Source organism: Dasypus novemcinctus, chromosome 7 (assembly GCF_030445035.2).
Source record: "Dasypus novemcinctus isolate mDasNov1 chromosome 7, mDasNov1.1.hap2, whole genome shotgun sequence".
In the NCBI taxonomy this organism is placed as follows: Eukaryota; Metazoa; Chordata; class Mammalia; order Cingulata; family Dasypodidae; genus Dasypus; species Dasypus novemcinctus.
This window is the reverse complement of record NC_080679.1, coordinates 72006967-72076208: the sequence shown is the minus strand read 5'-3', so window position 1 is coordinate 72076208 and position 69242 is coordinate 72006967. Positions and strand designations below refer to the sequence as shown.

The following is a 69242-nucleotide window of genomic DNA, read 5'->3' as shown; positions in this document are numbered from 1 at the left end:
CTCACAGACTAGGCCGAGCCTGCTGTTTCTTTTGGAAAAAAAAATCAGTGACCAAGTTGCGCCCCGCGCCCGCTTGGTGGATAACCCAGTGTCGCCCGCAGCAGATGGGCACCGCCTGCAGCCGGCACGATCCGAACGGCGGCCCGGAGGGCTCCGTGGGGGCCTCGCGGGTGTCCGCCCCCCGCGCTCCTCCGCGGGCCACAGCCGGCTCCAGTCGGCTCCGCGCCGGGGCCGGGACCTGGGAGCCGCGCGTCCTGCCCGAGGAAATGCCACCCAGCCCAGTGAGCGTCCTCCTTCCCGCTCTGGAACATTGCTGCCCGCCTCGCTGTTTACTCCCGCAGCAATGCTAATGCTTGCTCCACATTCTTCACCCCCCTCCCGTCCTCCCCCAGCGCCTGGTGCTGACGTCTATCAGGGGTGAAATGATGGAAACTATATTCATGGGCATGGTTTCCATTAAATATCAATTAACCTGGGAGCCCCAGCCAGGCGTGCAATGCGTCAAGGGTAAATGTACATCTCATTTCCCCAAGGCCCGCTCGGCTGGACAAGTAGGGCGTTGATTGGCATTGATAACGCCAGCTCTGGGGCCATGCTCGCGGCCTTTAATCGAACCACTTAGAAAGGCCCAAGCTCAAACGCACGGTACGACTACACCGCTCGCCCAAGTTCCCTAGGCTGCGCCCGCGTCCAGGGGTGCAAAACCACGGCTGACCTCTTTGCGGGGGTGCTCCAGGGGCTCTGGGAAGGAAATATTTACTCTGCAGCCTCCTGGGAGTGGCTGCCCAGCCTGCCCAAGTCTAAGGTTTTGCCGCGCCCCCTTCCAGCCAGCCGCGGCCCGCATTCCCACCATCCCGGGCGCACGGCGAGCCCTTGGCAGTGCGGATTTATGGGCCCCCTTTAAGGCCGGCGGAGGCATCTCGCGGTAGCGTGAGGCGTCTGCTGATCGTAGTAACCTCGCCCCCGCGCGGATCCCTCCGCGCGGTTATCTCGTCCCCATCCCTCTGCCTCTCGGCGCATTGGCGTGGTGCGAAAATGCCTCGCCGGGGCGCGCCGGGGCGGCAGCCTCGGCGGCGGGAACGGTGGGAGGGGACCGGGAAGGGGGGCGAGGTGAGAGGTGGCGGCGGGCAGAGGGTGTTTTTTTTCTTTTCCCTCCAGAGCGGGGGTTTGTAAACCGAAGCCAAATATTGTCCCCGTGGGCCGGGCGCACTTTTTTTTTTTAAAAAAAAAACTTGTCCCGGTGCGCTCAGGGCCGCCTGGTGCCTCAGAGGAAACTGGAGGCAGCAGGGCAGGTCATCTGGGGCGTCGGCGATTATACCGCGGCCCAACCGGCTCGCGCCGGGAGAGGCCAGGCGGGTGGCGGCGGCGTGCGGGGGCTGGGCGAGGGCCCGCGACCCGCGAGGGAGGCGGCGCAAGGCCGACGCGGCGGGCGCTGGAGCCGGCCATGAGCGCCCTGTAGTCGGGCGCCCGCGGCTGCCGGGCCTCAGAGGCGGCGCGCGCGCGCGGGCGACAGCAGCGACGTAGCCCGGCGGCCCCAGCGGCGGAGCAGCCGCCCCAGAGGCCCTCGCGGCAGTGCGGCCGAGGCGCTCCCCGCCTGTTCCGCGCCGCCCACCCGCCCTCGGGCCCCAGCCGTCGCCGCCGCGGCCGCCGCCCGGATGAGCTCGTACTTCGTGAACCCGCTGTACTCCAAGTACAAGGCGGCGGCCGCAGCGGCCGCGGCGGCGGCGAGCGAGGCCATTAATCCCACTTACTACGACTGTCACTTCGCGCCCGAGGTCGGCGGCCGCCACGCCGCCGCCGCCGCCCTGCAGCTCTATGGCAACCGCGCCGCCGGCTTCCCGCACGCGCCCCCGCAGGCGCACGCGCACCCGCCGCCCGCGGGCCCCGGGTGCGGCGGCGGGGGCGGCCCGGGCCCCGGCTCCGGCCAGGACTACTTCCACCCCGGCGGGGGCAGCCCGGCGGCTGCCTACCAGGCCGCCCCCCCCCCTCCTCCGCAGCCTCCGCCTCCGCCGCCGCCTCCCCCCTGCGGCGGGATTGCCTGTCACGGGGAGCCCGCGAAGTTTTACGGATACGATAACTTACAGAGACAGCCGATTTTTACGACCCAGCGAGAGGCCGAGCTGGTACAATATCCTGACTGTAAATCGTCCAGTGGTAATATTGGCGAGGACCCAGACCATTTAAATCAGAGCTCGTCTCCTTCTCAAATGTTTCCCTGGATGAGACCACAAGGTTGGGATGCAATTTTTTTTTTTAAGCCGGGAGAGGGGAAGAAATCTGCTTTCATCTCACGTTCTACCTCTAAAACTCCCTTTCCTCTCCCTCTCCCCCTCCTTTTCCTTGGTTAGCCACAGTGGCTCTTATTCATAAAGTATTAGGCTTTTTTTTTTTTAAAGTAGAAACCATGTAATGATGATGGGGACAGAATAATTGTGGACCTTCCCTCTGCCCCTCTTGCCTGCACACCGTGCATATATAGAGAGCGAGCGAGAGCGAGAGATCTCACAGAGCACATCTAGGGAGCTATATGTTTCGCCCCTCAGACCCATTTCAGAACTCTCCAGCAATCTGAAGAGGCAGCATTATATCTTTAAAAGTTCATTTCCCCCTTTTTGTTTGTTTTAATCAGCAGCTCCTGGTAGACGAAGAGGAAGACAAACCTACAGTCGTTTCCAAACCCTAGAGCTGGAAAAGGAGTTCCTTTTTAACCCTTATTTGACCAGGAAGAGGAGAATCGAGGTTTCCCACGCTCTAGCCCTCACGGAGAGGCAGGTAAAAATCTGGTTCCAGAACAGGAGAATGAAATGGAAAAAGGAGAACAACAAGGACAAATTCCCGGTTTCCCGGCATGAGGTGAAGGACGGGGAAACCAAAAAGGAAGCCCAAGAACTGGAGGACGACAGAGCCCAAGGCCCAACAAATTAACTTCTACCTTTAAAATTTTACCACAGACTATTAAAACTAACGGTTCAACATATACTAGTGGACACCACTTACTTCTTTGTTGGAAAAGACCTTCCCTGTGTTTCAAGCTACCTTCATGTCATTCACTGCTCTAGAGGTGTCTGTGCTTTGAGAGGGATTTGGGTGTTTTAAAAAAAAGTTTCTAGTACCGCATAGAAGCAGCCCTTGAGCTGTCCTATGTAAGAGTAATTTGATACTGACCTTGTAGCTATATTTTTATAATGGTAGTTTTTAACGCCTGAGCTGGTGATTTGCCTCAACAACGTAAACTTCCTAATAATTAGCACTAAATAGTTGAATATAAAATGCTTTATTAATCAAACAAGTGCACTTGAACATTTTAAATCTTTTCCTTGTGGGATTAAATTAAAAGAAATTATTAATTTTTTTTAAAAAATTATGCCTTCAGAAAATTTACTTTATATAATTTGATTAAAATGTATTATTTATGTTTTTTCTTTTTTCTTAATGGTTTGGGTGCGTTTTGTTTACTCCTAAGGGTTTCTTTGAGTATTTTGAAATGTAATATTGGGGGGCGGGGAGTCTCGGCCAAATATTCAAAAAACACATGTTAGCTTAAGACTGTAACATGTAGTTCTGGCTCTTCAGCTTCCTTAAACTTGGGAAAACTGTGTTGCTCCAGTGACAGAAGTTTCAGGAAATGGTAAAGTTGACATTTAATCATTTTTCTAGAAACCATAAAAATTATGGCAATTAAATAATCTAGAGGGAATGAATACTTGAAAAGCCAATTACATCTCACTCAACTTTTTACTGCTGCAAGTCGCCTTGTGGATGCGTCTCTTACTTTCGTTTTGAACTGCGCTTGTAATCGCCTGAAATCACTAGGTCTTTACACGGCAGCTCCGCTGTGATTCCCTTTTCTGAGTAGATGCCATATTTATTTGTATTCACTGTTCTCTGTTCCTATGCCCATTTTGAGCCAACTTGCTGTGCGCATCTCAGATGTTGGTTGGTACGTCCTCTGCTGTTCTCCAGGAAAGCGATAGCCTCCCCTATTTGAATCAAGCGCTGAGAGCAAACGCAGAAAAATCCGAGTGTAAACAACCGCTCCAGAACATATCTTGCTCCTTAATAAAGAAATGAATCCCTTTCTAGAGCTAGTATCTTTGAGCGCCGCAAATACCCCCTTTTCTCGATTTAGGAACAATTGGGTTCACACGAAAGCAGCCTCACCGAAAGCTTTTTACTAAGAATGGGGTGGGGGTTACATGCATCCTGCACTTCGGGGTGGAGGGGAATGTTGCGGGGCTATTCTTGCTGCTGCTTGCTCCAAATAATCCTGCTAAGATACGGTGAAAGCTTTGAACTTTGCAAAGGACTAGAGTTGTAGGCCCAGTGGGGCACGACCCAGAGCCCAGCTTACACCAAAGCTTACACTGCTGAGCCCGCGCCGATGTTGGGGTTTGGGGTCTGTTATTAAAATGATATTCATTTTCCACTAGAGGCTGCTCCTGCAGCTGCCATTTTAAGGGGCAAGGAGGGGGAGGCGGTGAAAAGAAATTCAAGTTAGCTAACAATTTTTCCACGCAAAAGAGAAACACCTTTATTTTGTGAACACTGAAGAGCTCACTGATTTTTCTGAGATGTGTTTATTTTTAAGGAGCCCGTCTTTATTTCCAGAGTGGCTTTTATTGCACAGGTAAGAAAATGGAATCCTATAGCTTTGAGCCTGAGTTGCTCCCAGCCCCGCCTTGACTGGGCTGTGTGCTGCAGCTTTACCTATCTGGGAAATGTTGGCACTGGTCGGTCCAGAGTCAAAGCACCATCTCCCTTTCCATTCGGGGAAAAGGCCGTGGCTGTGGTGTTCGCTGACCTGAGTCAGGAAAGACAATTTTAAGTCACTGGTGGCCCCAGGCTTAAGAACATTTGCGCTTGACGAGACAGCTGCGAAATCGCATGCTTGATTTGGGAACGTTTTACGCTGAGACTTTGCTGTCGGCTGGTACTGAGCATGGGTGCCATAACGCCCGGAGCCTGACTGGGGAACAGCTTCTGAGGCAAAATGTCCACAGCCAGTGCTAGCTAAACTCTAGCTGCCGGACGATTTAGGAGACTCCTTTATTATTAGCAAAACTACTGCTGTCTTCCACCTAAGGGATGCTCCTGAAATGTCACTTTTACAGCTGCTGGTTTTGGCAAGACTATCAGGTGGAGAACTCGGTGTAGAGGCTGGTGTGGAAATCCAGGAAGGAAGAGGAGGTGAAAATGTCCTAATTTCCTTAGTATTCCATGCTTTTTTGGAGGTGTGAGCCGACAACCAAGGGTAAATTGTAGTTTATAAAGAGAAAATAATTCTGTTGTAATAATTGATGTATTTGGGGCTAGGAATTTCTTTATATACATAGTTTACACTTGTCCAGAGAGTGTCAGTGATAAATAAATGTTGGTATATATGTGTTTTCTTTTGTAGCTGGAGATCTGTCTCCAAATAAAACATGGAGGAATTACACATCACACATACACACTCACCATCTTCATTCTGACAGTGGCTAGACACCCCCCCACACATGGTGTTTCATGCAACAGATCATCAGTGACGGGCCCACAACACACCCTTCTAATTGGCTCAAATCTGTAAACATCCGAGCATTGCGGCAACAAGCAAGCAAATTTTTTGCTGCAGAAATTTGCATAAACCTTCGGAGAACACTTTGCAAACTCAGGCAGTGCTAGAGAAGTCTGCAAAACATTTAGAGAAAAACAGAACCCTCCAAAGTTAACATTGAATGAAAAAACCAATCCTTGGGAGTGATTTAGACTCTCTGTTTGCAAGGATCAGCACAAAGGAGCGCATAGGTCTCGATGGTCCCTACAGAAAAATCAGTTCAGTGCTGCCATTTTGTGAGATCCCACAAAGCCCGGCACATCGCTTACTTCAGCACAGAGAAAATGCACAAATATGGCTGCCTTTTCAGTGGAAAGGTCTCTACTCAGTCCTCCTTCCCAAAGCAGAAAAGGAGGGTCATAAAGCTCCACTTTTATCTATGTGTGTGGGGAGGGGGGGAGGAAAATTGGGGGAAATGACAGTTGAGATTATTCCTCAGAAATTTTTAGAATTGGACCATCTCTTTTCTCAATTCCAGTGCAGTTTTCTACTTGGGAGGATCCAATATCTTGCCCCATTTCTTGTGTATTTAAATATTAGGATTTTTTTTCCTTCTTCAATGCAGAAGGTGTTGCTATTTCACCTCCCAGTTTGTATCCTCTGCTTCCAGGAGTTTGCTGAATCCTTGGACATCAAGGAGTGGGCAGGGAAAGAGGGTGAATATTTTTATGGAATTTGGCTGCTGCTGCAATTCTCTCCAGCAAAATTAGGGCCGACTGGCTTTTTCGAGAAAGGACATGACTTTTGCTGACAGATGGCAACAGAAGTCCTTTAATCAAAAACATCCAAGGTCATTAGAACTTTGTTAAGGGATACAAATGATCTGCTCCAGAGGGTTCTGGGCAGCTTGCTGCATAAGTCCACATCCACTTAGGTACTGGGGTTGAGAATATTAATAACAGGGAACATGTAGATATCCATTGAAAATACTTATAAACAAATTATTAGAAGCCCAAAGACAGTGTCCTTGAAAGGATTTGGGGAGGGGCCAGTTACCTCTTTCTGGTGGATTCTGAAGCCTGGATGGTCATGCCTATGCATTAATGACGAAGAGAATGCAGAAGGCCAGCCAAGGACATTCACTTCCAGAGGGGGTTCACTCAGAGCAGCTCCTATCAGAAATGCAACGGGAATGTGGTTCCTGCCTTTGAGGGGGGAAAAAAAGAATTTTTTCCCCTAAGCTGATTTGGGGTAGCCAGGCTTTTCCTAAACAAATGGATATCCTCTTCTCTTCCATATTGCACTGACCACTGACCAGGCTTTTCAATGGACAAACCTTTTTGGGGGCAAGGGAGAAAACCAAATTAAATTCCATAAAAGCGAGAATTGTCCTTAGTGGGGACTTAAAATGAAGGCATTTAGAGAGGATCCAGAACGTCTGCTTCTCCTCTAGCTCGGGACTCTCGGGGAAGGTGTTTCTGTGGAGATAAAAGCCAGGTAGTGGGTCCTCAGACTGGTAATCTGGAGAGATTGACAGGTACCAAAAAATCCTTTCTGGACTTTGAGCTAGTTGGTGACTCTCCCACCACAGAAACCTCAGGAAATGGCAGGACCCCAATATATGTTGGGGAGAAGTAGGAGGAACGAGCTTTCTTGGCCTGCAGAGCCCGGTTTCCTGACAAGATCACTGGGGCTGGCTTGTCCACAGCTGAGAGGGGCAAAACCCGAAAGCTCTCATTCTCGACTGCCCTTCCGGAACGGGCCTTTTTGTGAGGGGAGGGGAGAGGAAGCCGAGTGACTAGCGTGAAGGGAGAGTTGGGGGGTGGGGTCGGTGGGCTCCCGAGATCGCCCCCCTGAGTGCCTCCGCAGTATGCACTGCGCTCGTTTTGCCTCTGACACAGAGCCCAACCGCGCAGAGGTTTTCAGCCAAACCAAAAGAAAAAAAAATGTTTTTCTCGAAAAGGCGAGCGAGAAGAACGAGGAGGCAAGAAAAAGGGAAGAAGAGAGAGGCAGAATGGAAGAAAGAGGAAAGGAGAAAGGAATGGAAAGAGGGAGAGCAAGAGGCAGAGGGAGAGGAGAGGGGGAGAGAGAAAAGGAAAGAAAGAAAGAAACATGGCGCTTGCGAGCTGTATGTGCAAAATCCGCAAGGAATTGCAGTAAATTCCTTTTTGTTTGAAGAAAATTTACAACTTGGTAATAGACCTTTTTATGACCTATTTGCGGTCGTCATTGGCTGCGGCTGGTCATGTGCAGGCGCCGTTCGCCTTCACGGCCTTTTTCCTGATTTCCCAGGCGAATTTCCCCCCGCATTCTGCCTTCCCAGAGCCTCACCCCCTCTTTTTCTAACCTTTGTCTCTGCAGAGGTGGGCTCCAGTCGCCGGCTGCGGGATTGCGGGGTCCACGGCGGCCTTGGCTCCCGCCCGGCGCCCGGCTTGGCCCCGCCGCCGCCCGCTTGGGCCGCGCGGCTGCCGCCTCCGAAGCTGGTGGGTACCCCGGGAGAGCCCGGAAGGAGCCCGGGGCGCTGAGACCCCGCCGGCGCCGACCCCGCCGGCCCGCAGCAGCCGGCCTGCGTCCGGGGCCCGCAGCCGCGCGGTTGCGAAGCGGCTCCCTCCCCGACATGAGCCCGGCCCAGCTGCCGAGACCAAGCGCAGCCCACCAGCGCCTAGTGGATTACAGCAGCCGCCGCGGCCGCCCGCCGCCTCCGGCTCGGCAGCCTCCGGGTAAGAGCCGGTCCCCACCCCATCGGGGCACCCACCCCCCTGGGCTCACCAGGCCCTACACTTCCCGGGAATTGGGGGTCCGCTGCCTGCACCCGTGCCTCCCGATCTCTCCATCCCTGAGCGGTCGCCGCCGGGGCCCGGGGTGCATCCGGTTGGGCTCAGAGGTCAAAGCGGGAAGCCTCATTTTCTCCCGAGACTCCCAGAGGTGGGCAGCGGCCGAGCCCCGCCGCCTGGATTGAGAGCCACCCTGGGGACAGTGCGTGGACCAGTTCCTGCACGACTCAGCTTTGCGGGGGGTCGCAAAGGCATCCATCCTTATAGTATACGGCAGTGATTTTGCGGTTTGTCGGTGGTCAGAGGTACCTGGGAGGTTAACAGGTGTTTTCTGAGGGTTAGGGCTTGGTAGTAGTGGTGGGGGGGGATGGGGGTGGGGTGGGGGTCTGTGTGCCAAGGATGTGCTTGGTTTTGAGTTTAGGTTTTGGTGAGAAATGCTGGCTGTTTTCTAGGATTTAGGGTATGTCAGGGCCTTACACATGTGATGAGCATTTAAGTATTTTAAAACTGCTTCTCTAATAATTCTTGGGAGAATTTTTGTACGAACTCAGGAAAGTTTGCTCCCGCATTTTGTCAGGTAAATTTAGATGATTTTATGACCCATGTTTTGGGAAGAGGTAACATTAGAAAATCTGGTGCAGGTCTTGTGGAAAACGCAATAGACATTTCAAAAATGTGAAGTATCTCTAAGTTCAAACATCGCGTGTGTTTTTTATTTGCCAGAGTAGGAAAAGAGTAGCTAATCTGCATTCTAAAATGTGTTGTCGGTTTTCATTTTTGCCTACAAATAAATATATAGCAGTTTTTGTTCCTCTACTTAAAAATTACCGAACCAAAACATTATCCGTAAGTCAAGGAAACCCTTTGCAGAAAAAAAAATGTTTTTTCCCCACCGATTTTTAACTGAACTGGGGGTGTAATTCGCAAATCGTATTGCCTATTCCCTCGCGAACACGTCGTGAAATAGTAAAGCTTTTGGACAGTTTGCCGCATTGCGCATGGAGCTGACCTGCACATGGCGGGTATCGTCCCCAAAGCACCCAGCAGCAAATCCTAACGTCTCAGGCCTTATTGTTCTACGAAATATCCCAGTGTAATAGTGTTGGCCGTAAAAGTGTTTCTAAACAATAAACGAGTCTTTGTGGAAAGAGAGTTTTGGTAATTAACGATGGAAGCACGCTGTTTCAACATGGAGGGTCACAATTGTGGCCAGTTGACGTCTGCAGAATTGTCACGGATCACTAACTCTCATCATTCACAAATAAGAAACTCTGAGTGATATTTTTTATTTGGAGTGTATTTTGTAGCTATTTCTCAGCCAAGGTACAGTGGCGTTGAGATCATTCTTTGACATCGATTAAAACAAACAAACAAAAAACCCCATGCTCTAGTGGAAACCAGACCCCAGGTCGGGGGCTCCTAGGCCCTCCCCGGGCAGTTTCGGAGTGGGAGGAGCCTCCAGGTTGGCTGGGGGGTGGGTGGGGTGGGGGAGGACTTAGGGAAGGAGAATGGTGGCCCTGATGACCAAGCTCTAGGGTTCAGTGTTTGAGTCGCTTTCTCCCGTGTTCAGTGGCCCAGCGCGCTGGAATGGCTGAGAACCTAGGCATACTGCGGATCGGGTTTAGCAGCGGAGGATGATGTCATAGGCAGATACGGAGGACCGAGGGGTTCTTTGTAAACCAATGGTAGCATTAAGAGTTTATTGGAAGGAAATGGTCGATTGCATCTAAGAGAATAAATAATCCGCAAATCACATTTGAACACAGGCCTCTCAGTCCATGAAACTAGTTAATGCATTTGCTACTGCCGGAAATGCCCCCATTGTTTCTGAAAACTCAACAACAAAAAGAAACGAAAAAGAGAACACTTGGAGCCCAAGACCTGGGAGCACACACGCCCGGGAGTGTAACTCCCAGCCCTTGGCCCGCACCTCTGTTCGTTTATAGATCACGGAGCCCATGGCGTGTCCGGGCCTCGGTGTCCGCCAGTCAGGCTGTGGGCTGGGTGTGCACTCCCCTGGAGGACCAGGAAAAAAGAGATAAGCCGCTAATATAAATGTAACCAGGCACCAGGCTGAAAACCAACCGTATTTTCCCAACAGATGATCCTCCCAATAAATACATTTCGGCAGGGTTCTGTTTTCCGAGCCCGAGAAGCAGGGGGAATCGGAACAAAGACAGTATTTCACCCTGGGCTGGCAGGCAGCTGTTAGAAGTATTTACGGCCTTGCCGCAGTGCGGAGGCCTGGCGGCCAGGCAGGGCACGAGGGGGCACCGGAAGCCGCGGAGAAGCCACCAAGAACTCGGAATTCCGATTTAAGTCTAATTTAGGGTCACTTCGCCAGAACTGGTATTAATAGATACACTCTTTCCAGGAACTGGTTTATGTGGAATGAGGGAGAAACTGTGCTCTTTGAACGTAGGGGGTTCTCCTTGCCTTGATTAGCGACTCAGAGGAAGTGGTGCACTCGATGTGAAATTGCTGATCCCACAATAATAATGCTGAGAGGGTTTTCACTGGCAACATGGCGATTTTGACCTTCGGCAACCGGGCTTGCAAATCAGAAAGGACGATTGAGGCTTTTAATAGAGTTGTTCCTGAAAAGAAAAGAACGTTTTTTGTCTATCTGAGATAGTGCGTCCTAGCGCCGCAAGAGCCAGGCGCAGGGGCAGTGCGCGGTGCCACCCTCCGCACGGAGCGCTGCGGCTGAGCTCAGAGCCCCGCAGCGCCTGCCACGCACGCCCGCCCAGCGGCCGGCGCATGTGCAGTGGCATAGCCCAGTCCTGGGATTCAACCCGGGAAGCGCGTGGGGGGAGGGGACGGGTGGGCTCGGAGCAGGAAGATATCACCCGATCTCTCCACTTCCTCCTTCTCGGGGATTGGCAACTCATCTTTCCTTTATTCCAGACTTCCATCTAAATATAGCCAACCATCTCTGCCCTTGACGTCGTTATTTTCAAGCATCTGGACTTACCCAGATGATTTACATTTTAATTTGTACATTTGGAACAGGCAGCAATACGACCTAGTGGCCAAAAGAAACCGCCTCTTCTTTCCAGGTGCTTTATATATATATATTGCCCCCCGAGGAAATGTACAGATTTCTTCAGCTTTGGGAAAAAAACTTTCCGCCTGGCGCCTGTGCAAACCGCCACATTTCAGGTCAGTCCTGCAGCCTGACCATTCCCGGATCTTGTTACGCCAGCGCAGCATGTTCAAGGGACGGGCGGCCCAGCGGAGAGCAGGCAAATAAATAAGTAAACCGACAAACAGGGATTTTCCAGCCGGGCTCGCCTCTTTGCTGAGGGATGCGCACTTCTGGGTTGGGAGCCTGTTGTGGGAGGAGGGGCGGAAGGCAGCATCAGGGCCCATTAGACATTCCAGGATCTACTTCCAGCATTTGGTGCGGGAGAACCCCGCCCGCCGGAGAAAGCCCGGGACCTCAGGTTTCCCGGGCTACTCGGTCCCCCTGCTCTGCTTGCTGGCGTCTCGTCCAGGAGGAGGCGCTGTAGGACAAGCGTCGCGAGCGCGCGCGAGATACCCGGGGCGCGAACCGACGGGGGGGAGCGGAGGGCACGTGACCGGGTCCCTCACCCTCCCAGCCCTACACGCTGCGAGCAAAGTGCGTGCCAAGGCTGGCGGGGATCGGCGGGGCTGCGCCCGCCCCCAGGGGTCTGCCTCCTGGAGCTGGCGACCCGGGCATCCCCAAGGCCCTGGAGCCTGAAGGCTGATTCTGGGCGGGCGAGCTGCCTCGCTTCCTCCACCCTCCCCGAGGGGGCGCGATTTGCGCGCGCTGCGCTCCTGAGAGCAGGAAACTAGGGTCCTGGTGGTGAGGGAATACGGACACCCTATACGCGGGGGCCCAGCCAGCCCTCTCCTGCTGGGCTGCTGTTCCTGCCGCTTTTCCTGCCTTCGTCCACTAGAACCCAGGATGCGCAGCCTTGGGAAGCACGGCGTACAGGGCATTCGCGCCCGGCTCGCCACCTCGTCTTTGCTTTCCTAGAAGGGCCCGGGTCCCAGCGCTCCCTCTGGGCTCCCTCCAAGTTCTGAGCGCCTGGGTGAACCTCTTTGCCCCGCGGCTTGAGAACTCCCAGATGCACATAACCATCCTTCTCCACACCACTTACACACCCTTCTCTTCCCACCTCACCCCATTTCAAGCCTTGGGTGGGCTCTACGGTGTACTTCTTGTACCAGTAGTGACACCAACTTCAATGACTGGCTCTGACCCAATCCCAAAGATGCAGACTTTTGCGCCACCTCTTCTCCCTACTCCAAGGCAATGATTCATAACCACTGCATCAAAATCTCTTGTTTATAGTGCAGGTTTTAGGTCCCACCCCAGACATCTGAATCAAAATGTCCAGGTATGGTACTTAGGAGCAATTAGGCACATGCTTCTGCTTGAGAAGCACTGGTCAAAGGTCTCTCCTGCTTCTATGGTTCCTTGGTCTCCAGAAGCCAAGTCTCTTCCCTGCCTCTACAACTCAGGTATTCCCTCCCTGGTTGGGTTTTTTAACATCACTGTCCTATAGGCTGAAAATTTGCTCCCACTTTAGGAAGGGAACATAGGTTCACTTGCTTTTGGTGTGGAGATTTTGAAGAGGAGAACAGTTTTCTGGGTTCAAATTCTGCCTCCACCACTTACTTGCTGTGCCACCTTAGGCAAGTAAGGTGAACTCTCTGAGCCTTCATTTGAAAAGTAGGGATGATAATAATACTTAGCTCAAGGGTTGCTATGAGGATTTTTACTTACCTAGCATTATGTGCCAGGCACTGTTCTTACTGCTTTAAATATGTTAACCCACTTAAGCACTTAAAACATTGTTTGGGCATATAACAAGCATTCAGTATATGTTCCTTTTTACCATTATTATCCCTTCTGTTCAGTAATCAGGCCTAGACTTTTAGAGCTGAAAAAGACCTGGTAATCACCTATCCCTTTAATTCTAAAGAGGAGACAGCAGAGGCCTACGCTTGGTGACACAGGAAGTGGTAGACCTAGGATAGCAGTTCTGGGTCTCTTCCTATTGTTGGGTGGAATTCCTAGGCCCTGCCCCCTTGGATCTGTGTCTGGCATCTGCTCCTATGTGGACCTCAGGGGCTACCTAGGAGGGCGGTGCCCCAGCTCCTCTGTGGGCATACCTCAGGGCAGGTAAGGCATTATGCTCCCACAGGCACGTCTGCAATGCCTTCAAAAGGTTTCAGGCTTTTCCAGGGGACAGACCCCACCACCCAACTCGTGGATTCACCTTCTCGCCCACACCTCCTGTAGGGCTGTACCCCCCAGGCTTGGGGCTTCTCTGGCAGCCTCTAGGCCCCCAGGGTAAGGACCCTCTCTAAGGTCTATTCTCTGAGATAGGCGCATATTTTACAAAGAGTAATGCAATTACTGCTTCAGGCTACAACTCACACAAAGCCAACCAGATCCCATCCTCTCCGTGGCTGACTTCAGTGATGTCTGCGGGTAGGTTTTCCCCGAGAAGACCTTCACAGCCCTTGACTGAACGACTTCTCTTGTCTTAACCAGGAGTTCACCTGGGTCATTTTCTCTTAAAATGTATAGAACCGATTCTGCAGTGACCATGTCAGACTGAGTTCTGCCTGGCCTAAGGTGGTGCCATGGCCCCCAGATACTCCCCACATCTGACCTCAGTTCTCTCAGGGCTTGGATGGCAAGCCTAGTGCCTGCCCTTCTCAGGGCCACTGGAGACTTTTCCAACCCTTGGCCCTGCTGGTGCAGATCCTGCCCCAGGGCCCATCTTAACACTATTGGCACTTCCCTTTGGCATTGTTCTTTCCTCCCAAAGGACCCCAAGCCAGAGCTCCAGTGACAGACCCCACTGTGGACATGCTCTTCTTTCAGTGACAGAGTGTAGTGCCAGGAATAAGTAATCATATTTTCTCCTTCTGGGGTCTCCCCGCTCAGCCCTTCTCTGACTGTCCCTAGCCTGTGTCTCTAAGTGCCAGCCCTGGGCATTCTCCTTCCTCCATCTGTCCCTGGCCTAGGGAGTTCATCTAAATCCCCACCTCCACCTATCCCTTCTGATTGTGCAGACAGACACTTAGTTTATGAGGAGAGCTCAACATTACTTCCAAGCAAGAGGCCTCTTAAGAATCAAAATCAGAACTTTATTTCGGGGCCATTTAGCAGGACCCTGAGTGTGGGCAGAGGACTGGCCTCCATTGCAGCAGTGCAGCTACTGCCTCCTAGGGCCCTTCCCTCACTCCCCCTTCCTGTGGGCTGCTCTGGCTTCTGCTTTGGAGGGCCCTGAAGGGGTCCTATCTCAGGGGAGCTCTCTGGGTAGGAATTCCTTAGACTGGTACTTTCCAGCCACACAGAGAAGGCTAATGCCCAGAGTCTCACTTTAACCAGAAACTTAATTCCTTACAGGTTTTTAGGAAGACTTCAATGTCTCCTTCCTCACCTTCTCTTTCTTTTTTTTTTTTTTTTTTTTAAATTTTTTTTATTTTTTATTGACTTTGTAATAATATTACATTAAAAATATATATGTGAGGTCCCATTCAACCCCACCCCCCCACCCCCCCTCTCCCCCCCCCAACAACACTCGTTCCCATCATCCTGGCACATCCATTGGATTTCTCACCTTCTCTTTCTAATCCACCACCACCACCACTGAAAGTCCTTGGAAACCCTCCTGCCACCCTCCAACAAATTGGCATGTGTAGCCCTGTTCTTCCTCTTGGGCTCAGTCTTCTTATTAAATTGACTTTTCTCTTCCCCCTGCCCCCTCTCTCATCCACAGATGTCCAGGACATGGGGGTACAAGGGGCAAAGGAAGATTGTAGGAAGGTGGACACTTACTGTCACTTTAGTCACTTTGCCTGTCCTAGGATTAGAAAATCATTGACCATCTCTGCCTCAGTTTACTTTTCTTTCCTCCAGGGTTGTGGCTAGTCACTTTCCTGTTATTGTCTGACTACACAGAGTAGGCTGTGTACTTTTATTCACCTATTCACAGAATAGGCTTTGTGATTGTATTCACCTTCTTATGTAAGTCACAGTGAAGGCTGCAAGCAAGTCCCAATCACCATCTTTTACTAAAAAAAATATCTAGTGAGCCCTATTAGGTGATAGACAACAGTTCCAATCACTACCTCCTGGGCCTTATCCTCTCCTCACCCCACCCCTACCAAAAGCTTACACATTCACCTAGGAAGCTATACATCAATTCTTTTTGGTTAATTTAAGGAAAAAATAAAGAAAGCTTTTTCCATCCTCTCAAGCCTTGAATATTCTTTCCAGTGTATTAACTGGAATTAATTTTGAAGCTGCTGACAGAATCAGAAACTGTTCTAAAAGGACTGAATTTTACCCACTAAAAAACAACAACAGATGCAACCAAGTATAAAAGGGGGGAAAAATCTTCTTAAGTGACTAATGGAATGAAAAAGGAGAAATGGTGGCTGTATAAGTCTGGGCTAACAGCCCCCTGCTTTCTAGCTAATCAAAGTCAAATCAGGAAATAGGTTTAGAAATGCATGGAGATTGGGTGGAAATTAGGCTGCAGAGATCTTTGTACAAAGGATCTCTTTCCTGAGCTTGGCGGGACTTGCTAGTGGAAATTGTTTCAACAGAATTTGATTTAGAAAACTTGTATGTGTGTATGCTCTACAAATCTACACAGAACATCCATTATTTAAAACGAGTAGGCAAAATCACACATGCTTTTGCACTGTTTGGTGGCAACTCTGACTGGCTATTGAAGGGTGCTGGGAGTAGGTTCTCTTTTTACTTATGTTCCTTGGTGGGAGCTAGACACCCTTTCTACCCCGCCTTCCCCAAGCAGGGAATGCTGCATTCTCTTGTAGAGCAATGCTCAGGCCCAATCCCCTTTTCTTGGCTTCCTCAACAGGACAGTGCACCCCAGTCTCCTTTCTTGGGCTCTGCCACTGGGGGGTGGGGGAGTGGCAGTGCGGGGGTGGGGTAAGGGGAGAGGGCGGCCCTGAGCCTTGTGGTCGGGGACACTGTGGGAGCAGGGACATTTAACTTCCTGGGCTTGGGTTCCTTGAGAGCCTCATTTGCTTCCTCACACCCTGTCTCCTTCACACCAGGGCTGTTTTATTGTTTTATAACCTTCTTTAGAGCTTCAGTTGCCAGAGATTTCGATGGGGGCTATTGTCCACTTTCTCACTTTACCAAACCCCAAGCCTTGCTGTTTTAAGCAGTTTGGTCACTTGCAAAGGCTTTCCTTTCAGGTCTAAGCAAATCATAGAAAACTGTAGGCATGTGGCTACCTTCAATTTTCACTAAGCTCGTCCATAACAATACGCAGCCAAGTGTTAATTCCAACTGCCGCCCCCACCCCCAAGCCCACCCAGCCTCTCCCTAACCAGTCAGTTCTCTATTGAAGCTTGAGGAAATCTCAAATAACTTCGAAAACTTCTGGTAAAAGCAAGCAAGAAGTGGTCTTTGATTTTCCTCTTTCTTTATCACATCTAGAGCTAGAAGACAATTGAAATAAAGAAGTTGATGGTACTCACAGCGAACGCAGCCAAAGAATCATAAGACATGCCCACCAACCAGGCTTTTCCAAATAGCACTATCTCCCAACTTAGCCTTCTCTGAATAGATGCTGTTTGAAAAGCCCAGGGTATTGATATGAATATGACCTCCCTTGCATCCTGGATATTTGGAACTATTTAAATCTGAAGGAACAGTTGCAGTGAACCTTTATTTAGTGAATAAAAGTTTAAAGCCGAAGGTTATTTATGGTTCTGCAGAGATGGGACCTGAGTGGCTATTTACAAGCACGTGATTCCAATAAACTTTGTTTTATGGCTTGAGAGTTGACAAGCCAAAATATAATTCCCACCATAAATTAGGTTAAGAGCATACAAGTGCAGATGCTTGGTTCCTGGAGCAGCGATAGGAAAGTGAGAAGCTCCAGCTAGTGTCGGGCTCAGAAGGAGACAGTTCTACTCCCAGCTCCCCTGCCCACTGGGAGAGAAAAACAGTAAGTCACTTATTACTTTCTGCGCGACAACTTCAGAGGTAGGGATTTTTTTTTTCCTACTTGGATTGGGAGAAATCTGAAGGAAGTTAATTCTAAATTTAGCCAAAACCTAAATTAGAAAACAGAAGAGGAATCCAAGTCTCCCCCCCCCCCCTCCTTTCTGAACACAGAATGTTAGGAATCGATGGCTCCCATCCCACAAGATGAACCTACTGTCTCTCTCTTCCCCATAATGGAGCGTGTGCTTTAGAAGTGGAATAAAGCAGTGGTAGTCTGGGTGGGGAGAGAGAGAAAGATGAGGGTGGAGATTTCTCAGAGAAGACTGCCATCCTGGAAGAAAGCAGAAGTCTGAAAACTTAAACCCGGTACCAGCCTATGAGGACCACTGCTTTGTAAGATTGTTTCCTGGGTTCTCCAACAGCAAAGCTGAAAAATTGATGTCATACCCATAGTGCTGGATAACAATCTAAAGCATTGCCATTTACCTTTAAACCCATTGATTTTCCTCCTCCGTGGTTATCATTTGAGTCTTTATTTCCCTTGGAAATTGCTCTTTGTTTTGAATTGGAGCAGTAGGGGAAGGCAAGTCCCAGCTATGCCAGGTCTTTCTTTGGGGAGAAGAGAGGTTAGGGAGGGGGGGGTCTGGTTGGGGCTGGGAATTTGAAACCTATCAGAAACTGGAAAAGGGGGCTGAATGGCTCTTAGCCCGAGAGGGACTTGGACTGAGGGGAGGCAGATGGAGCGGCTGCCCCCTCTCCAGTGGACCTGCGCCCACCCAGCCGATTGCACAGAAGGAAACACACAAAGGCCCATTTTCGCCTCGCTTCCCGTTTTCCCACTGGGGAAACCCTGTTACAGGCAGAATGAGTCGGGCCACGCAACCAGTAAGGTTTTGTTCAAGGGTGCATGGAGTGGGGGAGGTGATGGGGGCCACACTCTCGAACTCGGTGGGTCTGTCCTACAGGACTGCCGTCTCCGGCTCAGCGGCAAACTTTGCTCAGTTCCTGGGGGCGGGCACCCCGAAGCAGGGAGGTCTGGGTATTGGGTGGGGTGTCTGGGCCTTGTCATTTTTCGGTTTATCACCCATCTCTGCTTTATTATCCTTTGGAATTTAAGTGACCCTCGTTTTTATTGTAACAGGTTTGGGACCATGAGAGACGGCCTCTGTAAGTACCTTCCCGTTTCTTCCGAATCGCGAAGAGGAGACCTGCCGCTAGCTGGGGAGGTATGGGCGAAGGGCCGCTGCAGCAGAGTGGGCTGGTGGAGGAACGGACCTGCGTTTCCAGGCCTGGGGATGCGAGGGAAAGCTTGCTGCCGGAGGTGGAGGCTCTAAGTTGAGCTCCTGTAAAGCTTTTCAGCGGCCTAGTTCGCAGACCACCTGGCCAAGGGAACATGCCCCGGGTCTCGCCTGTACCTTCTTGGGCCTCTTCAAACCTTCCGCGGCCTTCCCAGGCCTCTCAGGCTCGCACAGGTGCAGCTCCGCGGCAGCGCGTGCTTCTGTTAAGAGCTTGTAGCTAATTAGCAGCCCGCCCTATTAACGAGTTGCGCGAGCATTGCCTCCTGTTCAAACCAACCCAGTAAACACCCAGGCAACGCGAGCCCCCTCTGCAGCCGAGCTCAGCCCAAACACGTCCGTCCCCGCCAACCCTTTCCTGTTTGATTTTTTCAATCAAAAAGGCTTAAGGCTCTATGACTGAGGGTGTGAGGAGTTGACCCGCTTCCGGAACGGCTGCGGATTCTGAGCTTTACGTGGACACCCTTCTCTGCCCCTCCCCCGTCCCCAGCCGCAGCGGTGTTGGCTCTGGGCTGCGGGCACAGGCTGAGCGGGTAGGAGATACGGTCTTTTTTCATTCACCGCAGCTTCTCTGTAACTGCAGCTCGAGAAACAGAGGAGGTGTGTTGGGGGTGCGGTGGGGCAGAGATTCCTTAGGATCCTAGGCTCTGGGAAGTTTGACTCTTTCCCAGTTGCATGTGCCAGGGGAGGCAGGTATATTTTTGAGAAGGCCTGTGAGGTGTCCCGAAGAACCACCTAATTAAGGTGATGAGAGTAATTTAAAAATAAATGGACGGGGAGACTCAAGGAAAAAAACCCACCAGTGGTCCCTCCCTCACTGCAAAATGGAACTGATTTTGGCTTAACGATAGGTAGAATATGCTAGGGCGTCAGGAACCAGGCTTGGTGAGACGCCCACTCTGGCATGTGGGAGAAATTAGGGCTTGGCTCTGGGCCAGGTTTCACTGCCCTGCAGGGCTGGGCAGCCTAGTGGACTCCCTGGGGTTGTGCTCACCCAGAGAACTGGAGATGCCGCCCAGTGCATAGTTGCCCTCTGTGAGCCAGGCCGGCTCAAATGAAACGGGTTTCGTGCTCCAGGCTGAAAAATCTGGCGTCCCCAGGACCCCCTGGCCTTGCCTGCCCCCCCTCACTATCCCCACCCTCCTGGGCTCTGGGTGCTTATCTCTACCGAGGCTCCTCGTTTGCAAAACCACATTCAGCGACCCCACGCCACAAAAAGCCTGAAAGATCAAAAGCATTTGTATGGGCAGTTGAGCGGGAGGTGAATATTTAACGCTTTTGTTCATCAATAACTCGTTGGCTTTGACCTGTCTGAACAAGTCGAGCAATAAGGTGAAATGCAGGTCACAGCGTCTAACAAATATGAAAATGTGCACCCTCACCCGGTCCACACTCAGCCCAGCAGGCTCCCCCAATTTGTCTGGATAATGCCCAGGCCCAGGGTCCCCAGAAAGGCAGATTCGTGGGAGCGCTTGGCATTAGGGACAATTTGGGGCAACCCTCATAGGACAAGAGGATTGGGTGTGGGGCGGCCCCAGAGCCCTTGTTAAAACCGGCCCCAGAAAATCGCTGCGAAATAGCCCAAACTGGGAAACCAAAGGATTGGGGCCGGGGTGGGTGGTGCGGGTAGTAGAATAGGAGACAGCAGCCGGTTTTGGCCAGCCTAGGGGAGGGGGTGGTTCTCCCTGCCCCACCCCACCAGGCCCAGGCTGAGGCTTGAAACTGTTGGTTTTTTTTAATCATGGGGAAAAATCAAAACAACCAAAAAATTTAAAAACAAAACAAAAAAGACTTCGGCTTACAGTCAGAGATCCAAAAGCCCCACTCGAGCCTGAGCATCCCTCTATGGCTGAAATCGGTGCCGGCCCTGAGGTGTGCCTGCGCCCTCCGTGCCTGAACGGAGGGAAGAGCTCCCCGGACAGTGCTGCGGCCCTGGGGCTACGCGATTCACGAACTTTTGTACTCTTGTGTGCTGCTGTCGGCAAAGCAAAAATAATGAAACTTGGTGATATGTTTGTAAATGATTTCGAATGACCCCTAGCCCTGCCCTTCACGATTAGTGCGCTGGCCCCAGCCTTCGGCTCGGTGCCTGCGAGCAGCGCCTGCCTCGGGGTCTGCAGCAGCAGCAGCAGGATCCAAGAGGCTCCCCGGGCACAGGGCCCAGGAAGGTAAAGGCGCGACTTTTTGAAGAACTAGCTCTGGCAGCAGCCAACTTAACTTGGCTTGGCCAGAGGTAGTGGAAGGAGGAATGGACGAAGGATATTTCCCCCTCTTGCCAGGGATGGCATTTGTTCCTTTATGGAAAATACAGCTTGATAATGGGGGAGGAGGGTATTTGGATCCCTGGAGGGGGGTAATAAAGCCGCCATCTCTGGGATGGATTCTTTCTTCTTCTCTTCTCTTTCTTTCTTAAGAAGAATGTCCTGGCTGCTCGGTAGCCGGCCCTAGTACAGGATGGGGGGGAACTCGTTGCTGCAAATTGTCACCAAGCCCCCCAGGCTACCTGCGCCTCCTCTGAAAGCGCGGGTGGCTGCGACCGACTGCCGGGCAGCGCCTCGGAAGAAGAGGCGGGGTACCCTCTGGGTGGGACCCGGAGGTTGTAACTGTAACGTTGTCTATATATACCCTGTAGAACCGAATTTGTGTGGTAGTCACACAGTCACAGATTCGATTCTAGGGGAATATATGGTCGATGCAAAAACTTCACGTTTCTCCGAAATAACCTGGGTCTGAGGTAGAGGCGAGAGGCAGCCGGCGCGGGACAGTCGCCTCTTTCTGTTTGATTACCTTGGACTCCAAGAGGAGCAACTGTACCTGGTGACGTACAGCAGATGTTTCCTCACCTTGAAACAGAGGCTCCTGTGGTACTGCAAAGAACCCTAATTGGCTGACTGAATGCAGGACCAAAGGGCAAGGTTTTGGGGGGCTGGTAAGCCAGGTAGAAGGCCAGCTAATCCCAGCCCCAGCTCTACCCCTAGGGGCTGAGGTTGAGGGTGCGCAATGTGGGTTCACTGGCTTTCGGGGCCCCTCAGGAGAAGAAAGCCTGTGGGACCTATGGGGCGCACTTGGTGAGGTGGGGGTGCCTTTACCACCTTCGGAGCTCACCCCTCGGGGGCTGCATGGTCCACGGCAGCGGGGGCCTGTTGCCACAGGCGGCGAGGCCCGGCCTTCGCTGGGAACACCCGGGGCCTGGGCACCCGCAGAAAGCTTGGCGGTTACTCATTGCCTAATTTGATTCAGGCTGGCTGGGTTCTGGTAACTTTTGGGTGACCCTGACGAGGACAAAGCCGGGACGCGGCCTTTGTATGACAGAGTCCTGGCTCCTGCCCGCCTGGGGCCCTCTGGCCAACTCAGAAGCTGCCTTGCCTGTCCACCCTCCCTTCCGCACCCTGCATGTAGGGTTCATTCACCCCCTGAACTGTACGCGCTTTGGGGGGCTGCTTTCAAGAGGGGGTGAGTGGAGAGGGAACAGGGAGCTTAGCAAAGTCAGTGGCAGACAAAAGCCGGGATTACCTGTGGGGAACGGGGGTGCTGGGAATTGGAACAACATCAACATCTGGCCGGGGCCCTCAAATGTGCCTTGGCGAGTCACTTGATTACACGTATGTTATTTAGTTAAATTTGTGAAAATTATGAGATGCTCACCAACCCGGTGATAAACTCGCTCCCTTGCCATTGGCTGGCCTGGTCACATGGCCGCCCAACTTTATTCAGTTGACAGCAAGTAGGAGGGCCCTATGGACGGAGAAAAAAAGACAACACGAGAAAAATTAGTATTTTCTACCTTCTGAAATTAATGGCCATGAGTTCGTATATGGTGAACTCCAAGTATGTGGACCCCAAGTTCCCTCCGTGCGAGGAATATTTGCAGGGCGGCTACCTAGGCGAGCAGGGCGCCGACTACTACGGCGGCGCACAGGGCGCCGACTTCCAGCCCCCGGGGCTCTACCCGCGGCCGGACTTCGGTGAGCAGCCCTTTGGAGGCGGTGGCCCGGGTTCGGCGCTGTCCGCGCGGGGTCACGGGCAGGAGCCGAGCGGCCCCGGAGGCCACTACGGCACCCCGGGAGAGCCGTGCCCGGCGCCCCCGGCGCCCCCACCCGCGCCCCTACCCGGCGCCCGGGCCTGCAGTCAGCCTAGCGGGCCCAAGCAGCCGCCCCCCGGGACGGCGCTCAAGCAGCCGGCGGTGGTCTACCCCTGGATGAAGAAGGTGCACGTGAATTCGGGTAAGGCGCGGGCCCAGCAACCCCCGCTCCCTACCCCAGCCCGCCTGGCCCGCGGCCTGGGCCCCGGGAGGGGACTGCGAGTGGGTTGGGAGCGTGCGGGGCTGCGGTGGGCGCCACCATTACTCTGTCCATAAATTTTAATAGCTGAGGGAGCAGGCTGGGACCATGTGGCTGGCTGCTTGGCTGTGGGCGCAAAAGGGGGTGGAGATGGGGGTGGGGTGGGGGAGGACTCCATTTTCAAAGCGGAGGGAACCGGGTGGAGGAGAGGGGGGTTTCTAGGATGCTTAGGGCTTCCGGAGCTGGCGGTGGGCCGGGGAGATGGGCGCGATTTGGGGATTCCCCACGCTGAGAGCCTGGAGGAGTGGGTGGGTGTGAGGGGGTGGGTGGGAGTGAGCGTGTGCGCCAGCCAGGGAGGGCGGGAGGGAGGAAGCGAGCGAGCTTGGGAGCGCGCGGGGTGGGCCGCGGGTCTCCGGGCGCGCCAGGAAGTGAGTGGCGGTGGCCTAAGCAGTGGCCGGGCGCTGACCTGGCTGTGCTATCTGTTTTGTCTCGCAGTGAACCCCAACTACACCGGCGGGGAGCCCAAGCGGTCTCGGACGGCCTACACCCGACAGCAAGTCCTAGAACTGGAAAAGGAATTCCACTTTAACAGGTATCTGACGCGGCGCCGTCGGATTGAAATCGCGCACACCCTGTGCCTGTCCGAGCGCCAGATCAAGATCTGGTTCCAGAACCGGAGGATGAAGTGGAAAAAAGACCACAAGCTGCCCAACACCAAAGGCAGGTCCTCGTCGTCCTCGTCCTCGTCCTCCTCGTCCTCATCCTCCTGCTCCTCCTCAGCCGCCCCAGGCCAGCATTTGCAACCTCTGGCCAAGGACCACCACACGGATCTGACGACCTTATAGAAGTGGGGACCCTGGGCCCATCCCTCCTTGCGCTCCCGGCCGAGCCGAAGCTGCGGGGCAGCCGGGCCTGCTGTCACCTCGCTGGGCTCTAAGGTACTGTGGGGTGGACCTGGGACATGCAGGCCGCCCTCGGACTAGGTTAGCATCCTGCGGGAGGGCTGCCCTCTCCCTGGAGCAGAGAAAAGGGTGGGAGGGGGGCGGGATTCTCCCTAAGTATATTATTTTATGGCAGGAGCTACTGAGAACATACCGAGTCATTAAAGTCCTGAAAATCTCCACAGTTGGATTTTGAATTTGCAAATGAAGGTTGGATGCTTTATCCCAGTATGAATTTGGACATTCCTCCCCACCCCACCCCTTCAGGGAGCTTTGTGGTTTAATAAATATGGGGGAGTCTAGGCAGAAGGTTGGTCAACCCTGTGCTAGGTGTTTTTAGTGGAAGCAGGGGAGTTGGGCCAGGATTTTTTAACTTTCTGGGTTGTCTTCATAATTCCCAGTGAGATAAAAAATGTTTTGCTCCCAGTGGCCCCATGCCCAAAGAAATGAGTCTAAGAAGGAAGTGGAAACGGGTTATTTTATGTTTAGATTGTATTTGCTTAAATATTTATTTGTTGGGGAATGGAGTACAGAAATATCTGACACATTCATACCAAAAATTCTTAGGATGGTGAAAGGGGCAGAGTTTCAGGGAGGAAAATCAGAGATGGGTGGTCTTACTTTTGGATTTCATCGGCATTTTGAACTCCGCCCCTCCCTGCTCCCCAGAAATGTGTGTAGGGGACCCTTAACCCTTCTGGAGAGAAGCAAAGGATCCACTCAAAGTTGATTTCTTAAAAGTATTTTTTCACTTGTGCTTTTTTCAGCTCTGTGCTTACAACCAGTTCTGGATAATTTAAGGAAGGGGGGAAAAAAGAAAGACCCAAATGGCCCAGCATTTCCCTTCTGGGGAAACAAAACCAAACCTCTGTGTTCTGGATCATTGGATAATGGCTAAATTTTCTGTTCTGATAGGGTTCCAACTGCCCTGAATACCCCATATAGCAGTATTTTATAGGAATTGGTGTATGACCTATACTGTTAAAGGGCTGTGCAGTGGGGAGAAAGTAGGAAGGTGAGGAAATTTTGCTTTGAAAAAAGACAGGAAAAAAAATGAATCTAGAAGTCCAAAAAAGTTGATCTTAGGGTTTTTTTTCCCCCTGAAGTTTTCATTTTTCAAAACAAATCTAAGGAAGTTTTTTCTCAACCCATTAATTAGAAGCAGAAATTGTAAAACTGTAAGAGTTTTCACTCCCTCTTCCTTACCTTCAGAATAGTGGTTTAAAAACAATCACCCCTGAAACAACAGAAGAGATATTCTTTAGCTATTTTTTCTTATGCCTTGTCTGGGAAGGGTTCAAAACTTTTTTTTTTCTAAAATGCTGACCCTAAGGATAAGGGGGAAAGAGTCAGAGGTAATGATCATAGCCCATATACTCAAATGAAACAAGGTTTTCAAAGTTTAAACCCCAAAACCTCGGGTCATATCTACAGAAAGTGACAAAAGTGACAAAAGGGAGGAGGAAGAAGGGGTGCACTTGAAAGGGAGATCCAGAATGAGGTTAATTTTTTTTTCAGTGCTTCAGAACACTTTAGGAGGTTTCGGAGGTAATTTAAAATATACATTTAAGAGGAGGGGAAAAAAAGGTTTCTCTCAACAGGCATGTTCTTTGGTTCCATGTCTCCTGAGAGCCGTGGGCAGGTATTCACTGGAGTCCCTAGGCTGAAATTCTGTTTCTCTAAAGTATCTTCCAAGCCTTGGTCTTTTGTATTAAACCCTGGGGACAGCTCTTTGTTCCTCCTTGGGGTGAGCCTGGCTCTCAGACTTGCACATGGCAATACTTGAATATCGCCACGTCGGTATATTAAAGATGGATATTCCTGCATTATTCGTATCATTGTTTCTATGACAAAAAGCACAGAGTTCATACATAGTCAAGATGTCTTTTTTTCTGACGCCCTCACGTTGAGAAGCTGAAAAGGTATTTTACTGAAGTTCGGCTAAATTACAGAATCAGGTTCATCCAGAGGACAAATTTTCTATTCGATTAGCTGTATTTCAGCCAGGAGGACTGACCTCTAAACCCTTAACCTTTTGGACTCTAACTACCCTTCTCTTCTTTTTTCCCCCTCTGACACGGAGAGCAGTCTTTGGATGCTGCATTTGAAAAGAGCCGCTATCCTTAGGCAAATTGGAAAGTTGCTAAGTTTTTTTCCTAAAACTCAAATTTTTTAATACATTGAACCTTTTCCTTGGGAGGGGAAAAAAGTAAATATTTTCTCAACATCCAACAACATAGATATTATGGAAATTATTACATAGATTTCCTCCTCACCAGAAGTTCAGGTTACTCACCCCAGCTTCAGACCAAATGCTACAACTGCTTAACTGCCTTCACCCCTTCCCCTGAGGAAAGCTAAGAGGCATGTTTTCATGAAGAAAAGCCAAGCTCCTTCTCAAACACAGCCCCACTACTTTGGGAAGTAACCTAATCAGAGAAACAGCTTCTTTGTTTATAAGACTCAGCTCTCCTCCATAGCGAGGGATTGTCTTTTGAAATGTTAATAGAGCTTGGATGGCCCAGAGAGCAGCCTCCAACTCTGAGATATCACTCGGACCCCAGCGTCCATTTGGGCCCACAGGAGTGGGGCAGAGAAGGGGCAGGGCCCCCAACTACCCAGGAGTGGGAAGGAAAAGGGTTTCCATCTGGGAACATGCTCTGGAGAAAGCTAGATGTGACAAGGTTCCAGTGCCCATTTGCTATTATTTTTCCCAGTTTGTTCTCCCAAATATGAGCCAGAAGTGTTTGTTTTGGTGTGTAAAAGGAAAAAAAAAAAAAAAAAGCAAGCAAGCAAGCTGCATTGGGGTCCTGGAGGTGGGGGTGGGGGGGAGGGAAGCGAAGTGTTTGCTGAGGACACTGCTCCTCAGAGTCCCCTCTCACTTTGTCCATTGCAGTCTTTTGTTGTGAGATGACATTGTCAGTCAGCCTCATGGTGTCTGTTCACAAGAGATGCTTTTTAAATAGAATTGACCAATGTTTTGCTGCCACTGATTAAAGTATTATTTATACTAATTGTTGCCTGTAGTTTTGATGTAATTCATTGATCTATATTTGAGATAATAAAAGGTGTAGCAAAACCTTCCTCTTGTTTGGTGCCTCAACAGAAGCCATCTTCATAAGTCTTCTAAAAGCTAACATTCAATATGAACACTTGATTTTATTTTCTGCAGTATGCCTAATGTGTGAAGGTTGAATCATGGAAGACTTTGCAATTCTATCATTAGCCCTCCCCTCACCACACACACTCCCAATCTGACCACCAGATTTTATGGTTACTGGGAATCTTGGGGTTGTATACAGGCTGCAGGGCAGTGGACATTTATATTCTGAGAAAATAACTGGCCAGGATCTCCACTTGGCCCCCGCTCAGCACCCCATCCCTTTAGTCTTGGACTCCCCAAAGGAGCGCTTGATGAAGTGGTGGGTGAGAGACGTCCCCTCCCCACCCAAGCAGAGAATGATAGGTGCTGGGCTCTGGTCCTAGCTGAGGCTGGCCGGGTGGCTGCTCTGACCTGACCCTCTGGCCTCCAATCTTGGGCTCCTTCCACTTTTCTGGGGCTGCCGCCAGCACCTGCCCTTCCCTCCCCCACCCACCAGACAACAATAAACACTCCCCGCTATAAAAAGTAAAGTGCACTACAGTTATTGCGAGGGCTTTTCCACATCTGACTTGTCTTGCCTTGAAGAGGGGCCAAGATAGGAGTCCCAGAATAGATGGGGGGCTCGCTCGCAACAGGAAACGAGCAAAATGCATAAAATCGGACATGTGTCCTTAATGTATGGAAGGGCTCGCCCCAGACGCGTGGACATGTGTATTTATAAGTGCGCAGGCAGAAGTTTAAATATTTCAACCGCATTTTATGATTGTCCTCTGCCGGTCTTCTGGTTAATGGCTCCTCCCGTATCCACCAATACATCAATACTGTTGTGTGTATTGAATCACCGGCAGGCATGAGGGGAGCGAATCCTTAGCCGAGCCCGCTCGAGTGCAGTACAGTAAATCGGGACCCTCGGCAGCCGGCGCTTCCCTCCCGCCATGTTGGGGAGCCCTCCCTGCCCCCCGCGCGGGGCTGGGCGGCCGGGGCGCGCCGGCAGCCGGGGGAGGGCCTTTCATAACCCGCAGAATTTTCAAAGTGCGAGGAAGATGATAAGAATAGATTTCTACAAGTCCCGACCACGTGATTGGCGAAATAATTAATTCAGCACGTCCCTTAAGAAACACGGAGTCGTCATTAATCTGCCACGCAAAGGGCTCTCTCCGACTTGGAAAGTGCAGGGATCCCAAGAATATCACCCGCCGAGGGGGGCCGCGCGGCGCCCCCGGGCCCTCCACCCCCGGCCCCCGGCAGCGGGCGCGGGAGCGCGGCCGGCAGGTAAATATTTTGGCGACTTTTTATTTCTTCGGATTTAAATCCTTAATGAACTTAGCTGTCAGGGCCGCTGACAAATAGTTCCCTTTGCTTCCTGATTTGGAACCGCGCGCCGGCGAGAAGTTGTTAGTGGCTTGTATGGTGACCTTTGGTTCAGCAAAGCTTTGCACTTATGAAAAATTACTGAGCGTGGCCGAGTGTGTGTGTGTGGGGGGGGGGGGGGTGAAAGGGGCGAGGGTGCGAGGGGTGAGGGGCGCGGGTGCGCGCGGGCTGCCTGGAGACAACAGGGAGTTGTGAAGAACCGGCCCGGCTGGGGGACGCGCCTGGCGCACGCGGACCGAGGTTGCCCGGTCGCCAGTGTCTACCGGGAACAATGGTCGCTGTCACGGCATCTGCTGCCTATTCTTAAGCCGGTGAGAAAAGGCCCCGGCCCTCTTTTCAAGCGAGGGTCGTAAATTTTTCTTTGCGTCATAATAGAAGGCTATAAAACCGAGTTGAAATTTTACCCCAGGCAGGTTTTAACCAACAGATAATGATTTCCGAGTTGCTTCTTCCACTCCCCTTCCTCCACCGGCTCTGCTGCTTCTTTCCTTCTAGCGAGGAGGTCCCCTTCTTTCTCTTAATTTTTGAAAATTTTTTTTGGGGGGAGGGAGATCTAAAATAAAGGAAGGGGAACGAAGTCCCTGCCGCCCGAATGGGAGACCCCGGGGCGCTGAGAAGCCTCTGGGAGCCCACACGGGGGGGAGGCCGCGGAGAGTTGCAAAGATTGCCTTGCTCGCTCCCTCCCGTTTCAGCCTCCTTTTGCGCAGCGAGGAGATTCTGTGTTCCACGAACCACTCTGCTCCCGCGCCATCCCATCCCCAGGCTGGTAGGGGCCTGGGCTGGGGGCAGCGGGCGTTCCGCTTCTCCAGCTCGCAGCTGCAACCAGGGTGCCCGAGAGGAGAGCCTTATTATTCGCCTCCCTTCTCTTCGCTGCGAGAAGCCTCCACTGGCTTTAAGGATGATTTCGCAGAGCTGGGTTGACTGCGTGTGGTGGTTGTTTTGGGATTGTATGTGTGTATTTTGATTTCTTTTTCGGTGTGTGTATATTTCCCCGACAGGACAGAGACAAAGTTTCTACCGTTATGAATTACACATTCAAACAATAACACATTAATTCAATTATTCAAAGATGACAAATGTTTATGTGCTTTGTAAGTGACTCTCAGGCGCAGATTCCAGGCGCTTTCTCTGAGCTGCTTGGTTTTTCTCAATGAGAATCAGCTCCTCACCCACCCCTTACTCCATCCACCCCAGCCCACCCCTGTATCCCCTCCAAGGCCCAGGGAGGAAATCCACAAAAGTCTTCCCAGCCCCGCTGGCAGCCCGGCAGCCAACAGTCTCCCAAGGCCCGGGCTTGGCGGGCACCGACCCGGGCTATTTTATCAGTGTGACAATTGCCTGGGTTGGTGTGATAAATCATCGTAAGTAATTCCTGAAAGGGTGCGAGGCTGTTGGGGGCCGGGCGAGGACTGTAAATCTTTCCGGTTTATTGCTCTATGAACATATGCTCCGATTGAAGAAGTCTTAGATCCTTTCCTGGAGACAAATTCCCGCAAAAAGGCCCCCCTTTTTGGCTGAGGAATAACACTTGCTGCGGACTGCCCGCCCGACCCCTGACGGGATGCTGGGGGCGGGGTCCGCGGCGTGGGGGTGGACTAGGGGCACCCACGGCTGCCCGGCTGCGAGAGACGCGCCGAGGGTGCCTCGGGCCAGACTCGGGCAGCAAGACAAAAAGAGGGGCTCTCGGGCAGGCCTGGGGGCTCGATCCTCTGGCCCGACCTCCAGGACCTTCCCACCTCTGGAGCGCGGGTGTAGGGGTCCCGATCCCCTTCGCCCTAGCTCCTTCCTCTGAGGCAGCTGGGCGCGTTCGCCCACTGGAAACCCTGCAGGCGGCGGCAGGGCATCGGCGGATGGCGCTGAGAACCAGAGCTAGCCATGAAAGACTTCCGGGATGGGGCGGCGAGCCCCGCGGAGTGCGAGATGCCAGGGTGCGGGCCAGAGATAGCCATGCGGGGCTCGCCAGAGAATCGAGTTGGAGGCCTTAGCGGCCGCCCGCTGGCCTGACTGCGCTTTTGGCTCTTTTTTCCTCCATGTATAGAAATGTTACCATAAATCCCACCCGGACCACTCAGAATGCGGGGAACCTGTTCTGATGTAAATTTTCTAAAATAGAGCTCCTTCGGCCACCAGATAAGCCTAGCCGGGATTGAGTCCTCAGCGCCCCCTCGCCTTCCTGGAGGCGCCGCAGGGAGCGGGAGGCCTCGGCCTGGCAGTCGCGCGGCCCGGGGGATGCGCTTTCCCTGCCCAGGTCCGGAGGCGCAGAGGTTCTGGCAGCCGCGGCTCCGGACTCGCAGACCCGAGCGGGGAGCGCAGGCCGCAGGGAGGGGAGGCCGTTCCCAGGTCCCGGCGAGCTGCTCGTCGCCGTCTCTGGCTCTTAGGGCTGGGGCGGCTCGGCTGCTGCGTCCGAGGCCCCAAGCAGTAGTGATGGTGGCGGTGGGTGTCCTCGGGGGTAGCTTGGCTTGGGCTGGAGCCGGAGGCTCCCCGTTTTAGGGCCAGCACTCGCGCTAGGCCATAACTTAACTGTCTTGTCCCAGGAGAGGAAGAGCGGCGCGTTCGCCTGGGTGGCGGGGAAAGTGCCTTGCCCGGGTGCGCTTGCGGGGTACACAGCTCCGGCCGGTGAGCTTGGGGTACCTTGCTGCTCCGCAGCCACTTCCGGAGACGCCTCTAAACATTCCAATTCCCTGACCTGTCCGGGACCAGGCCGACCGGGCCAGGATCAGGGGTCCTGGGAGGAACGACTCCCAGCTCCCTTAGCCCGCTGCTGGCCGCCAGGCTGGGGCTGAGCGGGTGCTGAGCTGCGACAGGAGGCTTTCCTTCTGCCCCACACCCGCCCGCGTTCGCCCCGGAGAAGGGGCCGGGGTCCCAGGTCTCCCGCGCCCCTCCTCCCAGCCCCTAGGCCTGGTTGCGCTCCGGGGCTGGATGGCGTGAAAGTTTCAGCCTCAATCAGTACGATCTTCCCTCGGGGTCACGTGAACAAATATGTTCGCATTTGAAGGCAGCGGCTCTATTTCCCGACTCTGAGGGGGTTTCCGGGGCTCTCTCCGAATCCAGTAAGGGCCACATTCAGAAAGCAAAACAAACTCTGGGCTCTGGGGGCTGGGGGGGGGGGGGGGGGCTGGGCTGAAACCCAGGAGGAGGTGGGGGCGCGAGTGACCGCCGCTCTGGGCCTGGAAGCCGCCGGGCGGGCGGGTGGACCGACAAGCGCGCACGCAGCGCAGGCGAAGCCAGCTCGGGGACTACGAACTCGTTCCTCCTGCGTTTATTGGTAGTTGAACCTCAGCCTGGTTCCGTTCTACCGGGAATTCCGAGTGCTCGGGTATATGGCCGCGTCTGCGAGCGCGCAAGACCAGGGTTGGGACAGTGTTGACTGCAGACAAAGGGGGAAGGCTAGCTCTGCCCCCCACTGGCGCCCACTCTGAGGCTGAAGACACCAGGTTTATGATAAATTGGGATCCAGGTAAGCAATTGCATGACGAAATGGAAATCTTTGGGCGCGGGGCTGCTCCCTGCCCTGAGCGGGATACTAAATATGATTTATTTTGTGTAATCTGCGATCTTGATTATTGCCAATTGGTGAGGCAGCCCGCGTAGATCAAGGTACACTTCTACATATACATCGAGGACGGTGATTAATCGTAACGAGGTGCGCTTTGTGGGGACGCTCCCGCCTACCCAAAGGTTAGGAGGACACACTGCCTTTCCAGGCTTGGAGGGTGGCCGGCTGCATGGGGGGGGGGGGGGGGGGAATGTGATGGTAGCTTGAAGAGGGCAGCCGGTGAGGGGGCTGGGGGCTGGAGGAAGTATTTTGGGGATCGACGTGCAGTTATGAGAATGGACTGAAAAATGAAATTAATAAAAAGAAACTTTTTTTTTTATACTGTCGCTGCCAAAGTAAGATGAAGCGTCATATTAATTCCTTGTCTTGGGCTGCCTGGCTGGGCAAGGCGAGTTGATTTATATGTATTTAAAATAAACTCGGTGGCCAGCCAGCTCCCTGCATTGTTCTTGGAGCAGCTCTCTACACACAAGCCTTTACCTTTTGCTGTTGGCTTTTCTTGGGAGGTTAAAATGCTACGGAGACTTCTCCCCCCAAATTCAAGAGAACGTGGAACTGCCCAGAAGTGCTTGGGAGACTCCTCCAAACTCCCTCTCACTAATTTAGGATTTTGGGACTGCTATAGTAATAGAGAAAGGCTTTAGGGCTTCTGGGTCTTTCTCCCCAAAGAACCCAGAGCAAAAGCTAAATCAAATTTTGCTTTCCACACCCCATTCATCCATTTCTTTACTTGTTCTCTGTGGCTCCTTCCTGGGGGACAACCTGCCCCCTGGCTGGGGGACAACCAATTGTGGGTCTTTCAGGGGCCAAGGCCAGAGTGAGTGGCTCCAGCTCACAGGAACTGCCACAGGGTCTAGCCAACTGGTCCTCCATGGGGAAGGGACCCCCAAAGCAAGGAACAGTCCCTGAGCCTCGATTGGGACCACAGGAGGAGAGGGACCGACTCCAGGAGCATCGTCATCAAAGGAGGGTAGTAAAGTTGTTTTGTCAATCTCTGGAGCTTGGCTTTACCAGAACTTAAAAGTTGTCGGACATTTTTCTTTTTTTCTTCGCTTGCTGCCTTGGAGCTGCGCGCCTGCCAACTTAGTCAGCTGAATCCAATTACTGCAAGCAGCGTTTCATTTGGCCCCATGGAGCACTCTCCCATAACTTCCCCGAAATTTTCAATAATCCCCACCTCGGCTTCTCGCTGGCCCTATCCTGAAGAGTTTGCCCAGGGTGCTGGTGGGGATGGGTCGAGGACCGAGACTGCCTGGGACCCGCTCTTCGCTGACAGCTCACCGACCCGGCCCGCTCCCGCTCCTCCAGTTTCTGGCTGCGTAAGGCCGCACTTGAGCTGGTGGCCCGGAGCCAGCGGCTTAAAACTGCGATTCTGGGCGAGCAAGACTTAAATTGAGCCGGTGCTTGATGGCGGGTGGGCCGGGGAGGGAACACGGGTGAGGCGGCGGGGACTTCCCACCAGTTCAAATTTGGCCAACTTGAGGTTCCCTTTCCCGTCCCCTTCCCAAGCATCCGCGCCGCGAGCGCCGAGTGCACTGCGCACCCCAGGGGTAAACTTCCTCTGTTCCTCAGCGGCTGGGAAAACAAATCCAGGTACAAACGCTAGGGGATCGCGGCCCCGGGTGGCCTCCCAACCTAGCCGTCTTCAGAGGGAACGTTCCTACCTTTAAAGAACCCCGTATCCGTAAATAAATAAATAATCAAGCGGCGAAAGTTGACGTCCACCCACGTGAATGTATTATATAAAGTGGCTTCCGGACCCACCGGACCGAGAGCTGGGTCACCTCGCGCCTCCACCGCGCGGCCCTCTGGGCCGGGCCCATCGGAGCAGGCTGGAGGGCGCCAGGCAAGTGGCGTGGCCCGCTGGGCCAGGGCCAGCTGGGAAGCTGAGGCCGGGACGCGAAGTTAGGAGCCCTACCGGGCCGGGATCTCTCTGAGGCGCTTCCGTTGGGTGTTCATTAAGGGGTGAGTTATTGCCGCGCGAGCCAAAGGTCACTTCAAAGGCTTATGGCTGCGCGCTCTGGTCTTTAGAAGGGCCGGGTGCGCTTTGTGTGAGGTTTTCCCGGGCGCAGTTTAGTGTTTGCAAACTACTGAGTCGACAAATTGCACAGGGCAGATGCAAGAGGGGAACTGTGTCTCTCTCCTTTCACCCGATGGGGGCGGGCACCCGCTGAGGGAGGTAGGAGGCGGGGAGGGGGGGGGGGGAGAGCAGTCTAGTCTGTGTATTTGGGTGGGGGTGGCAGGGATGACTGTTTCTTTGCCTGTTGGTAGCCTGATCCCAATCCAGGCCTGGCACCCTGGATCAAAAGTGTGCTGGGTACTTACTGGAATTAATAAACCCGAAGAAACCACAGCGAGATCTAATGAATAAGCCAGGAAAGAGTGCTCAGCTCCCTCTTTACTGGGCCTCCTTGGGGCAGTACCTGGCTAGGTCTCACCAAGGCCATCCACATATCCACGCTCCTTTGGTGTCCCAAGCTGTAGCTTTCCCCCACAAATCCTGCACAACCCCCTTTTTGCCCCTGGGAGGGTGGATTTGGTCCTTGGGATTGGGATATCTGCAGCACTTAGGAGTTTGGTGGAGACAGGATGAGACCAGCTGGTTTTCCAGCATGGGTGCCCCACTTGGACCAGTCAGGGGTCTAGGGCTTTCTTCAGGTACAGGCTCTGCCCTCTCCCATATGGCCAAGGATTTCTGTGTTAAAGGCCTCTTGATCCCTAGGAACCAACTGAGTGCCTTTTCTGCCCTGGAGAAGATGCCTGGAATGGCTGCAGGCACCATATACAATAGCCACATTGATTATGATACCCTTAAAGGGGGTAAAGCCTCTCCACATGTAGTGTTTGTTAGAGAGAACCGGCTGCCACTGAGTTTTCCGTTTTGTTCCAGAGCGGCCTCCACAGTATATCAAAAGAAACCCGAAGAGCCTACAAAAAAAGTTAGAGATAAAATTCAAGGAAATATAAAAAACAGCCCTACACATAATTGTGGTGAGTGGGCATACTTTAAAAAAATAATTTTCACTACATTTCCATCTGTCCTGCAACTCAAGGTAGCCATCTCAGGAGCCATACATCAAGACATAAAACAAAAGGCGGCTTTGAAGTGGATTACCTCGGTGTGAACTGCCGCGGGTTACATGATAACCGATCATCATCGGCCTTCAAATTTATGGTGCTTTAATGGGGGGTGAGCCCACTGCCTTAAATGCAAGGTGTATTACGTTATCTAGGCTAAATAAGAGTGATTTAGAAGGCCCATCCAGGGCTTCCCATAGAGCAGTCTAAGAGGTCCATACTGAGAGCCTGAGAACTTGAATAGAAAGTTGCCCCAATGCCTCGGTCAATAAATCCTTTTCCGAGCAAATCCGAAAGAGAGTGGTTTCGAGAGCCCGAGGTAGCAAAGCAAAACAGGGAAGAGAAAAATACTCGGTTCTAGTAAATTGACGGAGATGTCCAGACAAGAGTCGGGCCCACCAGAAAGAGATCAGTGGGCTTCCGAGGCCCTGATTTAGCCAAAGCAGAGAGAGGCGCCGGGATCAACCAGAAGCTTAGAAAATGTTTAGAGGAACAGAAGCAATCATCACTCCATCGCCTCCCCCCTTCTCTCTCAACTCACGCGGACTGTCCCTACCAGCCGGTATTTGCTAGGGTTGCGGCGCTAGACACAGGCCGGCGGCGGTCTCTCTGCCCTCCCCAGCCCCCGGCTCTCTCCACCGCCACCGCGAGCGAGTGAGCGAGCGCCGGCAGCCTTCGTGTCCGGCCAGCCTCCTGGCGTCCCGACGCCGCGGCGGGCAGCAGGTCTTCGGTCCCCGGCGAGGCCGCACGCGTCTGGTCCCGCCGCAGAGCAGAGCGGCTGGCGGAGGCGGGCGCCGGCCACTTTATATAATCCCCTTACTCGCCCGGCGCGGGGCAGCGAAAAGTGCGGAGTAGGGGATTCTTTTGCTGCTCTTCCTCCTACGCGGAACCTGTTTTCCACTTCTGAAAAGTGCCGGGCCTTAGGAAGTGTTTTTCTTTTCATTCCTTACTGAAGCATTTACTGCCTCCGTGCTCGCAGTCATAAATTTTGTTACAAACCACAATGACAGGTGCATTGATATGCACCGTGAGAGCTCCAGCTGCTTAATAACCCCGTCCCCTGGCCGCTGTGAGCGCCTTTTATTTATTCGGTATCATATTAGGTATTGATCCTGGGTAGAATTAAGTGCAGTGAGCAAGTATCGGGCCTCGGCTGCTTCAGAGGCGCGGCGGGCGCGGCGGGAGCGCAGCCCGGGGAGAGGGCGGTGGTCGCTCCGAGGCCGTCTTCCTTCCGGCTGGGAACCTTTTGGCCCTGAATTCTCGGCCTGCGGTGGGGCCTTGGACCTCAGTTGGGTAACTTCCAGGGACCTCGAGATAGGACTAGCCAGATCCGGATTGGCGCCCGTTTCCCAGGCGGGCTGGTTCTGGGGAGGCAGCCCCGGCCTGTTCCGGGGCTGGGGGTGCAAGGGAGGGGGAGGGAGAAAAAAAAGGGTAGCTGAGGACTAAGAAGAAACGCCGAGTCCCGCCAGCACCACCCCCTCCCCTATGTCTTCACCCCAAAGCATTTGGGCCCCGGAACCCAAATGAGCCAAGGTACCAAAGGGCAAAAAAAGAAAGCTTAAAAAAAAAAAAGGGGGGGGGGGTTTGATCGAAAAGATGAGCCACTGAACAGTTGAGCATTGTCCAAGTGATTTATGACCCGTTCCTGCTTTTTAGGTTCAAGCAGAGTTCACAAGGAGTAGGGACTTCTGGAAAGAAATAAGGCTTTTTCTTTCTTTTTTTCTTCTTCTTAACAGTTTTGCAACAATATTCTTGGGTTTTGTTTTAGGAGATGTGGTGGTTTTTTGTTTTTTGTTTTTTTTGGTATGCTGTATTTTTTTCCCCCGGGGCTGCAAAACCTTACCCAGTGAGGATAGGGTTGCTGCCCATGTATCTGGGGAAATGGACTTTAGGGTGGTGGATTACCATTGAGTGGGCCTCAGAACTCTTTAAGACAATGAAAATAGAAGTGGGAGAAGAGATTCTGTGGTTCCTCAGGAAGCTGCCCAGTATTTGCACTTTCGAGGTCTGTATATAGAGCTTTTTCTAGGAATATGCCATAGAAACACACATATATGTGTAAAGTCATCTGTCCCAGAGACCTGATCAATTCCTAACGAAGTGATCTTAATGTGACTGGTCCACCTAAATAAACTTGGTCAAATGGCAGAGGAGGTGTAGGGGGGATGGTTTGCTTCCACAGTTGTAAATGGAATGACAGGAGGAACAGCTTGAGTTTTAGGGTCTGAGTGTCATATGTGGCTATTTAGATACCAAGAGGGCCCAAAGTTTAAAACTGTATGCAGGATCCACAAAAAGCCCATGAACTTAACTAAATCCAGAATGCCTAGTCCTTTGGCCTGGGGCAAACATATAAATATTAGTCACTGGATGAGGCTTCAGCTGTCCATTTGATATTCAGTAGCTATAATATTCAGAGATTGATCTAGAAAATGAATAGAAAGATTAAATCCAGCTTTTTAAGGTAGATATCCAAACTATATACAAACAATTCCTAAAACATAAGGACTTGCCTCTCATCAAGATAAATGTATATTTATTATACTCTAAAACAAAATGGGCAAACATTTTTACCAAACAAAGGCTAATTTGAAGGAAAATTTTATTGTGTTAGGCTCTTTGGTGAAAATGGAGGGAAAATGAGTGAAGGGAGAAGCAGTTTTGGTCAAATCCATTAGGTCACATGAGCTGCCTTAATAATGTGGTCCATCAGGCTGACCATGATGGAAGCCAGGGAGAATTTCTGGGAAGGAGAGTTGCCTGAAAGATGAGATCAAGAATTAAGACCAGGCAGCTGACCTATGGGTTTTCTTTATCAAACAGACAAAAGTGGTTGAATAGTATTAGTTATACTTTAACTTCTTGGAGCCTTTTAGGAGGAAGGGGGATGATGAGAAGAGAAACCCCAATCAAAAGTCAGAAGGTACAAAAGGGGTAGAATTTTCCTTAGTTTTTTTTTTTCCTTTCTTTCTAATTCTGGTCCATTCATCATGTCATGAGAGGTTCTCTCATGGGTTGTGGGTTGGGTGGGAGGTGGGGTGGAATGGATGGTCCAGAGCAGAGGTCAATAATAATATCTATTTATACAATAGATGCAGGGTAAAGTAATAAAATTATAAAGAATTCTCCCATCAACCATGCTTATTTAATCCATGCATTTCAAATTCTAAACCATTTTCAGTGGTATCCATTTAAAAGTAGTGGGAAGACAAAGTTAAGGGTCTAGGACAATGTAAATGAAAGAGACAGAACAGTTTCCATCCTAAAAATATGCCTGGGAATCCTTAAGTCCTCTTTTCGGTTTTTATCTCCTAGTCTTCAACAGTGTAGATCCCACAGAGCTAACTGAGCTGCTTCTCACCCTGTCACCGGAAAGTGGACTACCTGGGTCTCCATGAAAGATGCTGTGATTTTGAAACCAGGTGGGGAGATACTTTTTTTTTTTTTTAAAGAGCTCTAACTGTTCTGAATGTATTAGATTTATTTTTGCCCCTCACAACCCTGGGATGATCCAGTGATTGACTGGCTGATCCATCCCTTTATTCACTCATTCTACAAGGATTTATTGCACTCTTAATACATACCAGGCACTGGGCTGGGTGTTAGGAATACATAGATAAATAAGACACAATCTCTGTCTGCAAGGAGCTCACAGTCTAGTGGGGGCATCAGTCATTAAAACTTATGAGGACGTGGGGCCATTTAGCTCAGTTGGTTAGAACATGGCACTAATAAAACTTAAGAGATCATGAGTGCTTTTCCACACTGGTTAAAGGGCTACATTGGTCATCTTGGAGAAGGAAAATTGTCTTGAAAAAGCAAAAGCCCATTCCCTAAGCTGGAGTTGAGCTAAAGAGAAGGAAGGGTCTTTTTTTTTTTTTAAAGGAGAAATTCTTTCTGACTGCCCCAAGGCTTCAAATAAGTTGAACTTCATGAATCCAGCACTTTCCCCGCCCCACCATGAAGCAGGTGGGTAGCAGAGAGCCTGGGGCGTATCCTTCTATATTGACTCGTTTTGCCAATGACAGTCCCTCTGGGGCCTCTCACTTTTCTTCTTGGCAGGTCACCTGGGGCCTGGGGCTGGCCCAGCTTCTCTCCCAGGATTCCATAGACATTGGAGGTGGTGGTGAAGGAGACAGTGGCAGTCAATGTTATTTGAGCAGGGTCAACATGCAGAAGGCTGCTTACTATGAAAATCCAGGACTCTTTGGAGGCTATGGCTACAGCAAAGCCACTGACACTTATGGCTACAGTGCCCCTCATCAGCCCTACCCACCCCCTGCTGCTGCCAACTCCCTGGACACCGATTACCCGGGTTCCGCCTGCTCCATCCAGAGCTCTGCGCCTCTGCGAGCCCCAGCCCACAAGGGGGCTGAACTCAATGGTAGTTGCATGCGGCCTGGCACAGGGAACAGCCAGGGTGGTGGGGGTGGCAGCCAGCCTCCTGGTCTGAACTCAGAGCAGCAGCCACCACAACCCCCACCACCACCACCACCGACCCTGCCCCCATCCTCACCCACCAATCCTGGAGGTGGGGTACCTGCCAAGAAGACCAAGGGTGGGCCCAATGCTTCTGGCTCCTCGGCCACCATCAGCAAGCAGATCTTCCCTTGGATGAAAGAGTCCCGACAGAACTCCAAGCAGAAGAACAGCTGTGCCACTGCAGGTAGCTCTCTGAGGGGGCTCACCCCTGGGACACTAGCCAAAGTCCATCGAGACTGACCCCAGGAAGCCCAATTCACCTAGGGTCCAAGAGGCTCAAGGCTGGAAGGGTAACCTTGGTGGCCACATTGTCTAAGCTCCCACTCATGTAGAAATGTCCTTCCTTCTTAATGTCCCTAATAGGAGTCATGATCTTAGTGACAAACTGCTCACCGCAATTCTAGGCACAACTGGTGTCATTGCTGGACAAGTCTCATGGTTTTGAATACAGAATTCTTCCTTATATTGACCTAATATCTGTTTTCCTAGACTGCTGATCATAACTCAATACCCTCTTCCACCCACTAGCCCTTCAAAATTTGAAGACAGGTATAATGACCCCTAAGCCCTGGTGGTTATGTGGACTAGATCACATGAATTCCGCTTCTTTAAATTAATAAGATGTAAGTCTATTGAGAGTTGACTATATTAGCAACCCTGTTAAGTGTTTTATAAGCATTATCTCAGTTAGTTTCCAAACAACCCTTTGAGATAGACATAGAATGACATTCCCATTTTACAGATAAGAAAATCAAGTATTTGAGAGGATAAACAACTTACTCTAAATCACAAAACTACAAAGTGGTAGATATGAACCCAAGCAGACTCCAGGGTCTCCAATGCATAACCATGGGAGTTGTTAGCATACCCTAGTCTAATCATCTCTACCCTAGTCTAATCTTAGCATACCCTAGTCTAATCATCTCTACCCCAGCAAATCCAGAATGGGGAGGGGGCATGTCCTAGGGGAAGAAGATATGCTCTGAAATGGGAGCAGCTTTGGCATTCTCTCCCTGAAGGGGGAGACCCTCAACTTCAGAAGGTCTTCTCTAGGTCCACTCAGGCTGTCTGGAGAATAGGTAGGGCCAGGAGCCCTGAGGCCTGCTCACTCTCTGCTTAGTCTGATTGGTTCCTGGATTTTTCTGGAGGCCTTGTGTCCTCTGATGTGGCTTATCTTCAGGTAGAAGAATCTGCTTCCAGGTCCAGGGCTAGTTTGAGGTCTGGGATGTGGCTTGTTATCAGCTTTCTGATTTGTCTGATGCTCTCTGGAGTTGCTGCTCCTAGGGGAAAAGTGTCTTCCAGCCAGCAAACTTCTGTCCCTCCTTCCTCAGCTGTAGGCCCACGCCTGCCCTCCCAGGAGAAATCCATTTGTCTTCCCAGGGAGGGAGTGAACAAGCAGCCAAGAGGCAGGGGTGGTGGAAGCCAGTGTTGAGTCTGCTGTTCCTAGCACTGCAATACTCAAAATGATCCCAGCCTGACCCAGAGACCCTGAAACTCCAGGGCAGTATTTTCATGGTTTATCACTCAGCCTTTGGGTGCAGAGCCTTGGATCAGGTGGGCTGGAGTGCTTTGCCCAGGAGTTGGCCCTTGAGCAAGACAAATTAGGGCTGCCTCTTCCCCAGCAGCAGAGGCTAGGAAGGGTGTTCAGTGCAGTCTGGCCTAGATCAAACTGGGAGAAGGCCTTACTTACCAGCTAGCTGCTTCTGGCCTCTCATGAAAGCCCTTCATGGTCTTTTGGGTCGGGATGGTGGGCTAGGCTGGAGGGGAAAGGGTGAGCAGAGTAAATAGGACCTCAGAGCAGAGTCAATTGAACCTGAGTCAGGTGCGACTAATAGGTAGGCCTGGGGGGCGAGAGTTCCCCCTTAGAATCTCACCTCAAACGCCCCTCCCCCACCCCGGCCGGGATTGGAGGCAGGGGAGAAATGGGGGAGGAGAGAGCCAGGGAAGCACCCCTCTCCTGCCCTGGGTGTTCCCGGCCCTCCCGCTCAGCAACCCCCTCTCTCCCTCCCTCCCTGCCCAGGAGAAAGCTGCGAGGACAAGAGCCCGCCTGGCCCCGCGTCCAAGCGGGTGCGCACCGCATACACGAGCGCGCAGCTGGTGGAGTTGGAGAAGGAATTCCACTTCAACCGCTACTTGTGCCGGCCGCGCCGCGTGGAGATGGCCAACCTACTGAACCTCACTGAGCGCCAGATCAAGATCTGGTTCCAGAACCGGCGCATGAAGTACAAGAAGGACCAGAAGGCCAAGGGCATCCTGCACTCGCCCGCAGGACAGTCCCCAGAGCGCAGTCCGCCGCTCGGCGGCGCCGCGGGCCACGTGGCCTACTCCGGCCAGCTGCCCCCAGTGCCCGGCCTGGCCTACGACGCACCTTCGCCGCCAGCCTTCGCCAAATCGCAGCCCAACATGTACGGCTTAGCCGCCTACACGGCGCCGCTCAGCAGCTGCCTGCCGCAGCAGAAGCGCTACGCGGCGCCCGAGTTCGAGCCCCACCCCATGGCGAGCAACGGCGGCGGTTTCGCCAGCGCCAACCTGCAGGGCAGCCCGGTGTACGTGGGCAGCAACTTCGTCGACTCCATGGCACCAGCGTCCGGGCCCGTCTTCAACCTGGGCCATCTCTCGCACCCGTCCTCGGCCAGCGTGGACTACAGTTGCGCGGCGCAGATCCCCGGCAACCACCACCACGGACCGTGCGACCCTCATCCCACCTACACAGATCTCTCCGCCCACCACTCGTCTCAGGGACGCCTGCCCGAGGCCCCCAAACTGACACATCTGTAGCGGTCGCCGCTGGTCCCGAACTCGCGGCGCAATTACCTCTCTTGCTTTGGGGGGGGGGAGGGGAGGAGGCGGCGGGCGGGGCCCGCGGGACGGCTCGGTGACCCCTCCCCGGCTGTGGCCTAGCCACCGCCACCCGGGTCTTGGGCCTCCAGCGGCTGAGGCGCAGGCGACCTGGCCTCCCCTCCAGGCGCGCCCTCCTTTGCGTAACTCGCCATAAATCACCCGCAAGGATCCTCCTCTGTAAGCCTGACAGTGCCATATACTGCGGACCAAGGGACTCCTATCTGGTAATGGTGTCCCGAAGGTAAGTCTGAGACCCATCGGCGGCGCTCCCTGCAGAGCGGCCAGAGACCGGAGAGCCCCGGGTCTGGCCCGCGTCTAGTTTAGTTTCAGAGACCTTAATTTATATGCTCCTTCCCGTCCGGTAAGGATTGCATCGGACTCAACGATGTGTATTTATTATTTGAAGCGAATCATTTCGTTTCCCTGATTATTTATCCTCGTCTTAATGTATTTATGTGTATATTTGTAGAATTCTTCCAGCCGACCTTAGGAACGCGCTCCCAGGCCGCGGGGGCCACATTTCACCTCTTTTAGTCCCCTTGGTCTGAACTAGTTGAGAGAGTAGTTTTGAACAGTTGTAACCGTGGCTGGTGTTTGTAGTTGATGTAAAGGATTAAGACCGCAAATTGTCCTTCATGGGTAGAGTCAGGCAACTCCGTGGCGTGGCACGACAACTGTTACTCATTTCTCAGCAGCCGCAGCCCTCGCCATTCGCCACAGTTTATTGATTTCAAATTGTCTGGTACTATTTGAACAAATATTTAGAATAAAATAATTTCTCAGTCGGAAGTGTATCTGTATTACTCACACACATTTGCAAGCAGATGACTCTGCCTTTCTCTTTCGTACAGTCCCTGCAGACAAGGCCCTGAAAGAGGCTGACTCTTAACAGATTTTTAAAATTTGGAATCTAGCATATAAATTGGTTCTGGGAACATTTGATTACATCCAGCTATTGACATTAGTGGGGGGAATCTGATGCAAAATTAGAAATTGTTCTGGGCTGGGCGATTTGGGTAGGGCTTTGTACAGCACCTGCTTTTGCTGTTTTTATCACCCTCTTTCTAATCATAAATTGACTTTTTTACAATCCATTTACATTGGGGAGGCCAGGGCTCACTTTTCTGCATTAAGTAGTTAAAAAAAAACTTTGAAAGAAAATTGACAATCAAAGAAAAGACACAAGAGACATCACAACAAAGATCCAGCTATGAAAAAGCTGAGGTGCAAGAAAAAGAAAAGATCATTTGGAGACCGCACCTCAGCTTTTTCTGTAGGAAATGCAGTCATGACTTTTTCCTCTGTAGTGGTCAGTGGTATATTTCTAAAGAAAACAAATGTTCTGTTCCCCACAATGAAAAGTAATAAAAGTTTCATTAATGGAACATAATAGTATAAACACCTTGTTTACTATTGTTTCTTTGTATAAAACGGGCAAAAATGTCTTCAAGGGTTTATAACCATTTTGTAAATATTAACGTGGCTTTAGCTAGGGGTGGACAACTTACACCCACTTCTCTGGGAGGGGGCACTTGGAAAACGCCTTCAGATGAGGTTCAATTCTTTTGTATTTCTGCAGAGTCGGCCCACGCATTTCTATTTGGTTTGACAAATAATGTAACTCCTACTACGTCCCCTGGTGACACGAGGTGAAAATTTTATTGTATAGAAATAATTTAACTCCTAATCTTCTGGTGGAACAACAATCGTTTCTATTTGGATGCTTGTGTATCGCTAAATAACGGTGGCTCAAAATAATAGTTTCCTTGTTCCTTTGTGCTGTTTTAAAAATGGCATGTTAGATTGGGGGTGGGAGGGGAATATCCTTTTGCTAAATTTCACTTATCCGAGCAGGTTGAAAGTATACATGTTGTAGAAGTGTATCAACACAATAAATGATTTCAATCGACGTCATATTTTACCCACGTTCAAAGCTTAAAATTGTTTTCTGTGAAATCTGCATCCATAGGCAGAATTTCTAATTGTAAGAAATTATTTTTTTAAGCTATTAGGGAAATCAAAGAAAAGCTCGCTCCGTTGCAGCGCTTACCACCTTTCTTAACCGGCTAAATACTAAGCAGATGAATGGTCAGCCTGTTTTAGATTCAGCCCGGTTTTCCCTCATCTCCTTTTTCTATCATAAATAATAATAAAAATGCATAATGCATCAGGGCTCCAGGCGTTTTCCAGTGCGGTGTGTTACCGCAGGAGTATCTGCTGAGTCTGCGGGTGTCTGCAAGGCCCCCAGTGTCATCTGTGGCTTGGGGTTTCATGGATTAGACTTTAAACGGTGTCTAGCCCGGCTGACATCAGCTTATCTAGCTCAGGCTCCACGCAAACACCGGGTTCGCGCTTCCCCTCTCCACGTAGCACTCCCGAGGCACTGCTTTCGAGAGGGGGGGTGGAGAGGGTTGGCCAGGCCACGTCTGGGGCCTTCTCCCAACTCTGGAGGTTCCCCGAGGCTTGTGAAAATGTCTTGGATTCGTTTTTGCCATTTGTGTGAGGTCATACGATGGGCGCACTCGGTCGCTCCCGTCACGGGTGTTGACGGCGGCGAGTCCGGGAAGGGCGCGTTCTTGCGCGGCCACCCGCCCAGCAGGGCCGAGGCGGCCGCACAAAGGCTGCGTGCGCGCGCGGGCGAGAGCGGGGCCTCGCAGCAAATCCATTTAAAATTTCATAAATTATAAACGAACAGCCTTGGCCTTCGCCATAAATTCCGCTCCTTTTGGGCCTGCAATTAGTGTTAGGACGCACCAGAGTCTAAACACACCCTAACGTGCCTTCAAAGAACCCAACTGCTCGAGGTGGAAAACCTTTATTTCCCAGTGCCACCCCCTCCACACCCAGAGATTTGCACACACAGTCGCCTCCTCCCCCGCAACGGCCGGCGGTACACACTCGGCTGGGGTCCAGCTTGGTGAGGGAAGGTCACAATAGCTGTTCTATTGGCGGAGGCGCCCGCCTCCTCCCTCTGGGGTCTTGGCGAAGCACTGAATGAAGAGCGTGGGGGAGGGGAGCCCGGCCGGCTACGGCGCCCTGGGCCCAGGCCGCTCCTCGCCGAGAGGGTCAGAGCGGGAAGGCGGAGGGGGATGGCGGCAGGGGAAGGAAACCTCCATCCTAGCCTGCGTGGGACGAACGGGTTGGGGTGGCGGTGCAAGGGGGAGCTCACCAAGCCCAGGCGCTAGGGTGAGGGCGCCCACCGCAGTGGGACCTTCCGGGAGAGGCTGGTCTTTGTGTGCGAGGCTTCGCCCAGAGCTCTGCGGCAGTGAAGCCAGACAAAGGCAGCGCTGGGGGCAGATTCAGGCCCAGCTCCAGGCTTCGGGTCTTTGGGAGGTCTACCTCATTTATCCAAGCAGAGGAAATGGCTCCCAGGCTCAGGCCGGTCCCAGCTCTGCCTTTCCCCCCCTATAGAGACCAGTTTGGGGGAGGTAGGTGTCAGGGAGCCTGTGGAACCTCCTAAGGTCTGGAAAAGGGGTTAGGGCCCAGAGCTCAAGCCCATGGATGGGGGTGGTGGTGGTGGTGGTGGCAGTTTCAGTACCCCTAGTTGTTCCTCCCAGGAAATTAAATGTGAATTAAGACAGGGTAGAGGTAATACAGTGGGAATGGCCTAGTCACCATTTGGCAGCCCACTGCAAAATGGGAGGTGGGAGTGGAGAGAAAAGAACTTGCTTTTGCAACCAGAGGGGCAGGACCCAGCCTCCAGTGGAGCACCCAGTTGGGCTAGCCAGAGGGGTTGGGGGAAGTTCCAGAGGAAAGGACTGGGAAGCAGTTCTGGTCTCTGGAAAGGAGGTAAGAAAGGGTGATTAAGTACGGATTCTGCCTTTTGGCTTTCAGGCCTCACCCTCATCCAGGGGCCTGACAGAGAAAAATCCGCCTCTGATGGAATCATTAAGTTAACCATCCATTTGTACCATTTCTTTGCACAGGCTTTCAAATGAGAAAGAGGCAGAGAATATAGAGGCAGGACTTTCCCCTTGGTATAGCCCCAAGCCTAGTCCCTATCAGAGACACATCAGCCAAATTGGTTTCTGAGGCCCCAGAGGCTGCTAACCTTGCTGAACAAGATTTTTCGAATTTCTATCAGTAAGGAGTATTAAAAGATAGTGATTACCTATACTAGCTCCTTGTCCCTTTTCCCTCCCGTGTACCAGCCAAAGGACCCCTGAATGAAGTGTATCCTCTCAACTAGCAGTCTTGGGAGCCTGGGCTCTCGATCTGAGGTTTTTCATTAGGGAGTATAAAAGGGATATGTGTGGGTGTATGTGTGAATAACAAAGAAGTAATCATGCCTTCTAATAAAAAGTATTCCTCTGACCTGGATGAACCAGAAGCTTGTTTACACCTTCAGTATTCAATAAACAGCCATGGGGCTGTTTTGCCTTTATCCTGAGAATTCATTAAAATTCCTTCAGAAGTGAAGCATTGGTTAATCCCAGTTACAGGTTTAGGAGGATCCTCTTCATCTGGAAGTTCCTGACATTACTTTGGTCCTTCATTCAAAAACTAAGAACAGAACAGGACGAACAGAAATTGGTGAGTCTATTGAATATAAGGTTCAGGAGGGGTAGAAGGCTCCAGGCCCCACAGGGCACTGCAACTTCCCAGAGAGGTTCTGGCTGGGCCTAGTTGAGCGCACCCTATTCTTAGGCACTTCAGGCACAGGGTGCTAAGACTGGGTTGGCAGCCAAGCACTTACAGACTTTGAGAACTGGCTCATGCACATCTTTCTTGCAGAAGGCCTGAATGGAGAGAAGAAAAATAGGTCAGAGAAATCCTCTGCAATGATTGCACTGCACGGGTGGAGGATGACCCAAGAAGATTATCATAGAGGATGAAATCTTAGTTTTCATTTCTCTGTTGTCTTCTGTTTGAGCCACAAATGCCCTAATCTTTGGGACCCAAGGTTGGTGTTTAATGGATTTATATACCTGACCCATTCCTAAACACTTCTCTCAGGCCTCACTTTTCAATCTTGGCAAATTGAAAAAGTACAAAGAACAATCCAAAGGTCTACTTTCAGGCCAGGTCCAGACGGAAGCACAGTAGACAAAAGATTCTATGCATGAAGAGTCAATGTAGACAGCTGTCCAATCCTTTGCAGTAACTGGGGCAGGTAAAGGATCCCCAGGAGATCTGCAAGGAAGGAGCTACTGAGTGAATCTTCTTGTCCTCCATCCTATGGTACAATATTTGACTGGTTCCTATAGGGGATCATTTTAACAGGAGAATAATATCTGGGAAATAAAGAAGTAGGGTTTTTAGCATAAGGGCCCAAGAAGGAGGGGAATCCCAACTTAAAATCAGGGTTCATAAAGAGCCTTGGTACTGTGGAAAGTGTTTTTACTCATGGAAGTAGGGCTACAACCAGAACCTGCTGGGCCAGGGAATTTCTAAAGTAGGGGAGTGTAGTGCCCCTGACTTGTGGGGAGACAGGGAAAAGGCCCTTTGATGGCTCTATTGTTTAAAGCGCTGCCCTATAAATACCCCTCCCCCACCTCCTCTGTAAGGGCTGAGTGGGAAACTGGGTCAGTTGAGCTGAACTCCAGGCAGCGGAGGAGCTGGGCCAGTCTCCCTTCCGCCCGCCCGCCCCCCACCCCCACCCCAAACTCGCCACCCCATCCCTACCCCCGCCAGCCAGCCAGGACGCCTGCTACCAACAGAGAACACACAAAGGAAGCCCTCACCCGTCTTTGGACCTTGAGACGCTCTGGGGACGGGGCTGGCATGGACCTGGAGACTGAACCCTCGCCCCCCCCCCCCCACTCCCACAGGGAACAATAGGAGTTGCTTCCCACGGGCGGGCGGGCGCGCCACACAAAGGAGCGCTCGGCCCGCGCCACCATGTGACACGCGCGCTAGCTCTACGCCTCCAAGCTCCGCTGCAGGGAGCAGTCTGCAGAGCGCACGCAATGAGGCTGCGGGTGGGGGGTGAGTGGGTGTTCCTGAATCGACCTGAAACACTTTCTGAAAGACAAACGGTGAGTTAATCACCCTACCGGCTGGCGGCGCATCCCCTCTCGCCGGTGAGGAAGACTGGGGAGGGGGGTGGGGTGGAGGATCTCGCTCTCTCTGTCTAGCGTGGGGGGGCGGGAGAGGTTGGTCCTATTAAGAGTTCATCAATCACCCCGTGTGCACTTTTCGCTCGACAGCGGTTCCTCCTACTTCGGAGCAAGTCTGGGCCAGCTGGGATCCGACCAGAAACCGCAAGAGGAGACGAGGCCCGAGAACGGCCAGCCGGTCACCTCTTACCCCAGGGCCGCGCTGCCGCCCACCAGCCCCTCCCTCCGGGGCCCGGGCCCTCCCTACTGCCTGCACTCACGCCCGCCCCTGGCCCCTGGCCCACTCCGTACCTTCAGCTTAAACGCTGCTCCACCCCCAAGAGGTTCGAATTCATCTCTGAAGGCAGAGTAAGAAAAATCCCAGTAGGTCAGAAGATTCTTGCAGACATTGTTTTATTTAAAAGTTTAAAAAAGATGTCTCCAGAGGCTAGAATTCAGGGGAAAGTGTGAACCTGTTCAGTCCCCTTATTTGTGTGGAAGGAAGTAGGACAAGATCGCTGTTGAACTTGGAAGTAAACTTGAAAGCTATTTAAAATAACAAGCAAAATACACTTAAAAGTCCAACCACAATAATATACTTCTCCTTTCTCTTCTGGCGTGGGGCAAAGACTTGAATATTTTTACTTCAGCTTTTTTAATGTTTTTCTAAATTCATTTTAGACACACCATAATGGGATATACACAAAGCAAAGTTTATGGGGCAGTCATTAGAATTAGAGCTACAGCAGGAAGGTTTAGGTGGGTAGCAAAGTTTTTTTGTTTTGTTTTTTTGTTTTTTTTTAAGGTCCTGGTGCTGGGTATTGAACCCTGGACCTCTTATGTGGGAAGCTGGTGCCCAACCACGGAGCGATATCTGGCTCCCCCTCAGGTTTTTTTTTTTTTTTAAGATTTATTTTTATTTATTTCTCTCCCCTTCCCTGCCCCCCCCCCCAGTTGTCTGCTTTCTGTGTCCATTTGCTGTGTGTTCTTCTGTGTCTGCTTCTATTCTTGTCAGCAGCACTGGGAATCAGTGTCTCTTTTTGTTGCGTCATCTTGCTACGTCAGCTCTCTGTGTGTGTGGCACCACTCCTGGGCAGGCTGAACTTTCTTTCAGTCTGGGAGGCTCTCCTTAAGGGGCGCCCTCCTTGCTTGTGGGGCTCCCCTACACGGGGGACACCCTGTGTGGCACGGCACTCCTTGCGCGCATCAGCACTGCGCATTGGCCAGCTCCACACGGGTCAAGGAGGCCCTGGGTTTGAACTGTGGACCTCCCATGTGGTAGGCAGACGCTTTATCCGTTGAGCCAAGCACGCTTCCCCCCTGAGTTTTTTCATTTGTTTGCTTGTTGTTTTGTTTTTAGGAGGCACAGGAACCAAACCAGGGACCTCCCATGTGTGAAGCATGGTGCTCAACTGCTTGAGCACATCCGCTCCCTGCAAAGCATTCTAATGCCAGGGAGCAGCACATGCAAAATTAGGAAGGGAAGAGTGAACAAGGTCTTGACTGAGAATAAGAAGAGTCATCTGTGGATCTGTGACTGAGAAGAGAGGTTATACAAGATTCATACTGAGGAGTTTGGACTTACTGTGTAGGCAGTGAGGAACCACTGAATGTTTTAAGCTGGGCAATTTGCAAGGAAACTCTTAGGGGTACTGTGTATCATTGGAGAGGGAGAAAAGCAGGCAAAAACAACAAAGGAGGCTCCTGCAATAAGCCAGCATAGAGAGGAACTAAAGTAGTAAGGTCAAAGAGGAGAGACATTTAGGAGGCAGAATTCACAGGACTTGGTGATCAACTGAATGAATGAAAGAGGAGTTGTGGATGTTAATAAGGAGGTTTCTATTTCATGGGCCTGAGTGAATAGTCTGGCCATTCACCAAAATGCACACAGGAGAGGAAAGAGAAGAGTATGCAAAGGAATCAACTGAGTTCAGTTTTAAGTCTAGATTTTAGCTTCTGCTTTACGCTTTTTAAAAAATCAGTGTTAATTTCTTGATTTTTTTCATTTTATAATTTAATGCAGAATATGATTGCTATATGAACATTCATAAACTGTATATTAAAAGTCGTGCTTTACTCTTGATAACTTGTATGACGCTAAGCAATTAACATAATCTTTCTGAGCCTTGGTTTCATCATCAGTAATACAATCAATTAGATATCTAGATATCATTAGAACAATGTGTGCATTTTAGGTACTGATATCTTTACCAGATCCAAATGAATGTCCTGTACACAGCTAAGACCCAGGGACCTCTCACCCCCACCACACACTGACTTCTGCTTAGATCCTGGTTTCTAGTGAAAAAAATAAGTCTCAGGGAATTAAAAACAATACAATAGCATCCCACTGCTTCTTAGATATTGAATCCAACCTAATGCTTAGGACTAGGTCAAATCAGATTGCTAATCAGAGCCTCTGTGGTTCCCCAGGGGTACTCTCTAGGGCATGCAGAAATGTGGTCTTAGTATTAGACCACTAAAGAAGAGGCCTCTTAGCAGATGTCAAAAAGCTTCTGTACTTTTTTTTATATCATGTGTATTTCAGGGAATGCGCCACCCATTGTCTTGGAACCTTCTTAAGATTTCATGTGGCACAGTGTAGTAAAGAGTGTTTTACACCTGATCTTGGCCACTTACACTGGCTGTGACTACAGCAAGTTGTTTAGCTTTTCTGTGTCAGTATTATCATTTGTAAAATAGAATTATGAAAGGATCAAATAAGATAAGGAAGAATCTGAAATATATGGTGATGCTATAAGGGTAATTAAAAGGTATTTTTCACTTATCAGATTGGCAAAAATCAAAAGAGTTGGCAAAGAGCGAGGAAACAGGCACTTTCATATATTGCTGGTAGAAGTATAAAATGATTCCATTCTCTGGAGAGTGATTTGGAAATAAATATCAAGATTACCAGTGCACATGTCTTTTGACTCAGTAATTTTACTTCTAGGAATTTTCTGATAGGTAAAAACTTGCACATATGTTTTTAACAGAATTTTATGGAATCATCTTCAAAGTACAACAGGGGAAAAAGCATGGTGCAAAAGTCTACCTATGCTACCATATGTGTAAAAACCATGGGTAGATATTTATATATATTGGATTCTACAGGAATAAAGTGGGTATGGAAAGATATACAAGAAACTAATAAAAGTGATTGCCTATCAAAGGGGAACTGGATGGTTGGCAACTGGGTGGGAAGGGGAGACTTTTCACTGCACACCTTTTGGTACTTTTAAAATCTTCATGTAAATTTAAATTTATTACCTATTATAAATACAGCACATGTTTATAATGGAAAAGTTTGTGATAAATAAATGGTTAGTATAAGTTATGACCTGGGTATGCGTGCATATGTGTGTGTTCAGCCATGCTCTTATTTGCACTTGCACTATGCAGTAAAATTAATCGAGGGATGCCTCTTGTTTTGCTGATAGACTTCCAGGGATTCTATTTCTAATTTCAAATGAGGCCAACAGGAGGAAATGAGGGGATCCTTTACCCTGGCTTGGTGGGGGTGGGGTGGGGACACAGGCCCATCTCTATCCTCTTATGTAGGAGTAGCTCAAGGGGGACTACAAAAGGCTGGGGCACAGGTTTAGCAAACACATCCCAAACATAATTAAAGGGGCCACAGTGACTGTGGTCAGACGCCCAGAAGTGAAGGAACCTCCCGGACTACTGCTCTGCTTGTTTGGGTTTGAGGCCTACCACAGTGGGGAGGCACGGCTGCCTTGCTCCTTCCTCTTGGCAAACCATGGAAAGGCAGGAGTGGAGGGCCAGGATTATCCAGCCAGCTAAAATACTGGTTCCTTAGCTGTTTTTGTGAGACGGCCTTGCCTTTTAACCTCTGAATTAAGTGACTTCCTCTCTAAAATGAGGGGTTTAATGTAGCTTTTCTCTAAGGTGTCTTCTGTTTCTGACATCTCATTGCTGTGAATGATCACCATTTAGCCTAATGAAGAGTGTTCCAGCTTAGGCCAAGGGGCCATTTTTCCCCTCTGGATCACTGGGGCTCAAATGCCTATTTCAGACAACATGGGAAAGATGGAAGGAAAAGAGAATTGGCTTCTCCTTGAGACTCCCATTCCCAACCCTCCCTTCTTCCCATTGCCTCAGAATCACTCTAAATATGCTCTGAAGACTTAAGAGACAAGTCCCGTTCGTTTCTACCCCACTGGCATCACCCAAAGCCAAGCTAGAGGAGTGACAAGGAACAGAAGTGAGCGTGCTATGCAAAGCACTATCTTGTCTGCAAAACATGGGGAACTAACTCCTACTGGCTAATACTTTCTGGAATTTCAGCCCAACTGGACTCAGGTTTGATATTGACTTTTATGTTCCTACCACCCAGTAAGTTTCTGGACACTTTTCAGTTACACTCATGTTCCAGCTAGCCATGACCTCTCATTGTGCTGGTTCAAGGGCCCATCCCACAGAATCACTGCCAGCCCTCTCTTACACAGTACCCCTGCTGAAGCTCCCAAAGCAAAATTTCTCAAAGCGTGGTTCCAAATACCCTTACTTTAGAATCACTCAAGAAGATTATTAAAAATAAATATTTCTGGGTCAGACCTATTGGATTAAAATCTCTGGGAGTAGGCCAGGGAACCTATTCCTACCCACACAAAGTGGCTTGGGGAGCCCACCATTTAATGATTCCCTTTAGCCAAGATAAGTCATGGCGAAGACACTCCAACTGCCCACTCCTTAATTCCATGCAACACACATTTATTAAATGTCTGCTGTGCCAGGCATGAGCTTGACCCACAATCCGTTCCCTCTCAAAAGCTCTCAGGGAAAGGCATAGCACTGAAGCTGTTTTTCTCAGGCTGGTTGATGTTATCATATAGATTTAGAACTCCTGCCATGAGGATCCCTTTCATCACCACTCTCATCCAGGCATGGCTATGGATGCTGCAGAAATGTGCAGACCTGGCTTAAGAGGGAAGACTACCACTTTTTTTCCCCCATAAGACTTTCCATGCTTTGGAGGCTTGGAGCCAAGAGTTTGCACATGCTCAAGCATGTCCAAGGACTAGCAGGGTGGGACTTGTGGAGGAGTCAAACAAAAGGCTTATTAAGAACAACTTTAAACATGTAGGGGACCAGACTGCCACCCTCCATCACTTCTCTCTGTAGAAAAGAAGCTTGTTTTTTAAATGAAAGCGGAAAGTAGTCATGGGGTGTGGGGAGTGAGTAGGGGGTGGCTGCTGTGGTGTGAGCAGGATGGGAGAGATTTCAAAGCATTCCAACATCAAACACAACTTGGCTATTAGGCCCTTCTGCTGTCACCTCCTACTGAGAGAGAGCTCACTGGCATCAGGGCTCGGCAAGCCGAGCGACCCTTGGGAATTCATGGCTTGAACAAGTGATAAAATTAGTAAGAAATTTCTCCCATACCCTCATGAAAATCTAAGAGACAAACTTTAAAGTTACTTGGAATATCTTATATTCCCATCTTTCTACACTCACCCTCAATGACCTACATCTTCCAGTGTCTCTTCGAGAATTATAAATTCAGATCCTTCTAGAACAGATATAAAGTATAGCTAAGACCTGCACCAGAATAGATGCCCTTGTTACTGTGGTTTGAGAATTTTTTCCCCCAGCCTATTCCTTCCCTAGCAAAGTATCCTTACACAGTAGGTCCTTGGCAAACATTTATTGAATCTGAATCTGAGATGATCAGAGAACAGACTTCAAACCCGAACAAGTCAAGAAGCTGGTTCAACAACAATTACTTGAAAGTGATTAAAATGGGAAAGTCTGTGTTTTATATTTGTTACCACAGTTTTTAAAAATCCCATAGAACTGTACAAAAAAGAACTAACTCAGGCGTGGGGATGGCAACCCTGAGCCTCCAGGTATGGGGTATGCCAAGGACTTGGAAGTTAAAGTGAGTTTACAGAAGGATGAATGGAAGGTAGCTCTTCATATGCAACTATCAGGGAACTGTTACTGGGTCTAAACAAAGATTGAGTCCCCTCCCCAAGCTCTCATCCATGGGTATGCATACAAAAACAAAAATGTTTTTCCTCTCTTATTGTTTCTCTGGATACGTTTGTTTTTTCCTCAGGAAAGGCTAAATCTCCAAAATTCTGCTCTGAGGAAATGGTATGGAGAGCTCACTCATGGATATATCAAGGTCAAGGTTTAACTGTGGAAAGAGGGACCCACCTTTGGTCCAACTGCTTAGTTGCAAAAACCTGGTCTTTGTTGCCACTAAGACTTCCAAGGTACCTGGGCTGCCTGATTTTCCTGAAATTTTAGAAAAATGACCCTTAGTTTGATGAGGTTTGGTCTGACTTGCCAGACAGTCAGACTGGGTATTCTGTCCTAAACCCTGGGCTACAGCTGGCTGGATGTCTTCCCCCAAAGGACGGCTTTACAAAGTTTTGTATAGTTTTGAGATAGGATTGCAGGAGCTGGGATATCCCACCTGTAAAATTTGGCAAAGTCTAGTCAGGGATAGGTAAGAAGGCTTACCTATCCCTGTGAATCCAGCAGCAGCTTATTTGCTGATACTTTCGCATTAAAGGCAGTGAGGTGAAGGGGGTGAAGAAATTTATCTACATTTTAAGCCTGAGGTAGTTCTGAAGATGCTCTACTCTATCATTTCCTGACCACGGTGCTAGAGAAGAACATTTTTTTTCTCTTTAAGAAAATTATCTAGGATATTTATTATCAGGCTGAAAAGCTATTTTGAGTATTGGAGTTCATTTCTCAACCAAACCCAACAATGCTACAGCACAGGAACCCTGGACCCCTTTAGTTTTGTGCTCACTCCTGGGTGTTCCCCATACGACCCCCATCTTGGCACACTCACCTCCCCCATCTTCACTCAACTTCAGTCTCTTACCCGCCTACAATTTTGGTGTGGTTTTTGTTCATTCACAAGTCTGAATCCCTGCAAGAAACTGGCTCCCTGGACTGTGATAGCTCAGATTTTCTGACTTACTCAGAATGGAATTTTAGGCATGTACTCAGTAAGCTCTTTCATGACAAGTGGATCAGTAAAACAGTAATAAAACCTCAGTTACCCTAACTCAGAAGCTGTAACAGATCAAGTTTTCCAGGATACTGGAATAACCCAAGAGTAGGCTCTTTAGCTCTTCATACAGGGTTTTAGGAAAACACCCATTTTCATTAATGTGTGCAGAAATAACATTTTATTTGTTTTGTCTAATCTCTTTTGTTCTCCTACAGATCCAAAGAGGAAACATTAAAAGAAATGTTTGAGGAAGTTGAAGAGTTTGTCAATGTAAAGCCTGTCTTTGTTACCCTTCTACTCTTCATTTCCTGTGCCAATTGCACTTTTATTTCCCGTCTCTCTACACTCAGTAAACAAAACCATATTATCAAGGGAAAGACGTGAGCCCATTAACATTGTGAGCCCTCAGATTTCACTCGCAAGAGACAACGCAGCACTTATCTGATGGAACAGAAGCTTTAATTGCTTTGAGGTACAGGCCCGTCCAAACCTCTGAGATCTGACCCGTCCCTGAGAAGCCTTTGCGCTCTTGAGCCAAGCGCCTTGGAGAAAGCGTGCGCAGCATCGGTGCGTGTGTCAGCCTCCCAGACAGGAGGGCTCGACGGGCATAAGAAGCTTTCCACCACAAGGGCGGATTCTTCATTTTGACAACCAAGTCCAAGTGTAAAATGTGCTAAACTCTCCCACAAGACAGAAACTTTTATCTTTTGTCCAAGTTAAAATCTGGCACTCTTAACACTCGCCCTCACCATGCTGCCACAAGTGGCAGGGGTGGAAGAAGCCGAAGGGAAGGCTGCAGAGCGACGTGAAAACCAAGACAAAAACGTGCCAAGGTTTTGCGCCGCCCCAGGTACACGGCATCAAATTTAGTCCCACGGGGCAGGAGGGTGTAAAGGAAAATCAAACATCTGCTTCTGGTTTGGGAGAGGGATGACAACAACGCCAAGGAAACCAAAAGAAAGCGTTAGGACTCGGAGAGAAAGAGTAGTAACTTTAACTTCCCTGGAGAAGGAAGGGCTAGGAGCAGTTCCCACAGGCCGAGCCACCCGCTCCTTTTTAACCCTGCGGCGCCCAGATCCGCACCTCTCGCTCCTCCATCCCCTCGCTGTCACCAGAGCGGCCAGTCCTACCTCATTCCCCCTTTCCCCCCCACCTCATCCAATACCTGTGCGGGGAGCGGGCGTCCAGCGCTCTTGCCCTGCCCTTCCCCAGGCAGCCCCCGGGCGAGGCCGTCTCTCCGGGGCTGGGGGGCGCTGGGCGGCGGCCCCCGGCCGGCTGCGAAAAGTTGGCTGCGGGGCAGGCGCGCGAAGGCGCGCGCTAGCACCGGCCGGGCGGTGCGGCGGAGGCACCCATTGGCCGCCGGGCGCCACGTGGCCGCCCCCGCCGCTATATTAAGCCACTATTTACCTCCCGCTCGCTAGCCATGGCTCGGCGAGGGCAGCTCGGGTAGGGAGGGAGGCGGTGCGGCACCGACAGCGGCGGTCCCGCCGAGCCCCTGCCAGGCCCCACAGCCTCGGCTCCCGTCTGCGCCTCCGGGAAGGTGGGCCGGAGCCATGAGCTCCTACCTGGAGTACGTCTCGTCCCGCGGCGGCGGCGGAGTGCTCAGCTTGGCGCCCAAGTTCTGTCGCGCCGACGCCCGGCCGGTGGCCTTGCAACCCGCCTTGCCCCTGGGCGGTGGCGAAGGCGCCTTCGTCAGCTGCCGGCCCTCGGCCGCCGCCGGCTCCCGACCCGCGCCTTCGCGCCCGTCCGCGCCCGCGCAGCCCCCCGCGCAGCCCCCCGCGCAGCCCCCCGCGCAGCCCCCGGCCGCGCCCGCGTACGCGCCGTGCACCCTGGAGAGCGCCTACGAGCCGGGCGCCGCACCTGCCGCGGCGGCCGGGGGCGCAGACTACGGTTTCCTGGGTCCCGGGACCGCGTACGACTTGCCGAGCGCTCTCGGGCGGCCGGCGGACGACAGCGGGGTGCACGTCCACTACGCCACCTCGGCCGTCTTCTCGGGCGGCGGCTCCTTCCTCCTCAGCGGCCAGGTGGATCACGGGGCCTTCGGTGAGCCCGGCCCTTTCCCGGCGTGTCTCAAGGAGCCGGCAGACGGCCACCGCGGGGCCTTCCCGACCACGTCTCCGGCCCCCGGCGCCTACCCCAAGTCTGCCTCTCCGGCTTCCGGCCTCCCCGCCGCCTTCAGCACGTTCGAGTGGATGAAAGTGAAGAGGAGCGCCTCTAGGAAAAGTAAGTGTTGGGCCTTAGACAGAGGCACCTGGGCTCGGGGACGGAGCCCTCCTCCGGGGAATTGCGCTGGGGAGCGCGTTGCACCTGCCTCTTTTGGTAACAGTTTAGGTTTTATGGAGGAAACGCACTTTAAGTCTTTAGGAAAGCAGGCAGATTCCATTGAGCATGCCCTGAGTAAAGGCTGGGAAAATGTGCCAGGCAGAGAGCCCTTGGTGGAGAGTTTCTACTGGTCCTCTGTTAGTTCTTAGGGGCCCAGGAGGGCTGCGCTGTGACTTTGATCCCAACTGTAGCCTCTTCCCGGTCCTGGTTCTGTCTCCGCGTCCTCTCGCTCTGCTGACGCCCAATCTTTATGTTGCAGACAAACTCGCTGAGTATGGAGCCGCCAGTCCCTCCAGCGCGATCCGCACGAATTTCAGCACCAAGCAACTGACAGAACTGGAGAAAGAGTTTCATTTCAATAAGTATTTAACTCGAGCCCGACGCATCGAAATAGCCAACTCCTTGCAGCTCAACGACACCCAAGTCAAAATCTGGTTCCAGAACCGCAGGATGAAACAGAAGAAAAGGGAACGTGAAGGGCTTCTGGCCACGGCCACCCCTATGGTCACTCTCCAACTTCCCCTCTCAGGAACGAGCCCTCCCAAGTCTGGCAAGAGCTCGGAGAGCCCTTCCCAGGCCCAAGAATCTTCATGAAACCTTGAGGCGGATGGAGCTCGGTCTCCGAAGCCTCAGGCCACTCCTACCTGTCTCTAGATTTATGAGCAGGGTTTGGGATGGGGCTGGGCTTAGGCAGAAATGAATAAGGGCCTTCACTTGGGAGAGGAAGTATCTTAGTATGGCTTCTGAGTTCCAGGCTGTGTGTGTACAGATATTATTGGATGTCTCTTAAGCCACTTGTTCGTGCATTGTTTGTGTCTTATCAGGGAAAAGGCACCCAACTGCCAGGCCAGCCCTGCTCCTACCTTGCCTTATGCAATTCTTTGGGTGCAGAGTGGCACAGCATCAGTTGTTGAATGCTGTCAACACCCTGATGTGCTCAGAAAAGCACCTGTCCAAAGTTTTTCTGTTTGTAATTTAGAGGACAAGCCTACACGTGTTCAGCTTCTTGAGATGACCAAAGCTAGTTAGGGCCTCCTTGATGTAGCTAAGCAGCTTCGCTAATGATCTTCACATTTGCACTCCAGTCTCCTCCTCTTCTCCTTCCTAGGCAAATTCTACCTCTCTATGTGCCTGACTGAGGATACAATCATTATTTAATTAGTAGCCAAACAAATCCACAGGGTGGATGAAGATTAGAACCTGAATGACACCTTGGCATCAGTTATCCAAACTTGAATGTAAATATATACAGTATGTATATTTTTAAAAAGATTTGCTTGCAATGAACATATGTATGACATTTAATGTCATAGCATGTAAAGAGTTTGAGCTTTTGTTTTGTAATAAAAATTACAGAACCTGCTCCTTTCTGCTTTTCCTTATATTCCTTTCATCTTGATTTTCTTCCTTAAAGCTGATTCAGTTTCCCCCATCTGGAATTTCTTGATTCTACTCTAGGATAACTTTTTGAAATGACACCTTTTACAGGTTGTCTACACAAACATCAAGTTAGAGACAATGATCTGAGTACTTTGGGGGCGGGGGAGGGGTGTTCTCTGCTAAATACCCAAGTAAATGAGGAAGACCTTTTCCTACCTCAGTGCCCTAGTTTTATAGTGGGTGTGCAGAATGCATGTTAACTGGAGGGTTCAGTGCCCACTGTGGGAATGTTGTAAAGTCAAGGAGACACTGCAGGGAGACCTTGTTTTTTCTTCTCTTGTCCTCACAAAAGGAAGAGGAAAGGTGACCTGAACACTTTGTTACTTGGTTAGTGCTCTCTCAGAAAGGCAGCTGCACATTAAAAAGTTCTCAATTGCTGAATTCCCATTTCCAAGAAGAATTACCAAGGTGGAGGGGAGGGGCCGGCAGTGGGATCTTTGCATGTCCTGTAACCCAGGCTGAGCATCTGGCTGAGAGAAAGCACCGAGGGTATCTTTCTGTTTTTAAAAATGAAATATTTTCAAGTTAATGCTTTGTAAGAGGTGCAAGTAAAAATCTTGAAGGCTGGTGAAAGGATATGTGGTTAAAGCTGCTGCTTTAACCTTGATTTCAACCAGGCCCCACCCCCACCCCCACAGCAGTGTCCAGCCCTGGATGCACCCATAGTTGACTAGGATTTTTGTAACCTTTCAGACGTATCATTTGAAAAAAAAAAAGTAGTATTACTACAGAAGATCAAGTGAGTACATGAGGTAGTTGTTGGAGCAAGCCATTTTCCTCTCTTAGCTATATCCTTTCTCTATCACTAGGTGCTCAGCCGCATCTTTAAATTCTTTGTGTATTTCAATTGAAAGACTTCAAGTTCCAAATAATCCAGATAAGAGCCTCAGCTCTTCTTTTAGCTAAATTTCTAGATTCCGGTGTAGCACTTCAAATCTGATAATTCAGAAGTCTAAACAATTGTGGAAGGCTACTTTTATGATAAGACAGCAATGTGATTAGTCATTTTAGAAAACCAAAATTACACTTAAATTTTCTATCATTTGCACTCCCAGTTTAATGGAATTGAAGTAAAATTATCAGCTGGCTGGGGGAAAAGATCACTTAAAAACGGGTCTGTCAATAATATTCTTATGTATACCATCTGCTCTTCAATAACTTGATGCTAATTGGATCTTGTTTGAAACAACAGCCCCCACTCTGAGCTCAGTAGCTATTTGAAAGGATTTGTCCCCTGCAGTGGTCTTTGACATGACAATGTTTCCTTTTTGATAAGCACACACACATGTGTACCTAAACAAACAAACAAACAAAAAACCAACACACTTGGTCATTTCCTTAATCTATTACCCTTTTCTCTGAGAAAATAAAGCTTTTCTTTTCAAAGCTAGTACTAGCACTTAACAGCCCTGATGGATGTCTTCCTTGATGAAGGTGGCTATTTTGACATCCGTATAGTGCTACTCTATGAATCAGACCAATATTAGCTATTTTTTGACCAGCCCCAGGGATCTTTAAAAGCTTTCTTAATGCAGATTGCTATACAGCTATATTCAGTATTAGAGAAAGACCTGGCTGGAGTTTGGGGCCAAATAAGTGACCTCTGGAGGTCCCTTTCAGCAATGAAAATGCTGTAGAAACAATTCAATGACTTCTGCATATTTTATTTTAGGCCTTTCCTTGAAAGAGGGGGAGTTCGGTTCTAAGAAAGCAAATGTAGTCTCTAGGATTACAGTAATACTGTTTATACAGGGAAAGTGGATTTTAGATATAATCAACTATATCCTGCCTGTGTAGGTACTTAGCCCATGGGGATTGTTTACAGAACCCCACTCCCCACCCCCCTCCACACCCCCCACATCCCCGCCCATTATTTAGAGCTTTTTGTTATTTTGAAGCAGATCTTCCATGAAGCAAACTGGGAAACTGCTAAAACAATCCTATTTCTATTTTACAAGATTTCAAATGAAATATGCTAATTCACCCTCTGGCGATCTATTACAAGAATGAATACACAGTGGACAGTTCTGGCTGTTGTATAATTAGCTGTTCAATGTTTCTTTGTCTTCACATAATGACTATTTTTTTTTTTATTCAGGATAGTTGGAAGTGAGGATGAAAACAAGGCATTTAGTAACATAATATTTCTATACTAGCAAATGAAGAACTTGCTGGTATAAAAATCTAAAGCAATGCTGCCTAGATTCTCCAAAGATTAATTGTGTATGCTTTATTCTATCTCAATATCATATGTGGTGAGATCCAAGACTAGAAGTTATGGTTATGATTTAGAATGGTTAGAATTATTATGTCAGTTATTACATCATCAGGAAAAAATGAGCAGACTTGGGAGAGCTGCATTAGTTCTGAAGTTCTTAATTATTTCTTATGGCCAAAGAAATGCTCTGTATCTGTGGAATATTGAATTTGAAACCTCAGGATCTAATCAGGTTCAGAGACATGTTTAGTCTGACCACAAAGTCTCAACAAGGAAAATGCCCATTGTTAAAACTTTATTTGTGGTTTTAAAGTGAAACCATAGTGGACATATCTCACAAATAATGATAAATTCTTATCTAAATAGATACTCAAGATGTTCATAGCTTTGACCTCTCTAGCGTATTTCTGGGACATGAACATGCAACAAACATACAAAATAGCACTGTTCAATAGCTCATTTGTAACTGCTTAAGTTATACTTTCATTAATCAGAAATACAATTCAATAGATATTGCTTAAATTCAACAACACACCAAGAATAAAGAGATCTTAAATATTGTAATGAAAGCAAGATCTATTATTTAAATTGTAAAGGCTTAAACATTATCCTTTCCGCTTCTAATAGCTTTATTGCAATAATTCGTAAAGGAGAGTCAGAGTGGTCATTTGGACTTAATAGGCAAGAAAGAAGGTCAGAGACACTGTTAAGGCCTTTCTAGAGGGGGCTGGACAACATTTAGTATATCTCATTCTTAGAGGTGAATCTAGATTTTACAATTTGTAGGGCCATCTTTAAGAAAACAAATTCAGAATCATGAATACAAATATTCTAGAGCACCTCCTCCCAGGACCTAGAAGGTACCCAAGTTTGAGAAGCTTAAATTTCGCTGACTTCATGGTAAATCCACCTCTGTCCCTTCTTTGAAACCCTTGCTCCATCTCCACTATCCAGTCATTGCTTCTAAGATGACAGCAGTGATTGCTTTTCTCCAAGGGGGAGTATCTTAGAGCCAGAGTCACTGTCTGCTTCTCTTCAAATGCATCAAATAGCTGGAAATGAGGACAAGATAGGCTGGAGCTCTGTTCCACTCAAGCATCTCAATAGTTCTCTGCTCTTCTGGGCTATTGGCTGGATGAATGAGTTCACTGCCTGGGGATGGGAGCTCTATTTCATCCTGGAGGGTTTCTTCTGTTCTGATCTTTCTCCATGCTACAAACAGGAGAAAAAGATACAGTGGTTATGACCTAATCACACTGTTAGTTTCTGAGTATTTCCCAGAAGGATGGAGTCACTGAGGCTAAGGTAAAGGAACTTGGATAAAGAATATCATTCTGAAAGGAGGATCCTTGGATTTTAGCACTGGTTGCATTTTCTGACTAAAAGAGAAAGTTACTTAACTTTCCTGGCCTCAGTTTCTCCCTCTTACTGTATAACAAAGGGAGTTGGCCAGGATGATCATTGTTTCTTATTATACCAACATTCCTCTCTAATCCTTTACTCCACTGGTTATTACTGAGAGGTAATAATCAGTGACCTTAGCATGGATGAGAGACTATTATAGAAGTTATATTTAAGGCCTTTGAAAATTAATTTATCTGGCTTTAGAACCTGTGCATGTGTGTGTGTATGTGTGTGTGTGTACGTACTAGGAATAATTTCTCATTAGTCTTGACTTGAGGATCAAAAAGTAAACAATGATGATAAGATACCACTTCCCTTTGAACAGATTAAATAAGGTCTAATAAGAAACTTTTCAAATGGATGTTAGCTATTAGGGTTGGGATTGTCAATCTGCTTGTCCTTAATTCCATATTCCAGAGTTGAAAACCTTCAGAACAGGGAAATAATTTTGAATCCTCTTCCTTTAAGATATGTGGTATTTCAGAGTGAGTACTCTAGTCTGTTGAAGAAAAGAGAGCTGGATAATCAAACTTCTTTGTATTAGTCATCGAGTCCTGTCTACTTATTCTTTGAAATGTCTGATAACTTTTTTCCCTCTCTATTGGTTCAGGCCTCATCAGCTCTAACTCAGTTATGCAATGGGCACCTGTCTGGTCTCCTCATCTCCAGTCTCCTTCCCAGCCAATCCATTTTTAAGTCCTGCCTTCATCATATTGTCCCTCTAAACTCCCAGTAGTTCCTGGTTGTCCATGGGAGAAATTCAAATGTCTTTAGCCTGGAATTCCAGGTCCTCAGCATCTAACCATCTTTTTCCTGTTAATTTCACACCACTGCCTGACACAAAAACTTCACCTCATTTAGTATGACCTTCCCATTCTTTTCCAGGAAACATACGCTTTTCTGCCTCCAAAGCTTCCTCATGCCTTCTCAGCCTATCCAAAATCTATTAATCCTTTATGGCACACATCAAATCCCACCACTTCTCAGATTTAAAACTAACTCCTCAGATATTCTGTAGCATTTTTGTTTGTATTACTTGCTTGGCACTTAGAATCTCCTATAGTATTGTAGGATCTCTCTCTCTCCCTCCTTCATTCGTTATCTCTATATGGGTATACATTTTATCTCTCATTGAATACTTTATACACAGTAGTGAATTTATGCTATTTACTGAATGCTGAATGTGTTTTTGTTAGATCAAAGCTTACCATACTATTTGTTGAGTGATTCTTCTACCAGGTGAAGAACACTATAAAGACTTATTCACTAAGTATTCTTTATATTTCATTATTTACTGTGAAATATAAGGGATTCTCTACCACACAATAAAATAGAAATAGGAGAAGAAGGAGAGAAGAACTATGGACACTCTTCTTTGTGCATCAGGCACATTCTTTTGATTGCACAGATTGTAAATAAAAAGTGTGAATTTTGTCTAACATGGCTCCTTTTATCCTTACAGAATATAATTGATAATGTGCTTTAGTTGTTGTTTGAGACTTTTAAATCTGTTGCATCACATTACTTGTTATAGACACTTGAGTACCTTATGTGCAGAAACAGACAAGGCGCCTTGACACCAAAGGTCTTGTTTCTCAAGAGGGGTCTGGAGATAGTTAAAAGTAGCAGTGACAGGAGTCCATCCTGGAGGCAGACAAGCTTGGGCACAAATCCTGAAACAGATCACTCCAATGGACTCGACGTAAGGGAGCTCTAACTTTCTCCCTTAAAAATGGGAGCAATGATGTTCCCACTTCATTGAGTTGTTGTGAAAATTAAGAGATAATAAATGCTGACTGCTTAGCACAAGATCTGATGATTAATAAACATTTGCTAATTATTATGTCACAATGGGTTCTGAAAGTTGTAATAAGCGGCTAGGATGGAAACACGGGAGATGAGGCAGCAAAATATTTAAATACACAAGAACTATTTATTGAGGTCCCAGATGCCAAGCACAGACTATTAAATACAAATAGGGTTGAAGAGATATTGAGAAGGGAACAAGAATTGCAGGGAATAGGGCTAGAGAGAATAATGAAAAATCTGTGGTTGTGGATGAATTTAGCGAAATACTGGTGTTAGATGATAAGATAGGAAAGTAAAATAGCACTTGATGGACACTTGATGAGAGAACAGTCAAGTACTCATTGAATTAAGTCAGAGTCCAAGACCTTGGACGAAACCTCAGAGAACTGAAGGACAAAAGGAACATCAGATTATTGCATACTGCTTCCAGATTTCTGGGCTATGCAGAAAACTCAAATCCATCACATTTCTGCTTTTGATTCTCTAGGCAAAAGGACGTGAGAATTAACGTATGTGGTATTTTGAGAGTCAGGTGTCATTAACTAGAATGCAAGTGATGATGTATATGAGTTTCCTTCACTATGGCACCTCTTTAGAGTTGAGCTTAGCATCCTTAAAAACAGAGATGGGAGGTTGCTGTGTTCTACTGACATCAAAGTTAAAGCAGGAACAAGCAACCACGTTCTTTACTCTTTTGCCACGGAAGGAAGTAAACCACCCTCTACCTATTCCGGCCATGGAGAATGGTCAGTTTTCTCAACTGTGCATAAACCTGTAACTATTTCCATGGTGGGTGTGAAAGCCTAACCTTAAACCTGGGGTGGAGGTGGGGGTAGGAGTGGGCAGGAGTTTGCTGCTGAAAGGACACTTTAAGGATTAATTAATGGCTAAAGGACAGTACTATGCAAATAGAAAGTATTTTACTTTTCCTAGTTGTCTATGACCTAATTGCCAAAATAATGTCAGTATTCAATTGTTTGAGTGATTACTCAATCATATATAAATGTTTTTACCTACATTCATATTTGAAACCTGAGCTACATTTCAAATACATGAAGTGTGCTGGCTTTACTATAGGGGGCAAGAAAAGAAATTACTAGTTTATGAAAGAATTGTAGAAAAGACAGATTCAAGATAAATAGATAAAATGAGCTCTAAGGGACAAATTAAAACTATAATATTTCTCATTCAGGAAAAGATAGCATACTATTTGTCTCTAAAAATCTTAAATTGACTTTAAAAGCAATTTAAACTTCCTTGAGTTAACCTGCCAAGTAGCACAATTTATTCTTCTGCTTTGACTGCAAATAAAAGCACACGTGCAGCCAGAATAATCTATTTTTCTAGGAGCATATGGTTCCTTTGCAAACTTCAAAAACAGCTGGCTTTGTATCTCTGAAAATTCTTTGGAGTTTGTCACATGGAGAAGCTATTGGAGAACTGTAGCAGTCCACTCTTATGAAAGGCTTGTGATTTTTGGTTTTAGGAAACCAAAAAATTTAGGAAAAATTATATTTTTTATAAGAAAATGTAGCAGTTTCTTAAATGGTCTCATGTGAACACAGAGTGTTGTAATTTATATATTTTATTACATTAAATATGTTTTCTGAATAAATACAGGTGAGTAAAGGTATTACTTTATAGCCAACCCTAATTTACCAGGCATCACAGTGACAAAGGCAGGGGAGCTCCAGATTATATGTGAATAAAGACTAAAGGCTTCAGATTTTCCAATTCTGCCCTCTTTCGATTTAGTAACAGAAATATAATTATCATTTTGAAAATAGGAAAAATAGAATTAGCTTAAAGCTTTCTCAGTTAAGATTATGCAGTATTAGCAACACTCTAATAAAATCCAAACTTTTTAGGACGTTCCCCTCTTATTCTTAGTCTGTTTTAGAAACTGCTTTCTTGGTGAAGGAAACATTTATCTCACTTCTTTTTCATCTTTCTCTTGCTTTTGTTAAAATTAAGTAAATTAAAATTAAATTAAACTTCAATTTAATGTTTTTATTTAAAAAATAGCAGGCATGGTATATTCCAAGTTTTAAAAAATTATTTCTGTGTACCCAGATGTCTCTCTATGTGTTCTTCTAATACTCCTTATATCTGAGAGTCCATACAGGTGACAGGTCAAGAAAGATATTCACTTAATGTTAACAGATGGTTATTTATAGATAGTAGGATTTTGTTGATTTTTTTCTTTATATTGCTTGTCTATATTCCTTAACTTTTTATGATAATGAATCACTGAAAGTAGAAAAATAAAGTCATCATTTTAAAAGTAGAAAAGAGAGAAAAATGTGTTCAGTAGCCATAATTCTTTGCCTTTATTTTTGCCAATGGAAGACCCCCAGAGGAATTAGATAATGCATCTCATGTGCCAATTCCTGAATAATTAAATAAAAATGTCTGCAATATACATGGGTGTACATATGAGTCAAATAAATGATAGATAAGGTCTATCGTTAATTTCTTCAACAGGGAATTCAGTACTTGGTATCACATATGTTCAATTTTCATCCTACCAGTTGGAAACAAGCTCTGGATTGTGCTGATAAAAGCAGAATTCATGGTTAGCAAAGGAATGAGAAAAGTATACCTCCAGCTTAAGTAAAATGGAGAACCAAAAAATGTGGAAAACTATACTTCTGATCATCATTTTTCCAAATGTATAAAGCAAAACTAAAAAAATAACTGCTTTTAATGTTAAAAGCAAGTTTATAAAGTTGCAAGTCAACTTTTTATAAGAATGTTATTTTTTTTTTTAAGATTTTTTATTTATTCCCCTCCCCCTTCCCCCATTGTCTGCTCTCTGTGTCCGTTCACTGTGTGTTCTTCTTCATCCGCTTGCGTTCTTGTCAGTGGCACCCGGAATCTGTGTCTCTTTTTGTTGTGTCATCTTGCTGCATCAACTCTGTGTGTGTGTGATGCCACTCCTGGGCAGGCTGCACTTTTTTCACACGGGGTGACTCTCCTTGAGGGGCGCATACCTGGCACGTGGGGCTCCCCTGCGTGGCGGACACCCCTGTGTGGCATGGCACTCCTTGTATGCATTAGCACTGTGTGTGGACCAGCTCACCACATGGGTCAGGAGACCCTGGATTTGAACACTGGACCTCCTGTGTGGTAGGCAGACACTCTATCAGTTGAGTCTGATCCATTTCCCAGAATGCTTATTCTTAATACATTTTGCATATTTCTGGAGAGCAACACCAAAATGTTCTTTTATTTCTTTAGTAGAAGGATAGAGAAAACTTGATAGGGGTTCTTTGAGATAAAAAATACACCAAAAATCAGATTTAGGTAAAGCCTAGGAGGCTGGTTAAGGGTTAGATAACCCCAATGAGAACGCATTAGTCCTTTCACTGGTTTTATTTCAAAGTAAGCTTTTTTCCCTAGCTACTTGAAAACTCTAGATATGTATGAGAAAATTTACTGTATATATATATATTTCTAACTGTATTAGGTACTTGCATTTGCCTGCAATTATTTTTAAAATTCTAAAAATAATTTGTGTATTATTTTTAATAGGCATCTGCTACATGACTGCCTTTCCCGTTCTTCAGGCAAAAGCCCCGCACTTTTTCTGCAGAGAAAGGCAAAGCAGATCTTCGGGGCCATGGTGGCGAAGCTCCTAGCCCTGGGGCCGAGCCTGGATCGCATTCCCGGTGTTGTCCCCACCAGGCTGTGGAGCTTCCTCCCAGCCCAGTTCCCTGGCCCTCCTTGGAATTACTACAGGTAATTTATTTTTCCCTCTTTAAACTAGCTTGAGAAGGTACAGTGTTTGCCTGACAGAACCCTGTTGTGATATACTGCCCTCAAGAAACTTACAAACTCAGTAGTAAGGGAGATTGGAGAAGCCCAAAAATAACTCTAAGTGCTTTTCGGGAGCTCTGCATGCTTGAGACTGTGTCTACACAGCACAAAACGAAGTGGCAGTTTGGCAGGCATCCAACTACTTTAACAAATTTGGCAGCCCACTGAATATATGAGGCTTCAAAGTGGATGATAAGATCTCTGGAGAAGGGAATTTCACAACTTCCCTGTTAGTTGCTTCTTAGTCTCTGGCAATGGAGAAATGGAATGGGGTTTCCCCCATCTCTTTTTGTGTCCAGGAACATCCTGTCTTGTTCATTCAAAGTGGAAATTTTGACTGAATGATGACAAAGAGTCCAATACCTAATTGCTTCTGGCTTTGTTTCATAGTTTGATGAAACTTAATTCTGTTTCCAAACCCTTCTGCATTCCACATTGCACATTGTATACATCTTTATTAGAGACTGATTGCTGTGTGTTTCAATTGTCTGCATCCACATCTATCTCCTCCAGGGCAAGAAAGGTAATGCACTCATCTTCCAGGCTCTGGGTTCTCCTCAACACTATCCATTTTGGGTACTTTTAGTATTATGCTGATTTTTACACCACATTTGTTTTAAAACATTGTCCAAGGGCCCCACCGTGGTCCTACTGGAAGGTGCTGCAGTCTGTGCTTAGGTTCAAATGGGAAAGAGAAGTTTGTCTCCATAGCTGTGTTTTCTAACACTCTTTCTGCCACTGATCCCTGAAGGTCTACTCATACCTTCCAGTAGGGAGGAGTTTGAGTCAGCTCTCAGCACTGACAATGAATCTTCCATCTTAACGGGCTACATGAGTGGTTGCTTTTGATTATTTTCTAAACTGTACCTACATTTCACGCAGTCTTCTGCGTGTATGCTATATTTCACAATCAAGAGAAGTGAAATAATATAAAAAATATATTCACCTTCATACATATAAGATT

At 49.2% G+C, this 69242-nt stretch overlaps 4 protein-coding genes and 1 long non-coding RNA gene across 6 annotated transcripts in view; 4 read left to right on the top strand and 1 right to left on the bottom strand.

The window, feature by feature from the left end:
• LOC111760073 (uncharacterized) overlaps nucleotides 1–1841 on the bottom strand; it is a 2714-nt gene extending 873 nt beyond the window's left edge. The window contains exon 1 of the long non-coding RNA XR_009186550.1: nucleotides 1752–1841. This is a non-coding gene — a long non-coding RNA (uncharacterized lncRNA). The remainder of the gene's footprint in view (nucleotides 1–1751) is intronic.
• Nucleotides 1118–3428, top strand: HOXD8 (homeobox D8). 2 transcript variants are annotated; one of them, XM_058300610.2, is made up of 2 exons: nucleotides 1118–2232; nucleotides 2633–3428. In XM_058300610.2, the coding sequence occupies exons 1-2, from the start codon at nucleotides 1656–1658 to the stop codon at nucleotides 2923–2925; spliced, it is 870 nt and encodes a 289-aa protein (XP_058156593.1). In that variant the 5' UTR covers nucleotides 1118–1655; the 3' UTR covers nucleotides 2926–3428. The 2 variants fall into 2 exon arrangements, with proteins under 2 accessions (XP_058156593.1, XP_012374377.2); XM_012518923.4 differs by having other exon boundaries at nucleotides 1120–2232; nucleotides 2630–3428.
• Nucleotides 3429–21279: 17851 nt separating this feature from the next.
• Nucleotides 21280–23980, top strand: HOXD4 (homeobox D4). The gene is made up of 2 exons (XM_058300611.2): nucleotides 21280–22802; nucleotides 23355–23980. Exons 1-2 carry the CDS (start codon nucleotides 22376–22378, stop codon nucleotides 23702–23704), a joined length of 777 nt encoding a protein of 258 aa, XP_058156594.1. The 5' UTR covers nucleotides 21280–22375; the 3' UTR covers nucleotides 23705–23980.
• Nucleotides 23709–44152, top strand: HOXD3 (homeobox D3). The gene is made up of 4 exons (XM_023584167.3): nucleotides 23709–23797; nucleotides 38224–38330; nucleotides 38971–39574; nucleotides 41411–44152. Exons 3-4 carry the CDS (start codon nucleotides 39079–39081, stop codon nucleotides 42166–42168), a joined length of 1254 nt encoding a protein of 417 aa, XP_023439935.2. The 5' UTR covers nucleotides 23709–23797; nucleotides 38224–38330; nucleotides 38971–39078; the 3' UTR covers nucleotides 42169–44152.
• Nucleotides 44153–56792: 12640 nt separating this feature from the next.
• HOXD1 (homeobox D1) lies at nucleotides 56793–58406 on the top strand. Its single transcript, XM_058301263.1, has 2 exons — nucleotides 56793–57489; nucleotides 57848–58406. Exons 1-2 carry the CDS (start codon nucleotides 56820–56822, stop codon nucleotides 58180–58182), a joined length of 1005 nt encoding a protein of 334 aa, XP_058157246.1. The 5' UTR covers nucleotides 56793–56819; the 3' UTR covers nucleotides 58183–58406.
• Nucleotides 58407–69242: the final 10836 nt, after the last annotated feature.

What these genes read in the sequence shown, in the direction of transcription:
- HOXD3 (XM_023584167.3), top strand. Translation starts at nt 39,079, where the DNA reads ATGCAGAAGGCTGCTTACTATGAAAATCCAGGACTCTTTGGAGGCTAT. An exon ending in GAACAGCTGTGCCACTGCAG is followed by an intron (nt 39,575 to 41,410) that starts GTAGCTCTCTGA and finishes CTCCCTGCCCAG; the next exon opens with GAGAAAGCTGCGAGGACAAG.
- HOXD8 (XM_012518923.4), top strand. Translation starts at nt 1,656, where the DNA reads ATGAGCTCGTACTTCGTGAACCCGCTGTACTCCAAGTACAAGGCGGCG. An exon ending in TCCCTGGATGAGACCACAAG is followed by an intron (nt 2,233 to 2,629) that starts GTTGGGATGCAA and finishes TGTTTTAATCAG; the next exon opens with CAGCTCCTGGTAGACGAAGA.
- HOXD4 (XM_058300611.2), top strand. Translation starts at nt 22,376, where the DNA reads ATGGCCATGAGTTCGTATATGGTGAACTCCAAGTATGTGGACCCCAAG. An exon ending in GAAGGTGCACGTGAATTCGG is followed by an intron (nt 22,803 to 23,354) that starts GTAAGGCGCGGG and finishes TTTGTCTCGCAG; the next exon opens with TGAACCCCAACTACACCGGC.
- HOXD1 (XM_058301263.1), top strand. Translation starts at nt 56,820, where the DNA reads ATGAGCTCCTACCTGGAGTACGTCTCGTCCCGCGGCGGCGGCGGAGTG. An exon ending in GAGGAGCGCCTCTAGGAAAA is followed by an intron (nt 57,490 to 57,847) that starts GTAAGTGTTGGG and finishes TTTATGTTGCAG; the next exon opens with ACAAACTCGCTGAGTATGGA.